At 47.7% G+C, this 71,292-nt stretch overlaps 4 protein-coding genes across 5 annotated transcripts; all 4 read right to left on the reverse strand.

Moving 5' to 3' along the window:
* Positions 1–2,299: 2,299 nt before the first annotated feature.
* LOC119388903 (E3 ubiquitin-protein ligase MARCHF2-like) lies at positions 2,300–21,573 on the reverse strand. Its single transcript, XM_037656266.2, has 4 exons — positions 21,326–21,573; positions 20,059–20,279; positions 10,979–11,164; positions 2,300–2,451 (listed from the first exon to the last, which is right to left on the reverse strand). Exons 1-4 carry the CDS (start codon positions 21,563–21,565, stop codon positions 2,355–2,357), a joined length of 744 nt encoding a protein of 247 aa, XP_037512194.1. The 5' UTR covers positions 21,566–21,573; the 3' UTR covers positions 2,300–2,354.
* A 5,264-nt stretch (positions 21,574–26,837) lies between these two features.
* Positions 26,838–33,973, reverse strand: LOC119388904 (uncharacterized). 2 transcript variants are annotated; one of them, XM_037656267.2, is made up of 4 exons: positions 33,542–33,973; positions 33,124–33,308; positions 30,041–30,157; positions 26,838–27,043 (listed from the first exon to the last, which is right to left on the reverse strand). In XM_037656267.2, the coding sequence occupies exons 2-4, from the start codon at positions 33,206–33,208 to the stop codon at positions 26,844–26,846; spliced, it is 402 nt and encodes a 133-aa protein (XP_037512195.1). In that variant the 5' UTR covers positions 33,209–33,308; positions 33,542–33,973; the 3' UTR covers positions 26,838–26,843. The 2 variants fall into 2 exon arrangements, with proteins under 2 accessions (XP_037512195.1, XP_037512196.1); XM_037656268.2 differs by lacking the exon at positions 33,542–33,973 and adding an exon at positions 33,381–33,431.
* Positions 33,974–40,252: 6,279 nt separating this feature from the next.
* On the reverse strand, positions 40,253–41,748 carry LOC119391451 (solute carrier family 22 member 7-like). Its single transcript, XM_037659132.2, has one exon. The coding sequence runs from the start codon at positions 41,681–41,683 to the stop codon at positions 40,253–40,255; it is 1,431 nt and encodes a 476-aa protein (XP_037515060.2). The 5' UTR covers positions 41,684–41,748.
* Positions 41,749–59,509: 17,761 nt separating this feature from the next.
* LOC119391453 (uncharacterized protein K02A2.6-like) lies at positions 59,510–64,115 on the reverse strand. The gene is made up of 3 exons (XM_037659133.1): positions 63,159–64,115; positions 60,140–60,904; positions 59,510–59,986 (listed from the first exon to the last, which is right to left on the reverse strand). Exons 1-3 carry the CDS (start codon positions 64,113–64,115, stop codon positions 59,510–59,512), a joined length of 2,199 nt encoding a protein of 732 aa, XP_037515061.1.
* Between the last annotated feature and the right edge of the window lie 7,177 nt (positions 64,116–71,292).

Genomic DNA, 71,292 nt, shown 5'->3' on the forward strand with positions numbered 1-71,292 from the left:
GTTCACTCGGACTCAGAATCACTGAAACTTTTTCTATAGCTGTAGTGTACATTTAGTTGGGCCGTTATACAGGCTGACGAACGCTGCAGAGAACATTGAAGCCGCCACGCTGACAGCGTTCCGGCCACGGCCGCTAGCCATAAGAAATCAGTGCATCAGCCATGCCCCCTCCAAGCTTATATATATATATATATATATATATATATATATATATATATATATATATATATATATATATATATATATATATATATATATATATATATATATGAAGAGTTAGAGAGTCTGACTTCCAAATTAAAGAATTTAGTCTAACTTAGTTCAGTCTCCTAGGGGCCGATACCGCGATATCATAATGACGATCTGTAGTGGTGGGAGGCTCCAGATTTGTCAATTTGCACTAAGGCGTCGATCCACCTCGTAACGCTTGGCTCAAAGCGAAAACGACCGCACAGGCTGCTACTCGCTGACTGCATCGCATAAAATCGATACCCACAATGCGTGGGATCTGCCGATTTTTTTTTATTGACATGCTTTACTTTGTTAAAACCTGCACCAGACACGAGAGAGTAGGCTAATGCTGGCACAGGAAGCTTTAATTATGCCAGTGAATTCAATTTAAGACGGAAAGTAATTCTCAGAAGGTAGCGATTACCATTTGTTGCTGCTACACCTTGTGCGAAGCTTGGGTTACGAATTTTTCCACCGAAAGTTGTTTTCTGGACGAGTATTCCATTTGCTCTTCGGTCACCAAACTGGCAGTAAAACCCCCTGCTGATAAATAAAAAAAATGCGTACGATCTTTTCTCGGCGCTTTCATAGGCAGGCATGTCGAAGGGTACCCGTTTGTAGACAACCAACTTTTATTGGCGAGCAAATGTGTGCGAAAGCATTCACTGACTGACTGTGTCGGGATTCCTTCGTATTCTCATTAGGATTTTTGTTTTCTGAAAACCAGTCGCTTCAAAGGTTCAAAACCTTTTAACATGTCGTAGCTTAGTGGTCGCTTCAGTTGTTCATAAAAACAATTAACATATTCCACGCATTCAAATTCGTTTGAGGGGCATTTTCCACTGAATGTTTGACTTGTCACTGGCGCTTGATCCAGATTTTAAAAGCCTGAAATGGAAAAGAAGCAGGCATAGACCGCCCCCTGTGAAATGGCTGCCAGGCAGGACGGCCAACAGTCCGTTGTCAATGGACAGGGACCCAAGCCAAGCTCTTAAAAAATATCCCGAGCTGGCGCCAGCGAGCAGTCCGGGGAGGGGAAGGGGGAGGGGGGGAGTCCTCTCCGCCTATGGGGGAATTAATTGTGGTCATTTACCTGTAGTGTAGCAATTATGACGCAAATTGAAACGAATTAAAATGGACTACAGGATGCCCTTTCCGTCGGCGGGATCCAAACCCACAACCTTCAAATTACACGTCCGATGCTCTGCCAACTGTACCAATAGTTCTACGATCGAAGGCGACTTCCCGTCAACTGCGAGTGGTCCTAGCTAACGCTCCCAGGGATAACACGCACTGAAATACCAAAGGATGTGGACAGGGAGGTGCCTTCCTTCAGAGCTCATGTGTTAGGCTTCGGATCACACCGACGGAAAGGGTGGTCGTGCACTTTAATTGAATTTACGCCCGAATTAATACACGAGTTAAGAGAACAATAATGCCCCCAATACTTTCCTTGACCTAATTTTCTGTTGGATGAATTTGGTTGTGTATAGGCTAACAAATAAACGAGCCCCTGGAAACAAATTTCCTTTCTTTCGGATTCATCTTGTCACTAACTGTACTTATGACATCCTCCCATCGAGTGAGTGTGTGTGAGTGAGTGTGAGTAAGTAAATAAGTACAACAAAATCAATACACAAGACATGTCACCACCTACAGAGCTCTTTTGCTCGAGCTCTTTTTATTGTACAATAATAAGGTTACAAACCACCGTTATACAATTATAAAAAAAAAGATATCGAGGTATGTTCCATAGTCAACGTATTGTACAGGAGACATCCCGCGTCTGCAGTGTCAACTAGCCAATTGTACAAAAAAGACAAGCACATTTATTGATGAACTAAGCGAGTAGCGAGTATATCTTTACATATACTACTCAAACTCCGGCAAAATACACACACAATAAACGTGGCAGTGCGACATACGAAATAAAATAAGTAAATATTGCAACACGAATAGCTGTAGTTATGCAGCATAATATTGCGAAATGTGCGCTGACAAATGAACAACAAAATCTAGCCCAAATCGCGCTAATGTTGTAGAGTTCAAGGTTTACGGGCAAGCCGGGGCTGCTGGTGCATTGGGTTTGACGACCACGAGGCGGGAGTCTCGGAACTCTTGCGCTAACGCGGGCCGCCGGGTTGCTTCCCCTTTGGAAGAGAAGCATCCGATGCACGTCCCGAACGGAGCTCGGCCGAGCTGTCTCTTCTAGACAGTCTTCTGTAAACACGAAAGAAAGCTCACTTTATATGTGTATTTGTACACCTACGATGTCATATACCAAAACCATGACATCAAATCTGAAAAAGATTAGAACACTAAAACGCCTATCTTTGGTTAAAACGTAAGAAAAAATGTCCCTCCCACAGAGAATTTGCGTAAGTGCTCCGTCTGATAGTAGTTGCTTATTTTTGTGACTGCAATCGCTTCATGTTCGTTTCAGATAGCTGAGTTTACCATGCAGACCCACGTTTGTGTCGCTGGTTTCATGACAGAAACTTGAACGTCTTGATTAATTTCGTCAGGGATTCTGAGATCGGCTGCTCAGCGAAACTAAGTGTCTTCGGTGGTAACGACGAACCTTTAATTTCTTATTATGCGCAATATTTACATTAGCTGAGAAAAAGTACTTCCGGTTTTAGTGGGAACAAACTAGTACGACTGTGTTTCGCAAGTGAAGGGCAAGTGCGCCGTTGTTTTGTGGGCGGAGCTGCCATTTCTTCTTATAGGCTGTAAACCAGTGTAACAAGATTGGTTAACGTTCACTGGCACGTTTGGGATATCCTAGGCAGAGCCGTATTCCTAGGGTGCTGTGTAGTGGATTGCTTGTTCAGCAGCACTCCAGAAGTTCTGCCAATATATTTAGCCCCTGAGATTCCAGGTAAAATCATGGAAAGAAGTGTAAATTTCAAGGGCTCGTTTTCTTTGTTATACACAATATTACTGAGAACTAACAGACAATAATGCCAAGGAAAGTATAGGGGATGTTTTTAGTAATAAATGTAAGGTAATTGTGAAGAAAGAAAAGTGGACGAAAAGATAGCTTGCCGCGGGCAGGGACCGAACCTGCGACCTTCGAATAACGCGTCCGATGCTCTACCAACTGAGCTACCGCGGCGGCCATCCCCCCGTCCACTTTATAGGGTATATGTGTGCATTTAAACGCGGGAGCGTCAGTCAGCGCCGCCAGTAGCCATGACGGCGAGTGTGGAACACTCTTTTTCTGCCTTGTTGGCGTCACGTAGCACGTGAACTTATTACGAGCTGGCAGCTGACCAATAATCCCTCGCATACTACCTGAAAGCATCAAGTCTGCCAGAACGAGTCGGTCCCTGCCCGCGGCAAGCTATCTTTTCGTCCACTTTTCTTTCTTCACAATTACCTTACATTTATTACTAAAAACATCCCCTATACTTTCCTTGGCATCATTGTCTGTTAGTTCTCAGTAATATTGTGTATAACAAAGAAAACGAGCCCTTGAAATTTACACTTCTTTCCTTCATTCATAGCGAGGGTCTCGTTCTGGCAGACTTGATGCTTTCAGGTAGTATGCGAGGGATTATTGGTCAGCTGCCAGCTCGTAATAAGTTCACGTGCTACGTGACGCCAACAAGGCAGAAAAAGAGTGTTCCACACTCGCCGTCATGGCTACTGGCGGCGCTGACTGACGCTCCCGCATTTAAATGCACACATATACCCTATAAAGTGGACGGGGGGATGGCCGCCGCGGTAGCTCAGTTGGTAGAGCATCGGACGCGTTATTCGAAGGTCGCAGGTTCGGTCCCTGCCCGCGGCAAGCTATCTTTTCGTCCACTTTTCTTTCTTCACAATTACCTTACATTTATTACTAAAAACATCCCCTATACTTTCCTTGGCATTATTGTCTGTTAGTTCTCAGTAATATCAGGTACAGTCATGTTACTTAACTGCGTATAAAGAAGCGAAAGCTTGTTTTTTCAGAACTATGCACTGTTTATGACGGCCACGGTATTATTCGTAAAAGCACAGCGAATGTTGTGCAAAGCTGTGAAGTGCTTCAATTGGTATGCGTAATGCCGCGAAAACGTCTCACTGGCAGCGTCTCACGCCACTGCGTCGCCAGCGGGGCGGGGGCGGGATCAAGGGTTTCAAGGCCCCCCCCCCCCCTCCGAAAATTTTCAGTTTTGTATGTGTATATATACACGCACACATACAAACGCAGGCAGGAATATACATAAAAGTTGGTTAAATTCCCCCCCCCCCCCCCCCCACTCTCGAAAAAAATATATACATTCTGGCTACGCCATGCGTTCTCACGCTCTTCATGAAATTCAGTTAAGAAAATAGTGCTATATATATAATTAAGTAATTCTGTAGCACTTTGTAGGGGAATGTCTGTTTGAATATTTATAAGGAAAACAAGTACTTGTTTTCACACACACACACACACACACACACACACACACACACACACACACACACACACACACACACACACACACACACACACACACACACACACACACACACACACACACACACGCACGCACGCACACGCACGCGCACACACACACACACACACACACACACACGCACGCACGCACGCACGCACAAACCCACACACGTGTGTGTGTGTGTAAACCCACGTACAAGTGTACATAAAGGGTGGTTGAACATGCCCGAAAAAGATTTCGGACTACGCCCCTGAAGTGATTCTTCTTAGAATCACTCAATCAAAGTTAGTCTGTGCGAGTACGCAGCGTCGCCGAAGTGCTCTACATCGTGTATAAGGAATGAATTTATTGCAGCTGCATCCTCATAACCGAACCTTTTGAGGGTCAAAATTTTCCACCAAAAGCAACCCCACTGGACCGAATTTTTATTGCAGATTTAAACCATTCAGAACGGCCTATTCCGGAAAAATATCTGTGTTTTTTTTATTTGTTAGAATGATCATAAAGTAAAAAAAAACATTATGCAGCTTTAGATGCACATCATATTCGGCGAATAATAAGTGTAAAAATTACAAATAAGCTTATATGAGGAATAAAGTATGGTGTATGGATTGCAATAAGGTATGTTTCACGAGTTTAGAGAAATGCGCCCGCCAGAATACTGCCACCTTTGAGCCACTCAGAATCGATCATGGCGCGCACTCGTATGAGAAATTGCTCATCGGTCGAATTCCGATTTCGATAGAGTTAGGAATTTATCGTCTTAACGGCTGACATCCAACGAATCTGATCGCATTTTGGCATTTTGGCAGTATAGTCGGAATTGAAAGGAATCGTCGCTTGACTCACTTCCGGCGGAGAAGCCGGCGCGCATGCGGCCATGGCTTAATCGCTGTGTATGTGAGCGCCCACAAGGAAACTTTATATATATGTACGGTTGTGCACCAGTCAGAAAATCCAAACGACTGAGAAACTTGCGGTGACCCTTAATCTTACTCAATTGTCATGGAGGAGTAAATCATGTAATCAGCTTTCCGCAATTCGCAAGAAGGAAAAATCACATGCACACCTTATGAAAAAAAAAGGGTTATATATATATATATATATATATATATATATATATATATATATATATATATATATATATATATATATATATATATATATATATATATATATATATATATATATATATATATACAGGGTGTTTCAGCTAAAAAGCACCAAATATTAAAAAATTAAACAGGTGCTACGCATCTCCAATTAGTGCAGTATTGTTCTGAGACATATAGCGCACGTCAGAATATTTTACCAATCCGCCAAGCTCGGTAATTAACAAAGATTGTTTAATGAACTTTTTAAATAGTAACTCTTGAAAAAAGTTTTCACTACAAAAGTTGTAGCGCTTGTTCAAAAACATCGAATTTTTTAATCTATTCTAAGATAACTCCTCTGCTTAATTTTTTTCCAGCCTTTCTTTAAAGCGCACGAATTTTAAAAAAATAGCACGTGACTGCCGCCTAACGCGCGGCGCTTTTAGTGCCCTCAAATGTAAGTTGAAAGAATTATCAAAGGATGCTCCGCGCACGAAGGTCGATAGACCAGGCTGCCGGTGACTGCGATGGACGCTAAATGATGATAGAGGCCGTACCATCAAAAAAAAAAAAAATCTACGAAAGAGCGGTCGTCACGTGTGAGTGCATCTTTTATCTCGGTCCTGCATCACGCTGTCACCCTCGCCCCTTCCTATGTGTTTCTTCATTGGTGCGAAAAAAATTCGGCAGATCCCACGTACCGTGGGAGTCGATGTGATGCGAAGCATGCGGCGGGTAGGTGACTGTGGCGTAACTTTTTTTCTGAGCGACACGTTACAAATTGACGATAAAGATTTGTATAAATTTTATACGCACACATATGTGTTGAAGAGCCGCATATGTGTTATATAACCAGTTGTTTACGGTTGGGTAACGCTGCCAATGGCAACGTGGGTATTACCAACACCAGAAGCGGTAAGCTGATATGTAGCGCTTATACGTGTCCCGAGAACGCACGCGTTTCACGAACCCGTGTGCCTGTGTGCAAGAAGTCCTTGACAGTTCTTGAACAAGGGCATCATCACCGTGATCAGTAAGCACCAGCAGCTGGTCATGACTTGTTATAGGATCCGGTCGTGATCGTGGTGACGAGGGGTCCATGTGTAGTGAAGTATGTGGTATAGTAGAGCTGTTGGAATTCGTGGATGCCTCGGTCATTTCGTCGACACATTGTCTGTCGACAGAGCCGGCGACATGTCGGAACCACAAGCCACACTTCGCGTTGGTGAGGTATAGGCCGTCGAGGCTGGTAGGCCTGGATAGTGCTACGTATACCAACATCAGTGGATGGTGTTTGTCGTATTTGTAGACTACCTGGGCGTATGTGGCCTACGTAGCCTAGTCTACAAAGCGGCTGTCACTCAATCTGGCATCATCTTCGGTCAGCAGGAGGCTATCACCCAGCCTCGTAAGAAATGAAGAGGACACTTTGTCGTTCTGGCGGACTAAGTGCACTTTACGGTGCGGTGATGTGGATATCATATGTAACATTCGTTTATGTATTCCTCCGGGGTCGAGCAATGCTTCAATATAGCTTGCTGAATCATAGGAACACAAACGTAATGTTTACTAGACTGCTATAAAAGCGGAGCCAACAGTGGATTTACAGACGTTAATCTGATATGACGCCTGTATCGTAGGAGTAGACATCGTAGGAATATCATGTAGTGTTTATTGCTTTCTTGTAAATTAGATAGCCAGCACCACAAACACAATTGACGTTGCACCGCTATTACGCCTGCGTAGGCTGTTTTTCCAAAGCAATTTATAGAAATGGCGTGGCTCAGTGGTAGAATACCTGATTGCCACGCAGAATGCTTGGGTTCGATTCCTGCTGGGATCCTAATTTTCATTCTTTCCATTCGTTCAGTCAACGCTGCCGGTGTTGGTTTTCCTTAACGCTCTAGCATTTTAGTTAACAATGTCTGTTCTCGCCGTTCCTGGGTAGGTATAAACTATTACCTGTGGCGCATACCCGTAAACCACGGCCCGTGGTAAACGGGTATGTGCCACACGTGTCTAGTGGAAAGGGTTTGACGACGTACGCGACAGGATTTTAAGGTTATTCATGTCATGACCCTGCAGTCATATTCGTCAAATCCTCTTACCCTCCCATGCAAATTTTGGTCTACACCAAGTTAAGGAGGCGATCATGAGAACACCCAGACGTAGGCGGCTAGATAGATAGATAGATAGATACGTAGATAGAAACGCTCAAAGTGCCAGAGGTTCGCTAAGAAATGCTTCGCATTAAAAAAAAATACCTACCCTACATCAAATGCTACCTACGGTCTCATGTAGCATTTGCTCCGTGGCTGCCGCTTTCTCGTTGAGGAATTTTTATTTGTTGTTGTTGAAACGGTATGCTCATTTTGTCGCTTAACGTCCATCGCAGTCACCGATAACCTGTTACACCGAACTTCGTGCACGAAGCAGCCTTTGATAATTCGTTCAACTTACATTTGAGGGCACTGAAAGCGCCGTGCGTTTGGCGGCAGTCACGTGTTATTTTTTAAAATTCGCGCGCTTTAAAGAAAGGCCGGGAAAAAATTAAGCAGGGGAGTTATCTTAACCCAGATTGATGAATTCGATGTTTCTGAACGAGTGCTACAACTTTTGTATTGAAAACTGTTCTCTAGAGTTATTATTTAAAAAGTTCATTAAGCAATCTTTGTTAATTGCCGAGCTTGGCGGATTGAAAAAAATATTCTGAAATGATTTATATGGCTCAGAACAATATTGCGTTAATTGCAGACGCGTAGCACCTAAACTTAATTTTTTATTACTTGGTGCTTTTTAGCTGAAACACCCTGTATATATATATATATATATATATATATATATATATATATATATATATATATATATATATATATATATATATATATATATATATATATATCCAACGAATCTGATCCCCGGCATTTCCCCCTCAAAGGCGGATGGACACAAGCCTACAACAATGGGCGCGCACTGCAGGCTGACGTCATGAGCCGGACGGCCGGTGATCTCGCGTTCGGAGACCATTGGCGAGTGCATGAGAGGGACTATTTCTTTAGCCGCGGAGGCGATCGGCTGCCGCGCTTCGGTTGCCTGGCGGGACCTTTCCGGGCTACGACTGTAGGCTTGCGAAGCTCTCGCGGGCTTTTAAATGCGAAGCATTTCTTAGCGAACTTCTGCGACTTTGAGCGTATCTATCTATCTATCTATCTATCTATCTATCTATCTATCTATCTATCTATCTATCTATCTATCTATCTATCTATCTATCTATCTATCTATCTATCTATCTATCTATCTATCTATCTATCTATCTAGCCGCCTACGACTTTGTGCTCTCCTGGTCGCTTGGTTAATCGAATGTACACCAAAATTGGTATGGCATAACATGATTGTATGGCGAACATAAATGACAAGTCATAACATGAAAATCATGACACGCATGTCATGTACAGCATGATTTACATGCCACGCTCATGGTGTGCCGGCGGCCGTTTCGCTGGCTTGATATACACCAAAATTGGTATCTTGCGACGTGACTGTGTGACGAACATGAAAACATGAGTTAACATGAAAATCATGACACGCATGTCATGTACAGCATGACTTACGTGCCACGCTCATGGTGCGCTGGCGGCCGTTTCGCTAGCTCGATATACACCGAAATTGGTATCTTGCGACGTGACTGTGTGACGAACATAAATAACACGAGTTAACATGAAAGTCATGACACGCATGTCATGTACAGCATGACTTACGTACCACGCTCATGGAGCTCTGGCGGCCGTTTCGCTAGCTTGATCGACTCCAAAATTAGTATTGCACGATGTGACTGTGTGACGAACATGAAAACACGAGTTAACATGAAAATCATGACACGCATGTCATGTACAGCATGACTTACGTGCCACGCTCATGGTGCGCTGGCGGCCGTTTCGCTAGCTCGATATACACCGAAATTGGTATCTTGCGACGTGACTATGTGACGAACATAAATAACACGAGTTAACAGGAAAATCATGACACGCATGTCATATACAGCATGATTTACGTGCCACGCTCATGGAGCTCTGGCGGCCGTTTCGCTAGCTTGATCTACTCCGAAATTAGTATTGCACGATGTGACTGTGTGACGAACATAAATAACACGAGTTAACATGAAAGTCATGACACACATGTCATGTACAGCATGACTTGCGTGCCACGCTCATAGTGCGCTGACGGCCGTTTCGCCAGCTTGATCTACCCCGAAGTTGGTATTGAGCGACGTTACTATGTGTCGAACATAAATAATAGGAGTTAACATGAAAATCATGACGCGCATTTTCCTCAATGACATACAAGACGATGTATGCAGCTCTTTGCTGGCTGCTTCGCATTACATCGATTCCCACAATGCGTGGGATCTGCCGTCTTTTTTTAGGGGCGAAGCTCCTTAAGGCGGCACCCGTTCGTCCCTCGTCGTGCTCGTAGTAGTGAGTAACAAGTCTTACCCTTTGACCTCCAAGGTGGTGCCGGTGGGAGATTTCTCCTGTGCGTTGTTGAACAATAAAAAATTCGCAGCGTGCGCGTTAACTAAAAGCCGAATTCTTCTGTCTCTGTAGAAGTGTAAGTGTTAGCTAAAAGCCGACTTCTTCTGTCTCTCATTCCCATTAGCAGCCATTGTTTACCTCCAAGGTAGTGCCTGGTGAGATTTCTCCTGTGCGTGATTAAACAATAAAAATTTTGTTCAAAACGCCGTTGATTGATGAAATAAACCAACGAAAGACGCCAGATGTTTTGTAAAAACAAAACGAAAGAACGCCAGATGTTTCTAAAGCAAAACGAAAAAGACGCCAGCTGCTTAACGAAAGACGCGAGGTGTTTTCTAAAGCAATGGTTTTCTAAACAATGAAAATTCACAGCGTACATGTAAAATTAAAGTGAGCTGCAAGTCGTCATAACTCATCGAACCTTTAGTATAAACGCGCCCGATCTCACGTCGGTGATGATGTACTGGGCAGAATTCACGGAAGATTCACGGTTTACCGATGAACCTCCGCAGCTTCGCCCACTCATCATCATTCACTCCGTGGATATGCTGTGATTTTTTTGCCCTCAGAGCTCCTGCCCTAATGTGAGTGAAAAATTCATTCATTCATTCATTCATTCATTCATTCATTCATTCATTCATTCATTCATTCATTCATTCATTCGTTATAGAGGCGTTGATCCACCCACCCACTTAGCGGCACGGTCGACGAGGTGATGAACGGACTGGCGGCGGGACTGACCAGGGACACTTTCTTCTCCGAGGCTGCCGTGTTCTGGAAGCGGGCGTCGCCACCGGGTGCGTCGCGCCCATCATGCAGCAGCTCCACGGAGGCTGTACGCTTCCTCCACACGCGCACAGGCTCGTAGCACGTTCTGGTAGAACAACATTTACAGTAGGGGCGAATGAATACCATGACATTTATTAAACTCCCCTTGCGACTCGAATAAAATTACATTCGAAAGGGCGTAATGCGTTCGAGATAAAAAGTTCAATTTCTTCGAGTAGGTGCATATGGTCGTATAAGCGGGACTAACACGATTACTGAAGCTAGCCTGTCATGCTGGTATAGGGTGTTTGATATGACCATAGACGTGCGCAGGGTTCCCCATCAGGGGGGAGGGGTCGAAGGTTCATCGCAGCCCCCCCCCCCCCCTACTAAATCAATCTATATTGGCGCAGCTTTTGCACCCCCCCCCTCTTAGGTGCGCACGCGCATGGAGGAAGGAAAAACTAAGGAGAGGCCCTATCGTATCCCAATGCATTGCGAAAAGTGTGGCGGAAGTGACGTCAGATTTATGGGGCAAACAAACCGGTATGGGGCAAACAAAACAGCAGACGCCCCGCGGCGTGCTCTCCGCGGTGGTTCGCTTCTGCTCGGATTTGTAGTCCCGGCGTAAACTTAGCGCGTATTGTGCGGTTCGCACGCAGTAAAATGTTGCAAGCAGACGTTTACCAGGCTGTTCGTGCGTGGCAGGCCCGAGCGCTGCGTGCTGAAATTCTTCGCGGAGCGCTTTTGTGCAACAGTACAGAAAGTACCGGTACGTGCCGTAATCAACAACATTCAGCCTTTGCCTCATCGTATTCGAACTCACCTCGCAGTGACTTACGCGTCCTGCTGGGCGTTAGGCCTTTCTTTTCCTTTCTCGTAGCCCGATTTCCAGATCTATCGCCCGATTAGCGGTTATTTGCTCGTGTATATGGAGTGAGCGCAGTAGCTATTCGGCGCAACGCCAACCTATAGTTGACGTAACGTCACGTCGAAAAGAAGACGCCGCTGTATTGTATACGCGATCGTGCACGTAAAGTTTATAATTCCAGTGCGCACGCAACGAGCGCACACCGCACTCCGTACAGTCACCGCACAGTCCGATAACAACAACAAAAGTTTATTGCCATTTCGCTTGCACGGCACAGCCTCTAAAACGTACGATGCCTTCAGCGCCAGACGCCAAAAACAAAATTTCACGTGTGTTCTGAGTTGACACAACGAGTAAGAAGCAACAGAGCGCACATCCGAGAGCTCCGCATGCAAATGCCATGCCTTAGTGATCAGTACTGAAGCGAACGTATACGTACACATGAAAAGTGACAACCGGTACTGCCCGCAGTGCACGCGATTTGCACAGGGTATACGCAACAGCTGGGCATTGCGTAGCTTTCCTAACGAACACACAGAAAGAGCAGCACGCGTGAATCGACTACACCGCTTGCACGGCGAAAAACAAACTAAAAAAAAGACTGCAAAGTTTCGCGATGCGCGCATGCGCTTGCGAACGTCGCGGCGGAAGTCGCGAAATGTTTCGCTGCGCCTTCGCTAGGAGGCGATGCGGGTGTTTGCGATGTGGAGGCTTCACGAATGTGACGTCAGGGCCTCTCCTTAGTATTCCTTCCTCCATGGCTATATATGCTACCTTTAGGTAGCAGAGTTGCGCATCTGTCTTCCAAACGCCGCTATCAGCAACGCGCTGCGGAGAAGCTGACCTTCGGGCCAATTTTTGTATTTGTCGACGCCACCGCTGCAGCGAACTGAATTAACACTAGTCATCGATAATCAATGTTTATCGCCGGTCTTCGACACGCCGGACATGTTAATTGCCGACACGATAGGCATGTCAACTGCACAAACGGAGTGCTACTTCACCGCATAGCTGTGGTTGCTAGCCAGACGTACGCGCAACACTGCTACCTAAAGGTAGCAAGCACAGCAACTCAAGGTGTGCCCGGTGCTCTTTTTTAAAGACGATATTAAAGACGATAGTCTTTCTCGGGGAACTTAAACGCAGCAATTTTGGTTTGTCTGTCTGTCTGTCTGTCTGTCTGTCACCCGATTCAGTCACCCGGCCAAAGATTAACCACTTGCGGAACACCCAGCCATCTTGAACTGGTACCGCCGTTCATACTTGTGAAAATTGTCGATCAAAACGCAAATGTCGCGCGTATCTGAGGCGCAACATCAATACATAAGTATTAGGTGGTGTGTTCCTTTACTAGAAAATACATAGATACGTAATTCTAAAGACCTTAGGCTGCGTGAAAAATGCTAGTGTTTTTTGGGCTGCGCTGCAAATGCGACGCTATGAGCCAGATGCGGCGATTCAACATAGAGGAGGAGGACTCATGTAGTGGCCGGAAGACGACTATCGTCTTTCGAAGACATTTGCAGCGAAGCACGCAGATACGCGGCCATTTTTTTTCGTTCCACATCACGAGTGGGTACAGAAAGGGGCCGTCTCAAGGGCAGTTTTCAAACTGAAAGAATATGTAGGAGCGTTGCGTGATAGAAAACACGCTCAAGCTCCTCGGAGATCTGCGTACCACCAGCGACAAATGGTGTATATAAATAGCTCGCCGTTATTTCCCCCCCGGCGCACACAAGGCGTGTGGTTGAGTTGTCTAACGTAGCACGCTGAGGAGCAAGGGTCACTGGTTCGAATCCCCGGTCGGCGGAATTTTTTTCTTCTGCTTTATTTTTCTTTGCGCTTTTCTTTATATATATTTACATACATATACATGCATACACATACATCCGGGACATGACGGCGACGGCAAAAATCCGCGGAGAATGTCCATATAATTACTATCGCAATAAAGGAGAAACCTGAAGTCCTCATGGTTAGTTGCGAACAGGGCTCTAGTCAGGTGGGCACCTGGTTCCTTACCCCTGCTGCCCCCTTATGATACAGACGTGCACCTGTTCCATGGGCAATGTGGGACTAACTGTTCAGAACAGAAAAGTCTCGTTTCGATAATGACAGAGGTGAAAATTAAGGGAGGACTTTTGTATGCGTTTTTTTGATGACCAGGATCTAAGATAATTTTTCTTTGAATTCAGCCCTATCGAAGGCTGCTGTTCACATATTTTAAAGCGCAACTCTTAGGTGCCCTTTCCTGCGTTGAGCGGCGTCGCCGTTGGCGTTGTCGGCGTCAGCGTAACCGATAGAGCGAACGAGGATGAAAGAGAGCGAACGCGGAGTCTGTCGATATCACGAGCCACTGATCTCTAACCTCGCTTTCTTCCTCCGTCACGCCGCTGGATCCTCGGTCGGAGCTCGTGCGTACGCAGGGCTGGCACGTGCACTGCGGCTGGTTTCGCCTGTCCTAACGGGGCTGTCGGCGTTTCACTTGGTTCGCGACGCTTGCAACGCACATAGTGGTGCGCGTAGCACTCGAGCGCTGGCAGTTTCTGCGGCAATACGTAACGAATGCTACAACTGTAAAACTTCAAATACAGTTGGCGTTGCCCCAACACGAAGCTGCGCTCAGAATTCGCATTATGGAGTATCGTAATCGTCGGTGAATTTTTAGATGCGAAGCATCTTTTGCTTGGAGCTGTGTCCGGCGGTGGCGTCCGCGTTCCACTGCGCATGCGCCTACTCTCTCTCCCACTCTCCTCCTTTACGCAGGTGTTCGGTCGCCTTCCCTCCTTTCCATCCCGCGCTGCAGCCGCGGCGCAGCCTCTCCTCCCACGTGATGCAGCCGCGCCGCTGTGAGTGTAGCATAACCATCTGAGCGCGCGCTCGCGCCAAGGAGAAGCCTTCTTCCTCTTGTTCTTCGACCGCCTTGATGATGATACGTGCAGAGCACTTTAAGAGCCCGGGATGCCGTATGCTGTCCTAGCTTGGCGTAACGCAGACAAAACCATGTGTGCTGGCACGCGCTAGCGCGTTCGGGCCTGTGTAAGGGGCTGGGTAAGACGCTGTGGCCTCTCCCCCTTACACTCTCTCAGCAATCACGTCATGGCGAACCGCAACAGCAACTGCAGTGAATTCATGGTGTGCTCCACTTGCAAGGACGCGTAAAGGGGTATTCAGACGGGGGACAAATTCTCGGGGGATAAAGGCGAAGCCTAGTGACGCCAGCTCGCGAGGAGGAGTCTCCACAAATGTCCCCCACTCACACGGACGAGGCGAACGGTGGGGAAGACCAGTGTTGCTAGACTACTCTGGTGGCTTGTACGACCCGTTTGACGAGCTGCTGACGACGAGCTGCAGACGACCATGCAGCTGCAGACTGGACACCCACTGCCGCTCTTTGCAGGAGCAAGTGCAACAATATTGCCAAACAAGAGCCCGAAATTCCGCCATATCCCCCACCGGCGGCGGATCGTTTGTCCTGTCGAGGAAAAGGTCCCCGTATCCTCCGAGGAGTCGCGGGAGGTCGCACCCACTCACTAATCCGTGGCGTCGCAGTCACGTGATCCGCAATCGCCCCGTGTCCCCCGCCGATTTCTCCCTCGTGTGAATACCCCTTTAAATGGTGAGAAATCGGGTCATTAAGATAAGATATTTAAAACATAGAAGATAAATTTTTTTATTTTGTTTAATAATAATATTTTTGATTAGACTAAATATTGACTACAAAAAGTAGAGCTTGAATTGGTTCTTTGAGAATTACAAGTAATTTAGTTAAGAATAAAAATATATTACGGAGACTAGTTTGGCTACGAGAACAGTAGAGCTTATTCTGGAACTAAAGCGGCAACCAACCATAAAGCTGGATTCATTCATTCATTCATTCTCTCTTTATTTTCCAGAATAAAACAAAAAACATGACATTCTAAAAGCCGTAATAAAACAGCTTAACTGGGGCCCAGGAGACCAATTACGTGGCAACAAGCGACAGCTGAAAATATTTGCAACAATTGTGCAAGTCATACCACACATGATAAAAAAAAACATGGCTGATCCCTCTGTCATAGGTATCGGTATAACACGAAAGAGAAACATGTCTTCACAGACGTAGTTGAGCGTTTGTTGCGCATTCTTTCGCCCCATGGGCGAAGGAATGAATGCTACAGCAACAAATTGTAATGTCACGCGAAGAACGGCAAGCAGCTCGAAACTTGCAACGTGCTGCTCAAGCAGAAAGGACGCGCGGAACGAACATACACAGGATGAGAGCGAACTGTCACATTTGTAACTCATTTCTGCGAGAGCACCGCGCTCCTTTCGCAAAAGAGGCCGCTGCAGTGAGCCAAGTGACCTTCGTGCTCTCAACGCGAAACGTACAAACCGCCGCGATCACGAGATAAGCGCACGCACAAGCGACCATGCCCTGTAAACGCGGGCGCTCGTCGGAACGGCGACGACCTTTCAAGCGCGCTCTTCGAGCCCTTCGCGCCATCTCGCTAGTGATAACGAAAACAAAACACGCTGTAACACAGATCTCTGAGTACAGCCACCGGCAAATGGTGTATATAAATAGCTCGCCGTTAGCATTGCGAAGAACGTGCTGTTTGTGGCCGAATCGTTTCGTGCTGCGCGCTGCGGAGCGAGGGGTCGTAAGTTCGATTACCGGTGACGGAACTTTTTCTTCTGGTTTTTTTCTTTGCCCACTGTTAGTCTTTATATTTTACAACGTCATATCCGTGACGGAACTACGTCAGTGGAGCCGTGGTGGGCCCCGGCATAAAACACTTTCGGGTTAAAAAAAGTATTTACATAAACAAAGCATATAACAATACCCGTGTAAGCGTAACAGGCAATGATTATTTGGATAAGCACCATTCGAACAACAGACAATACTAACAGAATGCTCAAAATTTATTCGCAGAAAAGTGGCAATACTACAAGTACAAGAAAAAAACAGCAATAGAATAAAGTACACCTGTTATTCTGGCAGTAAACTACACGAAACAATAGTATCAACACAATGTAGTAAAAGAAAAGCACGGTAGCTCATACACAGCAATATACAGTGAAATATAGCAAAAGTTTATGAAGTAATTGAAACTTATGAATACTTTAGTAATTCAGAGACATTTCACGTAATGTATTAAGCGCAGGTTTATGTAAATGTTTATGTTTGTTTAGAGATCATGGGAGGTTATACTTCAATGACTGCAGTTTATAGTCAGTGCGAAAACGCGGTATAAGCAAGTCTCCTACATTACGAGTATTGATAGCGTGACTGTTGCGTTGCAGAAGAGCTGTTAACTGAATAAATTGTTTAAATGCAGAAGAACATATGTAAAATGATCGCGGGATGCGCAATTCATACATATGTTGGATTTCAATTATGCTGTGCTTGCGGAAATATGTCGAGGTCGGCGATAAATGACCAGTGTAGGTAATGTGACGGACAGCTTTCTCCTGCAAAAGCAATATTCTGTTGATGTTACGTTCAATTGTAGTGTTACGTTCAATTCGTATGTGTTTGAAACAGTGCTTGATATATTCGGAGTTGTATTTGTGCAGGGAGAATTTCTCGACAACGCGACAGAGCTCCCGTAGTAAAAGAAAGTTTCTTGCATAAATGACTTACGTGAGAGTCCCAGCTTAGATGAGATGAAAATGTTACATCAAGAATCTCATGTTCTTCAACAATATCTATTTCTTGGTCTGCGCACATAATATCTTGTTTAACGTTCAGAATCTTATTTCTAGGTCTAAATGTTATCGCTTTCGTTTTCTTATTGTTAATTTTAAGCTTGTTTCATAGTGACCATGATGTAATATTACAAAACAAGCGATTACAACTTTCTACCAACGTATCTGTACTGCACCCGAAAACAAGACCGTGACATCATCAGCATATATTATAAATTCTACTGACTTGTTGATATTAGCAATGCCATTTATAAAAACATCGAAAAGAAGGGGTCCTAATACACTTCCCTGCGGGACACTTCTACTAATGGGAAATGAAGATGAGTGATGATTACCTAAATACACACATTGTGGTCGCTTTGCTATATATGATTTTATTAGAGCCAGGGGAGTGCCCCGAACACCTTATATTTCGAACTTATGGAGTAGCGTACTATGGTAAATGGAATCGGAAGCCTTGGAGAAATCAATGAACAAACCTAATGCGAAAAGCCTGTTACCGATGTTCTCTCAAATTATTTCTGTGATGCTTAACAAAGCTAACTCCGTAGACCTTGCTTTACGGAAACCAAACTGAGCGTCACTTATAACGCCACTTTTGGTGAAAAAATGGGATAATCTGAAATGTAGCATTTTTTCGAAACCCTTAGCAAACACCGGAATAATCTATATTGGGCGATAGTTTTCCAGCGTGTTTTTGTCGCCACCTTTAAACAGAACACACACACACGAGAGTGCTTCATTTCACGTGGATATTCCCCAGACTCTGCTGCTAAATCAAATATATACAGGGGCTAAATGCTCTAAAACAAGTTTTATAGAACCGATCTCAAGATTATCAATATCTAATGCACCGTTATTCTTAAGACTCATAAATGTTCTGAATAGTTTTGGTTCGTCTGCCGGGTTGAGAAATATGCTTTCAGCATTTCGAATAATTGAGCTATTCATTTTCACGGTATTATTATTTGGTGGTATACTAGAAGCGAAATATTTATTGAAAAAAAAAAGCAAGTATTGCACCAGTTAGTACACGATTGTTTAACGCGATTTCATGTGGCATGAAGTGTGCCTTCTGGTCTCCTAAAACACTGTTTATTTCTTTCCAAGCTGTATCAGGGTATCTGGTACAGATACCAGAAAACAACTTTTCATAATAAATACGCTATTTTCGAATTTCGAAGGGCGTTGTTTAGCTTATTTCTGAAGGCTTCATAATGTTTGATTAAATTTTCCGCTCGAGATTAAGAATGCATCAAAACTTCATATTTTCGGTTTATCAAACGCCTAACAGCAAATGTGACCCATGGCTTTCTCATTTTCTTTGAGCGTTTAAATGTTTTAAAATGAAAATGAGTGAGGTACTAATATTTGTAAAAGATGCTATATATTTCAAGTACGCTTCATGAACATTTGTTATCATACAAACGAAAGACCAGTCATGAGTGCTAACGGCACGCTTGAAAGCCTGCAGTGACTCATCAGTAATATTTTGTACTTTGACCATCTGACGTTGACGCCTCTTCCCTGTTCTTGAAGAACTGTATTGCATAAACACTGGACAGTGGTGACTTATGTCTGATGAAATAGTACCGGCGTTAGAAACAAGTGTATCAGCATTGGTAATTATCATGTCTAACTTGTCTAATCCTGTCTAATTATGTATAATCTTCGATGCCACAGGCACAAAATGCCCACGCACGTTACTGCTGATCAGATTAGCGATGACCGACGACAGTGCTTACCGCTATCAGTGCACAGCGTGTATTGCTCGTACTTTAAATTTTCATTCCTGGGCACAAGTTCGCCCGAATGCCCGAATAAAGAGTTTCGTCTCGAACACGCCGACTGCTGCCTTCTTCATCGTCACGACCACGTGACAATATGAAGTCTTGGTTCTGTGAAGACAGTGTAAATCTCAGTGAGTGTGCTAGACACAACATTAATTAAAACTGTTAGACAAGAAAGCCAAGGAAAGTCTAGGGCATGCTATTTGCAGGTTCAGTCCCTGCTGGTGGCAAGTTATCTTTTCGTCCACTTTACGTTCTTCACATTTACATCATAAATACTACAGATAACATCCCCTATACTTTCCTTTTTCTTTCTTGTCTGTTAGTTCTAATTAATGTTGTGTCTAACAAAGAAAAACGAGACCTTAAAAATTTCACTTCTTTCGTTCATGAGTGTGCCGGAAAATCTTGAACGGCCGCGAATGCTTTCCCTTGGCTGTGCGCAGGGTCCAGTGCACCTAGGGGAAGTGAAATCTGATCCAACTATGGAGTATTTTCATTCGCGAAACTTCTTTCTTTTCGTGTGGTGGAAGCTGTAGAACCGCCCTCCTCCTCAGCGAAGCTTCCCCGCCAGTTCCTCGCCTTCTACGTGTTCCTTAGCGAAGGTTCTAACACGTTACGTAGTAAATCGTATCGTAATTAACGTACATCGCTCGTATCACTTCCACAACGCTCCAGAACGCCGTCTGGAACAACATTACGAAGAGGATGAGGAGGTAGAGGGTCCATCCGGTGGCGCCGAGGATGCCACTGGCGTAGATCCAGGCGAACGAGAGCACGAGGGCGTCGCCCGCAGCCGACACGGCGTCCACCACCATGCGCGCTATATCCACCTTATGGTCGGGGTCCTTGAAGAAGTCGAGCAACGGCTGCGAATGGATCGAAGAGGGAATTATTTATTTCATTTACATATACTGCCGCCTCTTTGCGAGACACTGCAGGGGTGGGTACACAAGTTGCTCGCAAATCACATATAACGAAGCGTAAATTAGCATGCATATTAACGCTAAACTGCGTCAATGGGCAAGCAAATGAAAAAGCATGTTACACAAGTGCGCGTATAACAAATCAGCATTGCATCCAAAAACAAGTGTTCAAGGGTAGAAAAAGAAGCATATAAATACACAAAAAAACATACAACACGTTTTGAACTCATTGAAAGAAACTGAAAGAGAAACTTTCTACAGGGCAATTATTGTATCCCACAGTGCGCAACCTCTATTTAAGAACACATTATGTAACCAATATTAAGCAACACTAGCCGACCATAACCCTCATTTAGCCTAGAGGTAGTGGCCGATGTTGGTCATCATTCAGGAAATATTGGCCAAAAAAAGCCTGTATACGGTGTGATTACTTGCTGCGGCAACTGTCGCGGCCCAATTTCTGCGGTGAATGTGTTATATAGTTACTCGCTGCGTATATATATAAAATATGTAAAATATAGCTGCCTTATATTTCGTTACGCTGTGACGCGCTTGCACAACCGCACATGCTTTTCCTGGAGACCAAGACAAACAATGCTTACGTATTAAAACACGTTTGCAGGTGTGGGGTTTAACTGCGCAGCGAAATACGAAGCGCTGCGTTTAAACGGAACTTTCGCTAGAGCCGATGGTTGAATTTCGCGTTTAATGAGGCATTTAAGGCCTTAAAAAATTCTTGCGCATGCTTCTTCTCCACTCTTGTGGTTGGGGGAGAATACGCAAAGCGCTACACATACACGCGCTAAGGAAGGCAGTTGCTGCCTTTACGAAGACAAGTCCACTTGTCCAAACGTTGCTTCCAGTGACACCACCTGTTCAAGAATTTTTCGCCTCTTCAAACCTCCATCTTGCCCCGAACTTCTGCCTAGTTCAAACGTAATTGAGCGACTCATTTGAACGATCGGCGCCGGTGCGGTACCGCGACGTACCGCATTCTTGAGGCGCACCATGAAGGGCTTGTGGCAGACGTCGCATTCCAGCGTGTCCCGGTCGCGCAGCCATCGCTCGAGGCAGCTCTTGTGCACGAAGGCGTCTGGACCCCTGCAGGCGCAGGGCTCCACCAGGGGATCGTCGGGGCTGTCGAGGACGCGGTGGCAGATGCGGCACGTGGGAACCCCGCCGCCCGCCAGCACCGTCTCCGCGAGCGTCCCAGTCTGATGGCCGGCCATGTCGCTGCTCGAGTGCTGCGCGTAGCATAGCTATAATATACGCGAAGCGAACAAAAAACGCACAGGGTCCCCTAGGCATTCGCCTTGTACGACTCCAAGGAGAAAGCTGTCTTCTTCTTTCTCTTCTCAGTCGATTTATTAAGGCTCTTGCCTTAATATGAAGTTCACGGGAAGATGGAGGCCTGGCGCGATGGGAAACAGTTTAACGAGGAATGTATGTCGTTGGACCCATCTTAAAACAGCGCAAGAATGGCGAAGACCAGTAAAGAACGACAAACACGACAAGCAGCTTTCTTCATGTCGGTGGAAGGTAACAAGCATATCAGTCGGCCTTCGATAGCTTCGTCACAGGCGGAGGTACGATACCTGCGAATATGTTTGTGGGTTAGTTAAGGACTAGTCGCCACGTGTATTATAGCTGATTGCCACTTTTATGTTCTGTTATTCCTTCTTCATGTGAGATGTTCTTTTTTTCGATTATCGTTTCTTTCTGGTTCTCTGCTTGTTCTGTTTGTTTAGCAATAAACTTTTAGTTGGGAACAGCACCACGTGTTTGTCGTTCTTTACTCGTCTTCGTTTCCTTTTTCGCGCTGTCTTTACGTCTAACATAGATCCGCACCAACTTGCCCAACTAACGGTTCTGAAAAGTCTCTGGAGACTACGTTTCGACAAGAGGGCTTGTATTCGTCAGGACAGCCGTGACGAAGGCAAGACCTCTTGTCGAAACATGGACTCCAACGACGTTCCGTGTTCTACGGTTTCTCATACTCTCTCTAATGGAATTTATTCACCTTGAAGGTACCAGTACATAGATAATTCGTTCTACCATTTGTAATTTTCCGACTAATCAACTAGCGCTACTTCGTGTTATTCCGTTCTTTTATGTTTTCGAATGTTGTGAGGTGCTTGATCTTGCTGCTATTACATATCGTAACATTCACTGAACTCTTGAAGCAGTACCCTGTGCGCTTTAACTTATTTACAATCTATAAATAATTCATTGGCAATGTGAAGAAGAAACATTCTAATAGGTGGAATTCAGTCGTTTACGTTAGTTTAGTTGCTGAAAGCATTGGAATAAATCAATAAATAAGGAAAGAAAGACTACGTAATTTGCGTGCCCGGTTATTGGACTATTATGCAACGCAGTCCCAATTGCTGGCAAAATGACTTATGCGAATAAAAAAAATCGACAGTAATGTTACATTTTGAAGGCGAAAGCCCGCTGCACTCGTGGCAATCCTACATACTTTTCCGCGGCTTCTGTCACTATCACCTCATTATGACGAAATGAAGATACATTAAAATACGGAAAAATTGTTCGTAAAATCAAGTTGAGGTGAATCCTGACACTAATATTATTCATTAGCCAGATTCGCAAAGCGTGCCTGAGAATAAGAACGCTCTCGAATTTGGTCGTTAGCCTTTTCAGTAAATTATTTCTTAAAAAACACGCCAACTTAAAAACTACTGATTGGAATGTGATAAAATACTCAAAAATATGTCTACTGTACTGAATACCTCTGCGAAAACCAATTACATGATGCCAAGCACGTACGAGAATTCGTCCAGCCTTCTATATTCCCTGGCAACTTTTTTTTTCTCTTTGCCATGGAAAGACTTTCTTTCGAACAATTAGGCTTTGGGCCCCCCCTCTCTGAAAAAAAAATCCTGGCTACATGCCTGCATGATGGATGGCTAAGTGCTTGCCTCGGCGTCAGTGCCTAAGCGTGCAGAAGGCATACTTCTTCGATCGATCTTCACAATGTTTTACGTCAAACATGCTTTTCAATTAGCTGGATAGATAGATCCTTGTCAGGAACGCCACACATATACTAGCCTACTTCTATTACCTGACGTTCTTGCGAAGGGTTCTCGCCTACAGTATGCACTTCCTGTAAATCTAATAACGATTACTAACGGAAGCCGAGCATTTTTTTTAACTCGTTGTGCAACTGCAACGATTCCGAAGGCGCAAGGAATGCGTTGGATGCGAAGTTTACGTCAACGCACGGAATTACTGACGCCGGGAAGGGCAGGTTCAAAGGTGCGGATTTTAACAGTAGCTAAATGCGATAATCAATAGGCAGCACTCGGGACGGCGACTACAGAATATGTTAGCGAAGCCTGAACAAAAAAGGAACGGAAGGCTACGTAAGACAAGGCGCATAGCGCTTACCTAACAACCGGGGCTGGACAAGACACTTGTTGTTGTTGTTGTTGTTGTCCTCTGTGCATGGCTCACACCCAATGCAGGGGATTGGCCGAGTAGAGGGTGAATTTTGCTAATATTATCTTAAGGGTGTCGTTCGTAGAAGCTATTATTAACTAATCTAATGAATTTATGTTTCAATTATTGGTAATGAAATATTTACTTCGGCAGAATTTAGATAGATATTCTTTTGGACTGTCGAATGAATTCCTCAATGTCGAAGAAAACATCCCTGTTGCTGTATCCCAGAGTGGTGGCCCCAAAAGAAAGTATAACCGGCTCCGATACTTCCAGGCCCAGCTTCCGAAGAGGTGGTTCTATGATTTTTTTCCTCAGAGTCGTGAACCGTCGACAGGATAAAAAGAAGTGATCGATTGTTTCCTCCTGATTGCAGAAGAGGCACAGTGGGGAAATCGCTAAACCTGCTCTATGTAAGTAAAAATTGAGGGAGCTTACGCGGCAACGAAATTTCGTCATGACTACTTCCATTATTCTTGACGTGGATAAATCGCTGCGCCAGGAAAATGAGAGGTGCTTATACTCTCGAGAAGCAGTCAATGCTGAGTCTGAGAAACTTTTTCTGAACGTTAGTGAGCGAAATCTTGCCATCGTGATGTAAGATGTTAACGGGAAAACAGGAATAATTGGCGCCAAAAGCGACGCCTTTGCTAAAGAATCGGCCATTTCATTTAACAACAAACCTTTGTGTCCTGGAACCCATATTAAATGAACATATTGAAGATGAGTGGGAACTAGTACCTTAAAAAGCTTTAGTATGGGCGTTTCACCAGATGCGGAAAGAGAAGAGCATACGGATAAAGAGTCGGTTACAATTGCAACTACTTTAACTGAAATACTTAACTTGCGTAAAGCTAATATTATTGCCATAAATTCGGCTAGAAAAACAGGAAGAAAATCAGGCAACCGTAATGAAAAAGACCAGTCAAGTTCAGGACAAAATATTCCTATGCCAGCTCTTTCCTCTGATTGCGATGCGTCCGTTGCAATAACAACATTCGTTGGTAGAGTACTTAGGTGCTCTTGTAACAGCTCATTTAAAATACCATAAGGTAGTAATTTTGCGTGGTTCGGAAAAATATCATGGTAGATAATTACTGGAGAGTTATGTTGCATAATCATAGGAAGCACATCACGAATTTGCACACTTCTTCTGCGGCTGTTTGGTTGGTTTCAAGTCAACCAGGGCGACCCACTATGGCAGGATCGGTGGCGGGCGATGATCGGATGGTTACATAGAACGGTTCAATAATATACAGAAAAGTAAGTTTTTATCGATAATAAATTATTGAGACAGCCGCCAGACCGGGAATAAAAATTTCAAGCAAGTCCTGTATACATTGAATTCACCAGGCGTAAATGGAGCTGCAGTGCACGTCTTCATCGTTGTCGAACTGAAATCACAATGTTGAATGTCTGTCTGTTGAATGACTCGTTCCTTTTTTTTTTATTTGGAGCTCATATTCTGAGACACTAAATATACTGACAGCGGCAGGTACTTTCAACCGCAAGGAAGGAAATCATAATGCGGTCTGCGCACGCACCTCACTCCAGCCGAATTTAACCTTGTTCCCTCCATTTGTCGCTCTTCATCGTGAACAAGGGTCGCATGTGCGGACCGAAACATAAATTTTGAGAGAAATGCAACCTCGGTCGGCATCGGTTTCTGTTCTTAGCTTAAAGTAAGAGACGCGCTGAATAGAAAAGCAGCGCGAAGGGTGTACTCACCGAATTCTATTTATCAAGCGAGATCAGTTCATACTTGCTTGCCTGCGCGTGACACCGTGCGTGCTGATTTAAGCAGTGTAAGCGAAAATTTATGGAATAAACGCAGCCTATAAATCTGCGAACCTTGTACTCTGTAGTTATCTTATACATCGCAATTTCTATTGATGCTTCTATTGATCACTTTAACACGAAATTGCTTGATGCCGGCGTCCACCAAGACTACACTGACATCACTTCCGTCACGGAAGTGACGTCGGTAAAGTGCACACGAGCACATGACAAGGAAAAATCAGAAGGAAAAGTTTCGTTGATTCAGGGAGTCGAACAGTTATCATGTCGGTTCGCGACGATAGCTGCCCGGCGCTTTACCCCACTACACTACCAACGCACATGCATAAGGCTTCAAAACGCGCCTTATATCTCACACGTTCTTGATTTGCGGGGGTGGTGTCGCCGGCTGGGAGCGGTGATGTCGTGAAACTAACGAGGGCTGACAGGGAGCGCTCGGTAGATTTAGCGCAACGGGGGTTTTTCGGTGCAATATTGTGGGAAACCCTACGGTCGGTGCTATACTGGCAATGCGGCGTACGCGGTGATTCGGTTCGGTGACGACGCAGTTACGCGCTTTGCATTTTGCGTCGTGTTAGCGTGTGACGCCTCGTCGTCAGAGTAGCGCAGCTTCCACATGCAGCGATAGCGTTTCTCCGCCGATTGCTGCTTCAAGTGCGACAACACCGACTAGTAAAGCTGCTGCATGCAATAAGCGCAACAGGAAGGCAACGATGTCGAAGGGCACGAATGTCGCACAAGTGAGTGCTTTGGTGCTGTGATAGACGTGCTAGCGGTCAGCGGAACGCCTTCCCGCGTTCACGGCTCAAGCTAAGGACTCTGCCTCTCGCGTTCCTGAAGCGCTGTGTGGTATATGCGTGAACACAGGCGTGCACGCCTTGATGTTTCTCTCCTAAAATGACGGAGCTTTAAATTAGTGCATTTCGAATAGCAGTTTTATTATGCGCTTGTTGATGCCGTCTATGCACGAGATTCAGGGATTCACCATATGCTCTCCGGTGTATGTTAACTACTTCAGCTAACACAAAGGTTTAATCGTGATCATGGGCGTCAGTCACCGGGATGGAGATGTACCACTAGGCGTCAACGTGAATGCATCCACGTCAAACGGTGCTATAGCTGCCAAACACCAACAGATATTGTGCAAAATCTCATATATCAATGTGCAATGAACAATCAACTACTTAGGTGAAGACACGCTTCAATTTCGTGTTATACCGATTCCTATGACGGAGGGATCAACGATGTTTTTTATTGGAAGAACTCGCTGATGAAAGGGATGTGGCTGAGGAAGCTGTTATGGTGCCCATAACGGCGGCGGGCATCGCGCGGCAGGCAGGTTTTGTGGCAGCGGGCAGAGCGCCTTCCTTGGGGGCAAGTGTGCTGCGTCGAGCACTTCCACGCGAACAGGTCCTTGTGGCACGAGCCCGGTGTGTGCTTCGGCGGGCAGCCTGCGTCGAAGATGGATGAAGTAGCCGGTAAGGTCTCGGTAAGACCACATGTGCGTCTCTTTACAGATGTATTAACGCGATAGCGTTAGAGAGCTCGTTTCGCAGAAATTCCGGTGTCGGCGTCGGCGCCTTTGGTTGTGAGCAGTCGCGTAGCCAGGGGGTGGCACACGAGGCCCGGGCCTCCTCCTCCCCCGCCCCCCCCCCCTCCAAAGTTTTCTTCTCTGTAGGATACAGGGCACAAAATGACACTGAACCACACTTATCTGCCCAGACCAAATGTCGGATCAAGGAGGTGCCCGCCCCCTCTCTCCGAAAAAAAAAATTTCTGCCTACGCCACTGGTTGTGAGAGAAAAGTCTGCATTGTCCGTGAGAGAAAATTCGAGATAGATGCAAATAAATAAAATAAAAAAATGTTCAGTTTGAGTGGTAATCGAACCCAGAATATCCTGCGTGGCAAGGAAGTGTTCTACCACAGAGCCACGCCCACGCCCGAAATTGCTTAAAAAAAACACTATATGAATATCATGAAGTGCCAGGAATGTCCTCAGCGCACGTGATATTGCGTCGCAGAAGCGCAGAATCGCAGCAGGCGTCAAAACATGTGAATTGGACAATGAATGAGTGTTCTAAAGGCCCACCCATACAGAACGCACAGACATAATTAATCATCATTAGCAGCAAGAGCATCAATAAAGTGAGAAGATGCGTAGGTTCGCGTGTTGCCTTAAGGACGCGTAATCCTTAAGGCAACATTCGCAAAATTTCCAAAAGGAATAATTATGGCGTAGTGGGCACTTTGCAACTGTACTTGCAGTATAGGCCTTCTAAACGGCCAATGTAACTCGCAAAGACGCTCGTTTCCTTGCGGCACGGCTGAGGTGTCCAGTGAGAAGCGAAGCGAGGCTAGCGATTGAGAAGGCGATGCGAACAGAGCCCGATTACGCTCTCGCGTTCTACTCTTGAGGCGAAGCTCAAGCGACCTCCAAACGAGCTATAGTCGGTTACAACCAAGGAATAAATGCATACTCCACCCACAAGTTCGCATACATGCTCCAAGGATACAGAAAAGATTTACTGCACAAGCAACTTGTTGTCCGTAAAGTAGGGGCGTGCGAATATTCGAGTTTCGAATTCGAATCGAATAATACCTAATCGAATAATTCGATTCGACTTTCGAATAGCTAGTATTCGAAGTTTCGAATAATTCGACATGACGAATATCTAAAAGCGCGACAAAGGCCAACGGTGCAACTTGGTTAGGGTGGGGTAGCTAAAACTAACTCTAACGTCTTTACAGCACGCCTTTCGTTAAAACTTGCACCGATATCCTGGTTCAAAGCGACCACATGTTTATTTTAAAGGAGATTGTGCCATTTCCGTAAACAAAAAGAACACACGAGAGAACCATCAAGCTCTTCGCAACTTCGCTTCCGAAACGAAGACACGGACTTCTTACGAAGTTCGGTCGCTATGCCGCAAACGCCGTAAAACGTCCCGAATTTGGCCCGAGAAACCCTCGGTGATTGGCTTGACGTATGAAAATTTGTTTTCGCTCTGCAGTCGGCGCTGCTGCACCGCACCACTCTATCAGAAACTCCCATCATTCCGGCGCGCATTTAGAACGCTGCTGTGAACGGGCGGCCGAAGAGTTTTGGGCCCGCAGCTCTCACGACGATGAAGCGCAGCATTACCGTTCTTCTTTCCTTCAATTTTCAATAAAATCTTTTGCATTCGATATTAGACATTTTTGGCCGCTATGCGGCACTATTCGATTCGAGATGAAATTTTACTATTCGCACACCCCTACCGTAAAGACAAATCAATAAACGCGCCCTCTTGGTCAGCACATAGTTTTTTTTCAGCGAATATTTTATAACTCGCACATTTTAGCGGTGACTTCATCGTACAGCAAAAACCGGGCGGCAGCGAGCGTACAGAGATGCGGCCCTCGAAGGTGCGCCCGTCACATGCGTATTCGAACGCGCCATTTTGCAATAACTGACGGTCTCTAAACCCTGGGCTTGCCGGCGATCAGCCGTTTCTGATACGGCAATATGATCTTTGATCGAGCTGACTTGCCATTTCCCGTTTTCACATATCATTGTTGTCTGGATATGAACGCACGACCGTCGTTGTCGCTTGTATGAATTGTATTGTTGCGCCGCTAAGCACGTGGATTAAGATTCGATTCCCAGCATTGAGGAAGGTAACAGTTAGGAGGGAGCATTCCGCAATGCGAAAGAAAGAAAGACAGAGAGAAAAGTAGTACGTCAGGCACGCAGACACGAAGCTTCGCTTGCTCCCATTTTCGCGATAGGGTAAGAGCTCCTAAATTTTGTAAAAACTCTTTGGCCGCGCCGGTTGCTCATTGCGTACAGTAACGTAAAGAGGTGATCAAAGTGGCTACCAGAGGTCTTTCAGTCGCAAAAACTACGTGCCGACCACAAGGGTACGGTATTTTTGTACTTAATGTACGGCATTACAGATGCCTCTGTAATTAAGCTGTAATTACAGAGGCACCTACATCATTCGCAACACCGTTGATAAGTTGTACTGGCAGGCATGGTTGTTGCTTGCGCCATAGAATAACACTGTCCTGTAGCTTTAAAAAAAGTATATATATATATATATATATATATATATATATATATATATATATATATATATATATATATATATATATATATATATATATATATATATATATATATATATATATATATATATGAAAAATAATAATAATAATAATATCTGGGGTCCAACGTCCCAAAACCACGATATGGTTATGAGAGACGCCGTAGTGCAGGGCTCCGGAAATTTCGACCTCATGGGTTCTTTAACGTGCCCACGGGCCTCAAGCATTTTCGCCTGCATTGAAAATGCGGCCGCCGCGGCCGAGATTCGATCCCTTTGGGCCAGCAGTCGAGCACCATAACCACTAGACCACCGTGGTGAGTTCTCGATTTTCTCTTAGAGTGTACCAAGCACATTCTTACCCGTGTGCTCCAGGATGCACTGTCGCTCGCAGCGCAACTCGCTGCCGTCGCACTGCTCGTTCGGCACGCACTTCTTCCAGGGCCCGTGGATCACACTACACTTGCCCCAGAAGCATCCTGCACGAGAATCCCGTGCCTATAGCAAATCCACGAGTGAATTCAACCATACGGATAAGTGAACCGGCCGATCAAACTTATCTGATATGGCAGCGCGCCGTCAACAACCAAGAGAGACAAAAACGGTACGAGCGTAATTGTCTGACCGTTGAAACGTTGCTGGACAGAAAACGCGGCATCTTAAGGCGAAAGCCTTAGATGCCTCATCAAACGCGAAAATCCGCCTCTCTCATTTTCCTGTGCTTCCGTCTGCCGTTTTGGTAAGGGTTTGGTAGGGGCCGGGATAACCGGTGTTGCCAGAAGCAAGGCCTCCGAGATGAGAAGACGTTTCGCGACTTTTGCGCTAGGGGAGAGCGCTTGCGCCGGGGCGTCGTGAAAAGGGCGGATTGACCGGCGTCCCCCGTCGGTGGCGTCAACACGAGTGATGCAAAAAATGCAAAAAAAATCATCATAACGTGACGACTTTATCACGGCGTCACTGTGGCGTCACTGTGACGTCAGTACTAAACATTGAGACTATCAGGATTTCGCGCGTTTAGGTTAGACGCTATTATCTCCGCTTGCGCAGTCAAAAACGCACGAAACGAAGTGAAATCAGTTCATCGCGCACGATAGTCATGAGAGACGAAGCAGAACGGGAGTGCGGCTGCATAGCAAAGCAGCGTAGGAGACAATTCGCAGCTGATATCCCTAGTATAAGAAAAAATTGAGAGCTTATTTCTTCAAGACGTCCCGCGAACATACTGCTGGCGTCACGAATTGTGCCGAAAAGACGGGAAACGCCAGGGCAGAATGACGCGCTCCTGCTTTGTATTTTCATATATTATTGTTTAGGGGTCCATAACGAAGAAAAATACTTTTTTATCCGTTCTATCCGGCTTTAGAGACAACTGTTATTATATCGACCTGCATCTTCTCCATCCCTAGTCATCCCAGTTTGGTGAAGGACGCTGGGCTTAGGTACTAACACCTGCCGGCACCCGAACTTAGAACTGGATACGTTCTTTAATGTCACACACTCATATTCGACATATCCTAACTCTCTCTTCTCAGTGCCTCAGGCAGATGCTACCCACTCAGTATGTGCGTATGAGTTCTGCCGCCGGAATTTCGGTTCATTGTCCTTCTTATGTTATCATTTCTACGCCTCATTCAGAATAACCCGTAAGTTTTCCTATATTTTTTTTCGCCGTAGCTTCATTGCCTGTTGACTTGATGTGATTATATCTAACAAGAAATCGATATCCTTGATTCCCCTTATTTTTTTATCATTTGTTTTCTGGTGCATTACTAATAAAATTTGACAGCCACAAGAGTAATTTCGCGTTCAGTGGTGAAATCGAGTCCCGATGAAAAGAGAAACCCACCACGTAATTTAGGTGATTGTGCACATAATGCCAGTCTAGGCACTAAGAGAGCTCATGACGGTGGTGCTGTTTTAAGCTCGCAAAAACAAAATTTTGACTGTTAGCTATAGGTCGCGGTAACCAACGCCACAGATATTGTCCTCTGGATGTGAAATTAAGAGTGCTGAATGTCTAACGTGGTATATATACTTTGGAATGTAAATGACGCAGATGAAGCAATAATACTTGAACTGCACTCAGAAAATTTGTTCTCGAATTTGTAATGTAAACAAGTTCAATAAAACATAAAGGTTTATAATAACGTTTTGTTTCTTGTACATTTTCTGGTTACTTGTACAAGGGAATTATGTTCGCAACAGATCGCTATTTACTTGCGTAAGCAGAGTTCGCGTCGCTTACGCCAAGTTTATTTAGCTTTGAAGGTGTTGACATATTGAAGAAAGAGTATTCCGGTAGCTTTCTTCCCGAGCGGATGCTTCTCTAAGTGAGTGAGTGCTAGAGGCCCTTCCTTTTGTGTCATCGTCTGGAGCTAAAATATTTCCTGTCTGAATGAAAATTCCCAAGAATCGTAAAAATTTCCAAATTGGCAATGTGTGCCCAATATTTCGTGAATTGCGCGCCATTCCCAGTCACACAAACGCAATGTATAACGTACAAGCACCAGAACTTCACAAGGCAACGTCGCAAAGTCTAGTCTCAATTGGCCATCTGCAAAAAAGCGTGCCTTAAGTCATTAACAGTTACCGTAATGGACTCTGCACAAAATATTCAAAAAAACTTACGCAAATTTTTAAAACCATCAGAGTATAGGTCAGATAACGCTTGTGCTTTCGTTTCTGCTTCCTAGTTTTAAAGGGTTGCTGACACCAATTTTCGAAGCTGAGTCTACTCTGTCATACAGCATACAGATACGGCTCTGACAAAGTTTGAAGCTCAGTAAACGCTGATATTATATTTTGATTTTAAACTCAATTTTCGAATGGGGCACATAGTGACATCGATAGTAGCGTGACCTCAGTCTACAGTACTAGTTCTGGTGACTTCACGCTTCAGTATGGCTAATTGCGATGACGTCAGGGAAAGCCTACCCCCCCCCCCCCCAAAAAAAAAAAAAAGAAATAGAATGACTGCTTGCTTGTGCGTCACCAACGCAACCACGGAGTGGAGTGGCTGTGGGAACGTAACAATATCTTGTGAGTGCGCGTGACGAGAAGGTGATACCGTGTGACGTCAGAGTACCAGAAGCGTAGCCAGAAATTTTTTCGGGGGGGGAGAGGGGTGTCAAGCATACTTTTTGTATGTTCGTGCGTGCGTTTGTATGTGTGCGTGTATATATGCACATGCAAAACCGAAAAATTACGAGGGGGGGGGGGTTCAGACCCCCCAACCCCCCCTGGGCACACCTCTGCAGAGTACAGTAGGACCCCGAACTAACTTTCAAAAACATGTGGTAATTTATTTTTCAGGGCGCACTCGCGCCTACCAGCAGATTTTTTTAGGCTCCTGGGGGCTTGGACTTTCATTTGACGCAATAAAACGGCCATGGAAACCAGTACCCCATTATGAAACAGGAAAAGCGAAATAAAAATTCAGACTCACGAATAACTTTCCTATTTCCGGTCTCAATCGCGGCAGCAGAGGAGACCAACATGGCGGCAAGCAGCAGCGACATCCTGTCGGCCATGGCTACCGTTCCAGCCAGCGTCGAGTCAAGCCGCCTCTCGAACTCGACGTTTGGTGTCGTCCGAGTGTAAGTGACGCACTCGACACAGCTAACCCTCTACCTGCATGAAAATGAAGTGAGTGAGCTAGGCACAGTGTTTTAAGCATACGACAGTAGCGAAGCAACTGCTTACATAAACCAGATCGTACACTGATGCCGACGTTCTTGTTCTAGCATATCTAAGCCCGCCCTTCATGTGAATAGGCACATCATGCTTGCTCGTTAAGACAATGCATTTTAGGCAAACGTTGGTTCCTCTTTCCGCTTCATGTGCCCCGACAATAGCTCACATACCTTTCGTGATCCGATTAGTTTGCCGATTTTCGGCACCTGAGGTGGTGATAGCTTCGTACCGCGAGTAGAAACTCAGAAACTTCGCCGCAGACCCGCAGTGAGCCGTCTTCGCAGCCATCTTCAATTTCCGGCCTTCAAACGTAGGGGGTAAGCGGGAATCCTTTTGATGGCGTGCGCCTTGATTCACGGCGCTGCCTCGAGACGTCTGTCCCCTCTAGGCAAATCCTCGTATTTGCATACGGCCGCATGATTTGTGAACGGTTCGCCTTCTTCCGACCCGTGCGGATCGTGAACGCAGGGCCGAATCTACGCAGCGACCATGCGTTACGCTTGCGTTATTAGCTAGCGAGTCACGAAGGTGAGGGATCACGTGCGACTCGGGCCACATCCATTTCGGCCCACGCAGCGTCGTGGTACCGCGTTTGCAGCCAGCATCAGCCAGCATAGCATCAGCAGCAAAAGGAGAATAGCGCCGCTGGCCTTTTCGGTAAGGTATGCGAAGCGACTTGTTTTGATGTAAACGCAAGTCGCACGTCGTGTGGCGCCGATTTTTATTTGAGTGACACTCTGTCAACGACTGCGCGTTGTTCGACAGGGCGTCATCAGAGGGCGCTTCAAAGAAATAAAGTAGTAGAGGCTCTAGAACAAAGGTGAGACAGAAAGAACTAGAACCGAAATGTTTCGCATTCAGTCTGCATGTCGAGTAGGTAAATAGGTTCGTAAAGTGAATTGACGACCGCCATACTCGATGAGGCGAGATGTCAGCAGTAGTGACGTCCTTCCGAAAGCCTCGCCACTTGTCGGCAGCTGCTGCTTTGTACGCTTGTCGTTCGAGGCACTCGGAATTATCACCGGCGCTTCAGTACGTGAGTAACGTTTGTTGAATTCCGAAAAAAGACAAAAAAACACGTGCATGTGTCACAGGCATGTACTAATTTCGAAAGGTGTTTGTGTTTACCGTCCATTTCATTTTCGAGGAATTTCAGAAAGAAACAACACGGCGTTGAGGGCGTAAGGACGAACTTTGGGACAAGCTCAGTGCCTTAGTAGATATTGCAGCCGTTTGCCCGACAGCGTAACGCATGACAGACCAATGCGCCCATACTGAGCACAATTCGGTGCGCTTCTACAACAATGTTCTGCATGTCCTGCATTCGCTCCCATTTTCGCGCTCTGTACTTCCAATATGGATGCACCACTTCTCTGTTGGGCTTGGCTTCTTTCCGAGTATCATTCACTAAGTATTGTCGAAATAGCTGTCTCACCTGTATTCACGTTTAGTGCAGATATGAAGAGCCAACCTCCTCTGCCACTGTTCCCGCCGCGACGGGTGGCTTTAGCAGGCTGGACGATTGGCCTCTTGCCGAAACTGGAGTTTTCCATTCCCTCTACATCCCCCCTGGTCCGCTCAGAAAAGTCCGCGAGCCCTTCGCTTGTCCCTGAAGGTCGCATAGATGACTGCCCGATTGTACACATGGGGGTGTGTAAAGGTGATTGTATCGAATTCTTGCATTCCATCTCACTTTCCCTCTCACACCGCCTCCCTTTTCAACATGAAAAGCAGCAAAATGAACCACTCTCCGAGTGCACTGTATACACAGACCACACCAAAATCTTCGATGCGCAAATATGTTCTGTTTGTGATAGTAATGGTTTTCAATGAATCAAAGAAAGGAAATAAAAAGGAAAGTGTGTTATCTGATTTGCACCTGTTCTTCGTATTACATAGAGCTACTTGACTCACAACGAGCGCCAGAATAAGTATATAACTATATCACTAAGACCGAGCACTATGCCTATTTAAAAGGTATTTACACGCACACTCGTTTAAGAAGCGGTTCAGGCAAAGTCCAACTGGCAGTATACCACCTGTCCCTCTTCTTAAGCATGTGTACAACCTGAACACCTTCTAAATCGTTCTTTACTGACTAGCCATAGCTTCCACAATTGCGCGCCGTGTCTGGGCAAGCTAGCAATGCCGGTATTCGAACCATTATCTTGAACTGATTTCCTTGTGCGTTGTCATGCCGACACCGAGTCACATGATATACAATATTAAGCTCCCCATTTTCACCCTTCGGTGTGGCTCAGTTGGCTTGAGGCACTGCGCGACTCTGCCGCGTTGTATGGGTACGGTTCTAAAGGCCTCCGCAGGGCCGGCAGGGCTGTACATATTACCCATAGTGTTGACCTGTTATTACAGTGGACTCACGTTGTGTGTATAGTGTATCGTTAAGTTTCTGTTTGAAAGAAGAGAGAACGTAAATTAGGCTCCTCAATTACACCATTCAGGGTAGCCAAGTGGCTTGAGGCATTGCGCGACTGTGGCCAGTTCCCGAGAGAGACTCCCGGACACTAAAGTGTCCGGGAGTCTATTAGAACGTGTGTAGCTGCTCCTCATCCAAGTGAAAACCGTAAATTTTTAAGCCTTACAGGCCTACTGCCGAACTCGCAACTAGCCGCCATGTCAAGGGATCTCAAGACATAATGCGGAACACAGCACCCCGTTGGAACTCCGTGTGAACGTCCACTGTAACCAGTATCCCCATTTTGTTGCAATGACAAGAAATACACATTTGAATCTCTAGCAATATAAACACACATTACGGTGTTGAAGAAGTCGAGGCTTTGACGGAAACCCGTCTGGTCGGGAAGTAAAATCAACTTCGAGGTCATACAAATCACCGAAACTTTTTCTTGTAGTTTTTCTTTGTCATCTTTTCGTGTGCATTTTACCAAGACACTTCGTGATGGAAATGACGTCAGTGAAGTCTTGGTGGATCCCGGCATAAAACGCTTTCGTGTTAAAAATCCCATGACCACGCGTGCACCTCGTGGCTGGATACGCGCGAGCTGCGCTTTCGCTTCGTCCTTGCGGCACTCGCGTTGCTAAAGAAAAGCGAAGTTTGCGTGATAAAAAGGGCACAGTCAAATAAGCACGCTGGATGACATTCGCCTTCGAGTCATCTTAGACGAATGCATAAGGAACCGTGTCAGTTTTAAATGCGTAAGCATTTCTATCTCGACGCATCGAGAAAGCTGTTCGTCCATCCCTCTGTCACGTGAGAAAATCAACAGCGTTCTAGGGAGAGCAACCGCCTACGCTTCACTAGCGCATCACGCAGCCAACTCTGAAAAGAGGTTCTACGTGTATTTTTTTTCAAATGCGAGGCATTTCTTTTCGAAGCAAAGGCACTTTGACCGTTGCTATCTGCCCATCTATGAAGCCGCCTAGGTATGGGTGCTCTCGTGGTCATCTCCTGAAACTTACCCGCCACGGTGGTTTAGTGGTTACGGTGTTCGACTGCTGAGCCGAAATTCGTCGGCCGCGGCGTCCGCATTTCGATGGAGCCGAAATGCTGGAGGCCCGTGCACCTAGATTTAGTTGCAAGGTAAAGAACACCAGATGATCAAAATTTCCAGAGCCCTCCACTACGGCGTCCCTCATAATCATATCGTGGTTTTCGGACGTAATACCTCGACAATTGTTATTATACTGTTAGCTCCTAAACTTGGTATGTACCAAAATTGGCATAAGAGTGCATGGGTGTCGGACGAACATGCCTGGCTGGTCAACACATGAACAACACGAAATGCATGTCGCGTACATCATGAAACCCTTTCCCACAGTCACGTGTGGTGCATACCCGAATATCAAGGATCAGGATACTATAATGACATGTAGGTATAATGCGGCACAGGTGATTCACAATACATATCAGCCCGGGACAGTGAAAACAAACATTGGAATCTTTATAACTAGACACTTTGCGTGGTTTAAACACAGAAAAGACATACCGGTTATTCTTGGCAATCTTAATGTGGTGCACAAACGCTTGCACATGACCTCCTATGACCGAACAAGCTATAGTTTAGCGTTGCTCGCCCCGCTGAAATATGACAATAAACGCTGCTTCCACATTGTTTCGATGAAAGTGACGTAAGTGCAGTAACGCGAGTGGCGGTGTTACGCGAGACAATTAGCTGCCTTTTAGACGCCAGGGCAGTCACCTTGCCTTGCAAGCCGACGATACGCACGCTACTCAAATAACACAAAGAGGGAGGTCGATCCACCTCCTAAGACTTTGGTCAATAATAATAATATCTGGGGCTTAACGTCCCAAAACCACGATATGATTATGAGAGACGCCGTAGTGAAGGCCTCCGGGAATTTCGACCACCTGGGGTTCTTTAACGTGCACCAAAATAAATCTAAGTACACAGGCCTCAAACATTTTCGCCTCCATCGAAAATGCAGCCGCCGCGGCCGGCATTCGATCCCGCGACCTTCGGGTCAGCAGTCGAGCGCCATAACCACTAGACCACCGTGGCGGGGCAAGACTTTGGTCAAAGTGCGGCATAAGCAAATACTCGTTGAGTGCACCGCATGAAACCGATTACAGAAATGCAAAGGATCTTCCGGATGTTTCATTAGCTTCAGTTTATTATTATAACTTGATAACAGAAAAAAAGGAACTCACAGGGTCCCTCATGTATTCGCCTAAGATGAATCGAAGGCGAAAGTCATCTTCTTTTTCATCTCAGTGGATGTACTGATCCTCCCCCGCACCCCTCCGAATGCTTTCTGCACCTAACGTGGTTTTACACTGCCTCCGTGATCGGCCCACAGATGGTCCGAAGACGAGGGTAAAAAAAATTCGGCAGATCCCACTCATTCTGGGAGCCGATGTTATGCGAAGAAGTAAGCGATTAGTGGTCTATACCTATTTTTTTTTTATTGCTTTGAGTCAAGCGTTGCGAGTTAGACCGACTTCTTCGTGCATATTGAGTAGTTATGGGTACACCAATATTTTTGGCTGCATTCTTAATTGTCATTTTGACCCTGCTTAAACTTCCCTTCTCCATAACTTCAGTGGGTATAGTAGCAGATTCATTATTATTGTGTTCTGCTTGCTTTAAAAACTCCAGCTGAATCGCATACTCTGAGATTATTGCGCGTACTTAGTCCACAGCATTTGCGAAACCTGCGGTTTATTTGGGTCCTGGTGCATAAAGGAACAGTACTGAATGAAGTTGCGGACAGTTTGGCAAAGGCTTCCCTTACAGGCCCAGTCCTTGATCTCCTTCCAGTTACGGCGTTCGTCGCTGCGGCCAGATTTAGAAAACACGCTTTATCATTGCTTACTCCAAGTCTCGCTTCATCAACGGATTTTGAGCACCTTCAGTTTCCTTGGAGCAGAAAATGATGTAAAATAAAGAAGACAAAAGTAGCAATGACAACATTGCGATGTAGGATCCCAACTCTTAATTTATACATGCACACAGCTGGTCTGGCGATCTCTCCTACATGTTCCTTATGCAATGAGGTAGAAACACTCGAACCTTTCTTGCTGGACTGCCGACGTTTTTCCTCTCTCAGAAAACGAACTATTGAAATTGTAATGCTGCACCTTGGTCTGCCAGTTACTTCAACTTTAATGTTGCCATTTGGGGCTTCTGTGCTGGGGCACTCGGGCGGGAATATATGCAGTGCTACAAATTCATATGCGAATCAAATTCTTATTCGACACATCAACCGCTAATAATTTTTAAATTATGTTAAAATGACAATGATTTTTGGTCGTTTGCGAGGTTATGCAACATGGTCTAGGCTAAAACTGCTATTCATTAAAAATAACTATTCATTCTAATTAGCTCTGTAACCTGTATACGCACTTAAAAATTTCACACCCTATGATCCGCCCGATTCTTGGCCAATCACCTTGTGTGGGTAGGTGCCAATCATCCCAGGAGCATAATCATATCGTGGGCAGGCCCGTAGCGAGCAATTTTTTTTTGGGTGGTGGGGGGTGAGTGGGCATGTGGGGTGGGGGGCTCATAGCTTCCCCCCTTCCTCTAGCAACGGGATTGATCGTGGGCCTACCAGGAACGTCGACTACACTGACGGGCAAAGGGTATCCTATGGCCCGACGTGACGTCGGTACCAGGCCCGTAGCCAGCAACTTTTTTTTTGACGGGGATCGGGGGGGGGGGGGGGGGGGCTCACTTGATGAAGACCTTGAAACATACCTATTTTCATTATTTATTTTTGGTGAAACACCACCTCCATCACAATTTCGGATGTGGACCGAACCGCCACGCCATCAGTCCTGTTCGTCAGATCGTTTGCACCTGGCGGTATGCATTTATTCTACTCTTCCACTAATGACCACATTTATTACATATCGTTTACTAATCTGTGCCCGCACGGCTGCATACGCAGCACACAAAACGAAGATGCTAGACAGTCGTAAAGAAAGATGCAAAGTTTCAGCTGGAGTGATGCACGTAAACGCAAAGAGCCACGGCTTGGATGAGCAGGATAACCCTGCAGTAATTGCACTCTGAGGGGCACGGCGTTGCGCTTATGCAACATCTGAAGGTGTGCGCTTTCGCACGAGGACGCGACAGCTATGCACACCTTGCTGCTAGCGTAAATACTACTGCAGCTTGACTACATGCGTTAGCCACATGGTCCGTATTCAGCAGCAAAAAAGCGCAAGTTACTGATCCACAGAGATAACACGTGCTTAGCGTAGGACATATTTATACACATTCTGATGCACGTCCTGTAAATCAAGATGTTAGCATTAAAATTCACTAAATCTACAAAGAAGTCAGTCACACCCAAATGAACACGGCTGAAGGCTTGGGTTAAAGGGCTCTTCAGAGTAAATAATATAGAACACGCTGAGGTGATAGGAAACGCGCTCAATGGGAAATAGGACCTAGTGGAGGCGTAGGCGGCGAAGCAACATCACTGCTTACGCCGGTCTTGTTGCTTTTCGAGTGCTTTGCGTTGCGGGGCGAAGTGCCAGTTTCAGAAGTCGGGCTGCACGGTAATCCCGGAGACGTGGTCCCACACGGGATTCGCACGTCTGTAGACGCGGAGGACTGTGTGGCCCTCCGACGCGACTTGCGAGTTTTACTCTTCGCGCCGACAGGTTCGATGCCCTCACCTAGAGACGCCTTCAGCGCCTCCTTTCGCTGCTGCTCGGTTTTAGCGGCCGGCTGCGTGGTTTGTCCCGCCTTCTTCTTATGCAGGAATATTTCGGGGAGCCACTGAATGGCCGTGCAACTGGCGAACACCAGTAGCGTCAGGACGACGTCGAACATCACGAAGTTGTCGGCAGTCAGCGAGTCTAGAAACGTGGCCAGCAGTGCGCCAGCTCGCCCAACCGCGTACGACACGCACAACCCCATGCTGCGTATTGTGGTGGGGAACACCTCCGTCGTGTAGCAATAATTGATGGTCATTGCGACGGATGCGCTGGTGTCCACTACGAGCCTCGCAAGCGCTGTCCAGGGGAATGTCATGTTCAGAGTGTGAAAGACGGCGCACAGGGCGCTGGACAAGCAAAGCAATGCCAGCAGCATGGACAACGCGTTCCGTTGGCCCCACTTCGTGATGACGTTGTAGACGAATAGGAGCAGCAGCACTTGCAGCGCGAATGCGGCCACGGCCCAATGGCTACCGATTGTCTTCTCGCGGAGGCCGGTTCCGAAGAAAGCAAAACTCACGCCGAACCATGAAATGAGGACGGACGCTGCTCGTCGGCTAAACGTCGATGCGCTGCTGCCCGTGCCGATGCTGACGGTCGGGGTCGTGAAGTCTCGCTTTTTCAGCTGCTGCTTGAGCGCCTTGAACGTGGCCTTGGCTTTCGTCAGATCTATGCCATTTTGCGCGGCCGCGTACAGTATGACACGCTCGGCGAGCCGAACTCGGCGCGTATCGATGAGCCAGACTGGGGATTCCTGGATAGAGTAGCACCAAACGGCCACTATAGCCGTGGCAGTCACGAAGAACGCGTGCGACAGCCCCCAACGCGGATCGGCCAGCGCCACGACGGAGAGCAGCGGCGTCGCCAACGCCGAACCGACGCTCGCAGCCAGGATGCTATAGAGGGTGCGATGTTCGTTGCCTGTAACCTCGTATAGCACGATGAAGACCAGGAGGTTGGTGGCGCTGGACGTGCCGGCAACGAGACAGCGTGCCAAGAGGAACATGGTGAAGACTTGCGACGAGCCGGCGGCCACAGTGGCGAGCAGCATGGTGAAGGAGCAAAGGAGGATAGTGGGCCTGCGGCCCTGGCGGTCGGACGCGATGCCGGCCAGAGGCACGATCACCATCGCGCCTACCATGTACGCGGATGTCGAGAACGTGTAGAGCCAGCGACGGCCGCACACAAGGTTCCAGGCGCTGACGATGCTGTCTCCCTGTCTGTCACTGGCGTAGTCCCATCGGTGACAGGACACTACTTGGCGCTCGTTTCCGTCTTCTCCCTTCGGATAACACGGGAAAAAGCGGTAGGGTTTATCAATGACAGGAATACCGTTTCTCCGCGAACTATCGCGCACGCATAATGGAGTAAGGCGCCTCGACCTAGACACGCTAATTTCCCTAATAAAAAGCGGCGATAAGCAGACTACGACAGTATAGTACAGCGGTTCTATGTGTTTTGTAGTGCACACATCTACCAGATCGACTCTACCTGATTGACGTAGTATTTATAAGCATGCAACGACGAATGATGGGATTACACCTATGGTTTCTCGCCTGTGCTCCCAGTCCTTCCATCCATGTCTTCGGCCGCCAGCCTGCGTCGTAATCTCACTTGGGCACGGTGTAAAAAATAATGCATTTGGGTTACGACGGCATCTGCGCCGATACCAATGGCGAAACATGTTTACAGGTGACAAAGGATTCTTATGAATTGAATTGGGTTTTGTTTTCTTTGTTTAAAGGTAAGATGGTAGTTTTTTTTTCAAACGATAGTGACAGGAGACCACTGTCTATGGGCGGATACAGGATTTCCCTGACATGGGGGTCAGCTTATGGGAAGACCTGAAAGGTGCTCTTCTTGGTGATGTACACCCTCGCAATTTTTGAACAGTATCGCCGGAACGCCGAGCACGGGATATGGTATCTTCTGATATTCTCGAAAGGTAACGGAGATCTGCCGACGATGCGCAAGCGCACAAAGCACACTGAACTGCCAGCGCCGACTGCTGCGCTGCTTACTTCAACATATCTTGAAGTAGTCTTGAAGTAAACAGCGCCGTAGAACAGAGCACACCGGAGAAATTGTCAAGAGTATGCGCATGCGCGCTATGCACTGCCACATGCAATTGTCCTCGGCGCTGCTGTTCAGCAAGGCGCATTCGATACCGGTGATTTCTCCCGCGTTATTAGTCCCTGTGTGTTTACCATACACACCCACCTCGAAAACGTGAACGTCGAGGAAGCCGAGACACGCCCACTGATGCAACTGTTTTCGGGCATCAGCGTAAGAGGGCGCTCGCAGTTCAGTTTGCTTTGCGCATCGTCGGCAGATGGTACCTGTCGAGTATATTAGACGCTACCATTTCCCGCGCTCAGCGCTCTCGCGATACTGTTAAAAAATGTTGCAATGGCTTAGCTCGGCTATGCGAGGATAACGTAGCGTTTTCATAGCTATGCCAGGATGAATTATTATTGTAGCAAAGCTTCAGCTGATTGTTCTTAGCTTTCCTGATTGTCTAGGGTTAGCTTGATTATCATGCTTACTGCTGCTCTAATGACACACACATGGCATTCATATTATGTGGCACATGTATATTTATTTTGCCGAGCAACTACTTCAAGATCCGATAAGTTAAGATTCTCCGCTCTTCTGCGCCGTTGAGCAGCATTTGCGCTCTCCTTCTCCATGGCTAAACCACACTGGCAAACGCCAGTCAGAGGCGCTATCAAGCGGCTCCAGCGCAGTGTCGGGCGGCGACTGCACAGCGAAGGCGAATAGCTGCGCGCGCGCCGGCGCCAGTGCGTCTACCTCGGCTACGACGTCACTCCCCTGGAAAGCGCAGACTGGCGGCAGCGAGTCGCGCGCGGGAGGTGCCGACTGCGATGCGCCAGCTGTGTGACATCACTAATCCTCGCGCATGCGCAGCACGGCTCTTGAGGAGCCACGTGAAACTGGCTCGGCTAGGCCAGTGTAGCTAACGCTACAAAACTGCAAGGGTGTACATTCGAACATTAAAAGTGGCTATTGACATCCGGACCCCCTCTGGAGCCGCCGGCTCTGCAACTTCAAATTATTACAAATAACTTGAAACCGAACGAAGCTTCTTGCTTAAGGAAAGCGTGAGTCGTTAGAGTCCTTCAAAGCCCGCAAGTGGGCATGTCGCGTGGTATTCTTTTGTATTTCGCGGGCATCTGTAGTAAGCACAAAAATACTAATACTTAACAGACAGAAAGTTAGATACTTATAATGGGACGTTTTGCAAACCGATCTACAACCTTCTCTTTGGAATGTTTTGCCCAGCTTAGTTGCTTCAAGAGTTAAATGAAGTGGCCTAATTAGGCAGTTAACCAAATCACAAAAAATTGACTTACTACAGGCAACAGTCAGCAGCATCCATTTGGTCGCGTTGTCATTGAGTGCGTTGGCATATTTTCAAACTCTGGCTAAAGATAGCTGGGGAACCCTGTATATCTGAGCACTCACTTCCCTGAAATATGGCCCTGGCCGCGGTCCTCCACTGGATGCCTTCGAAAGAATCATTCATTCGCCCAGAGTAGTTTGAATTAAGACTACTGAATACAGTCAGAAGATTCAGCGTCCGCTGCGGGTGTACTTGAAAGCTCTCCCAACTTTTCTAATAGATGTGATTAGTGGGAGCTACTTGTACTTCGCACGGGCTTACCCTACCCTTAAACCTAGATATTTCCGCAATGTGAAGCGATATGGTACCCTGCACGCAGCTTAGTCGTGAACTAAGACAAGGTATTGTGTTCTCCACTGTCAACCTGGTTCATCGCACCTGTCCCATCACAGTCTGTATAAAGTCATGCCGCGGACTAACGCATTGCAAAACCTACTGGAACTGCCAGACGCGTGGCATAATCGATCGCGATCTTTTCATCGACATACTGCGAAAAGAACACTCGGCCGCATATCGCTGCCGCCACTAATTTATGTGATTATAAATTATGTCATTTATGCCATAATAGGGCGCACGTTCAGAAAAAAAAAATATCTACGACAACGAAGTCTCAGGACAAGTATGTTCGTATTTTTACCTTTTTCGGAGTATTTTAACTACTCTAAAGAAGGTCGACTGGCTGGTCCGTTAGTCGATGTGGCTTCGACATAAATTGTCGATAAAGTGCCTTGACTTAAAAAGGCGAAATGTTCTGTATCAACTTAATTGTTATTCTCCTCATGCCTTGCGCCGGGAACTTGTAGGTTTTCGATTTATGGGGCTGCGGCTCTGGCTAAGTCACGTCTGATGGCGAGCCAACAGTAGTGCCAAACATGCCACAAGGAAAGGCCCGACGCTATCGTGGTAAGGTCGTTCCACCTGGCACGCAGCCCCCCGCCAAAAATTGTTGCCCACTACAAGCGATGACGGTTCTGGTCCATAAAGCAAAAGAAGATGACGCGCTCACCGGCACCGGTGGTTCGTAGACGGGTGCATTGGCTGAGTTTGCCGTCGGCAAGATAGGTATTCCACGTTCTTCCACTCATGGAGGGCATGTACACAAGTTCCTCAGGCGGATGGCACCAGTGCTCGACGGGGCGACCGAATGAGCCGGTAGGCGAACGCTTGCAGCAGCAGCACTGTGAGGGAGAGCACGGAGCAAATCAGCACCATCCGCTGAAACCACCCGTGGCCCAGAATGATGTAGACATTCTCTTGGATCAAGGGCCGCGCGTCCGAGGGAGACGCGAAGCCATCCAGCATGTTCCGTGGTGGTGTACCCTGACCTGAGCCGACTTTCGGTGCCGTTGACGTCATGGCGTAGAAGGCACAGCGACGATGGTAGAAGTGCTGCTGGAGCTGGAAGCCAGGGTAACCTTGACCGTGGAGTGGGAGTGGTGGCGAAGGAAGCACAGACGAGAAAAATGCTGTCGCTGGGGCAACCGCGGCCTCGACTGCTGAAGGCTGTCAGCTTGGATTGCAGGAATTTGACTCGAACGGGGAGTCGAACAGCTGCCGCAGAGCTCGCTCGGTTCTTCTTCTTCACAGCTCGTGATCGCGTGCGCACGGCGAGCGCTCCAGCGGGTGTGATGATGATGATGATGATTTCCTTTATGCATGGCTCACACCCACTCTGGGGGATTGGCCAAGAAACGAATAATTTAAAGTAGAAGTGGCCACATATGATTTCTATGACCAATGAATTATAGAGTAGTTAGAAAAAATGCATAATGCTAATTTAAATTCAGAGTTAAAACCGCCCTGATTCAATTAAGAATTTTTGTACAGCGGAGCTGACATCCCGGTGACAACTCAGTCTTCCTCATCGGCCGTTGCTGCTAATACGAAAGGAGTTACACGACTGCTAAATGCGATTGACTGATTAAAACAATTGTTTGGCGTGAAAGTTTCTGAGGTGGGTGTGAGGACTGCAAAACACGAATTTGACCTAGAGAGCCGAAGAGCCATTCATGAGTTCTAGTGAACGTAAATAAACCAGTGCTCGCGATATTTGTTCGAAAACCACTTTATATTTTACCGCGAAGCTGTATACGGCTAGGCAAAACCAAAATATGTCCGTCCTGTGTACACCCGATCTCTTAACGCGTACGTTCCCCATAAATTGGGCAAGCGCCACTGTATGCGGTTACACGGGCGAGATATACCCGACCGAAGTGCGCAGCGTCGGCTTCAGCTGGTCTTTCGCGATGACGGACGTGGGAGGTCTCGTGGCCACCGTTCTGTCCATGGTCCCCGGTGCCGAGGCCCAACTGGCCGCAAACCTAGTCATGGCGCTGCTCGTCGCGCTCACCGCCATCGTCGTACAGTGGCTGCCCGATGTCGTCGTGGTGTACAAACCCAAGAACGCGCCGGAGTTGCTCTGCTTGACCGTGACGGTCGAGGAGCGCAAGGAGCTGATCAAGGCGTCGGTGACGCCTCAGCCGCGAGGGCGCTCCGGATGGAAGCGTCAACGCGAATGGTCACGCGGTGTCAAGCAGGCGTCGCAAGAACCGATGGGGACTCTTGGCACGTCGCCGATTTCTTCGCTCAGTTCGTCGTCGTCGGGACGTTCTTCGCCGAAGCGGAGCTCAACCGCGAGACCCGTGCGCCGCATGTCTTGATATTAACCGATTTGAGTCGTCAGTCGTCATTTCATCCACCGCGTTCCTTTCCGTGGTAGAGTCTTCGTATAGAGCATTCATTATGTATAGACCAATCTGGTCGAGCTGTATCTCCTGTTGATTCTCGTTCTGGTGCCTGTGTTTGCCGATTACGGCCTTTGTTGTTCAGGTGACCACGACGCGAACTGAACTGCACGAGCGGCAATGGTTCTATCTTGCCACGCGTCGACCAATATAACTGGCGCTATCACTTTAGAAGTACGTGAGATTTAAGCCCAATCCGAGGCCGAATTGTAGAATAACTGTATAGCCTTTTCGTGGCCTCATAAATATAGAAACGTATTCGAATTTGTTTTCCTGTTATGCCACCACTGCTACATTTTGTTTAGCTTTCGTTTAACGGAGAAATACACAGAACAGTCGTACCGCATCCTCAAAGCGGCGCGTTCGAGTCTCGGCGTAATAGCGACAGATGGCGCCACGAATATTTTGACGGAAGTCATGTGCTGCAGCAGACGACGTGTTATGGTTCACTTTGGGAGCAACAATTATGTTCTGCACCGAAATATGTTCTTATTCCGTACATACCTAAAATATTAACTTTTGAACAGCGAAGTTGCTCAAAAGGTAATATTTTTATAAATTAAGAATGGTGAGCAGACGAGTGTCAATAAATCAAATGGTAACAAGTCTAATGATTAAAAAGTTGACGAAGCTTGCGCGAAGTTGCGCAAGGCTTGAAACAGTGAAACTGGACGAAATATAAATAATAATCTGATTGCTTCTAGGTTGTTTCTGGGCCTTAGCTAGGTGACGCAGCTTGTTTCTAGGTTTCTTATTGGTCGTTGCTGGGCTTTAGCTAGGTGATGCGACCTTATCTACGTTGATTCTCAGTGCATAGAGGTTCGAGTTAAACCACAGACATTCAAAGACACGACAAAGATGTCCAAACTTCAGAGACAGAACCTCGCACTGAAACCAAACGCTCGACCTCTCATAGGTCCTACGGGCTGCTTATTCTAGTCGTAGCTAGGCAGTACGTGGTTGTAGTCAGGTTGTCGATAGGGTGGGCTGGCAGCTTGTCAAGTTCACTCTTTGGCTTCGCTTCTTTCCGCATACCCATTTGATGACCATAGTTCACATTTTTAGGGGACCAGTAATGAGTAGTGGGATTCACCCAATTTCTGCGGCACATACCCGTTATGATGACAGCTTTCGCGTAGGCCGCACGGCAAATATCCGTAGGCCGCACAAATTACGGCTAGCCCTAACAGCTTTGCTGTTAAGAAGATGGGGTAACAGCTAAATGTTAGTAAAAGTAGTAAAATTATTCTCTGCGTCTTCCTCTTTAAGAGATTTGTGGGGGGGCGCCATATTTCTGCCGTGCGCATCGCTGAACAGCAAGAAGCTCTCGCGGAGCCATCCGAGCAGGGTCACTATCTTCCATCTAGCTCCCAGACCCTTCCCTTTCCTTCAATAAAAGTTGTTCTTCTCACGACATTAGTACGTGCTCTCACTTGTTCACTTACATTATGCAAGAGAGTCATAATAAACTAGAAAGCCCTATCAATGCTTTTCTTACCCGGAGTTACATACAGACCACGACTTTGTTTCGCTCTCATAGACGACGACAAGCGTGTCCAATAAACGGGTTCTAAATGTGCCATCAGTCCACGGTAAGTCAAGTAGTTGAAGTTATCGCTTTAAAATTGAGCACGGGGGGACGACGAGCTCGGGATGCATGCGTTTAGCACAAAATGCAGCACTGTTAGGCTTTCCTCACAGTCGGCCAAAATACCTAACACTATTAACGCGATAGCGTTGAAGAGCTCGTATCGCAGAAATTCCGCCGTCGGCGTCGGCGCCGGCACTGTTGGTTCTGAGCGAAACATCATCATCTTGTCCGTGACCGAAAAATCGGAAAAGCTGCAAATAAAATAAATAATAAAATGTTGGGTCCGAGTGAGAATCGAACCCAGCCCGTCTGCGTGGCAAGCAGGTGTTCTACCACACAGCCACGCCTCTGCTTGGAGCGGCGCTGAAAGTAACTTTGATGCTTCGCAAAAATACGCGTCCTGTATACAGGTGTCACAGTACGAGATGTAATATGGCAATAATATTGCGTGGTGCAAGCGTACATTGCCATCGGGCGTCACACCACGTCAATATCATAACGACTTGGTGGTTTAAGACAGCCACCCATTACAAAAGGCACACAAATTACTGCGCGTATTTCCTTAAGACCACGTAGTGGGTGCATCGCAGCTTCGAAAAAGGTTCTCGCGCATAATTGCTCCTGGTTTAAAGCATGCTACCATTACATAAGGGCACACACCTTATTGCGCGCATTCTGTTAAACACTCGTAGTGTTCGAAGTGCGCACTAGGGGCAGGATATTGCTATCGCGTTCAACTCTTAAAGGCGAAGCTTAAGCGTCCCCCAATTTTTATATGTAACTGCGATTAGAACACGCTGCGATTGAAACACGAAATGAATTCATTACTGACGAGCTCCCGTGTCCCCGATGATCTGTAGTCCTTACAATCCAGGACGCGTCTTGCGACGCTGACTGACGCCATCCGATCAATTAGACCGAAGACACCGTCATTTCATACCCTGCAGCCCTGCTTGCCAGCTCATTAGTAGTTGGGAGTAATGTGCGTTCGTTCTGCTCTTCCACCCGACAAAAGCGGTCGTTTGTACGAGAGCATTCTCGAGCACTTTCCTCAATAATTGTACTCCGAAGACACTTATTTCAAAAACAGGACGTGATTGAGAGCTTTTGTAAAGGAGCCGTCACTTTCCCCACATTCTCTGGTATTGCGCTTCGCGCCCTTCGTTTTTCAAGAGAGCCTAGGCATCGCGTCTTATCACTAATAACAACCTCATGTGCATTGTAGCGTCTATAATGCAGGCGAGGCGACCAAGTGTAAACGTAGTAGCGTTCGCTGAATACATAGCGACATAAATGGAGAAATAAAAACACGGTAATCGTTCTAACACTGCCGTAAACAAAGCGCGATTGCTTACTTTCTACGTCGTACAGCCGCAATCCACCGCCGCGTCGCTCTCGCTCATGAAATAGCACCGGAAACCTGTAGAAGGGCGTTCTTGCGATTTTTTGTGTGTGTTTGAGCAGCCGACAACGCAGCAGTTATTTTTCGACATCGCTGAGAGGCCCCGACAGAGTCGTTAAATCACGACGAAAACACATCCATCCGTGCACTCGCGTAGACGCTCGCGGGAACACTGCTCGCCGGGACCCGTCAGCGCTTCCGAGCCGTGGCGGCAGATGGCGTCGTCGGCGCTTTGCGCATCGCCTATATCTTCCCAGTAGCGGCTAGAACCAAGGAGGTTAAAAAAAATTGCTGGAGCGGCGATTATTGCGTAAGAGTGAAGCCGTGTCCACCACAAGATGCGGCTTCGGCCGCCATCTTAGTAGGGGCACGATAAATTATCGGCGTTTGGCGAAGGAAAGCGAGCGTTTTCCACGCACGCCAGGCGAGTTTAGTATAGCAACTTTACGGGTCAGATACTGCTCCAAGCGTGTCTTTGTGTTACTAGTTTTCATCAGTAAGCCTCAAAGTCATGGCAAATTTTATTGGAGATCAGTCGCCAATACTCCACTCGACGGGTTACTTATGTCGGCAACAACTATCTTTTATTTTATAATTAACGTATTATTTATACTAACAGATCAAAGCCATTTAATCTCTTAGTAGGCACCACCAGAAAAGAGCATGTTTCCGAGTTCTTTGGTGGGCAAAAGCTGGCTTCACTTGTTCTGGCAAGGCGTTGCGGGAGCTTCCACTCCAGAATTTTTTTTAAAACCTCCTTGGCTAGAACACACATCGGTAATTTAAATGGGAGAGCATAAAGAAAAACCGACATCGGCAGCGTTGACCTGACAAATTCAAAGTATAAAAATCAGGATCCCAGCAGGAATCGAACCCCAGCATTCTGTGTGGCAGTCAGATATTTTACCACAGAGCCACGCCACGTCTTCAAACTACTTTGGCAAAGATCCTATGCAGGCCTAATGTCAATGCACGGGAATTGTGGTTGCAGAGCTGGCTATGTAATTTTATAATAAAGCAGTAAACATTACATATGTTCTCCTATGATAGAGTTCCAGTCTTGGCTCTGCTTTTATAGAAGTCTAATAAAGATTACATTTGTATCCCTATGATTCAGCAAGCTATACTCAAGCGTTGCTCGACGCCCGAAGAATACGCTAACGAAAGTTACGTATGATTTTTACATCATCGCACCGTAACGCGCATTTCGTTTCAATAATTTATACTGACATCAGTATTCTAAAGTAAGTGCTGACGTTATGTCAGACCATAAGTTACCCTTTAAGACGCCAGTATAGTTGACGTGGCTGTTAAAGCACGATCGGCACACAACTACTACCCTTACAAAAACACGTCGATCCACCTCGTAACGCTTGGCTGAAAATTAAAAAAAAAATGCAGCATAGACAACTACTCGCCCATTGCTTCGCATGAAACCGGTTCGCACAAGGCGTGTGATCTGCCGAATTTCTTTTAAGGAGCTGGCTCGCCAGGCTCTTAGGCTGGGGCAAAGTCCCGCGCCGTAAGCGTAACCTTAGTTCCAGAGGCGACCGCTACAGGTGCAGCTAACGCGAAAGAGAAGTCTTATTCCTCTTGTTCTTCGAGCGCCTTGACGATGACATTAACGCAGGCAAAACCACATATAGCCAACTGCAGCATGCGCACGCTCGTGCGAAAGGGAAGTCTTCTTCCTCTTGTTCTTCGAGAGCCTTGATGATGATAATAACGCATGCAAAACCCGATTATCCGATTACCCGATTTACGCCTTTTGCCCGATTATCTCCGAGCCAGCTCCTCAATCATCATTCACTTCGTTGATATGGCGTGATATTTTTTAACATGAAAGTGTCTTATGCCGGGGTCCACCAATTCTTCAGTGACGTATTTCCGTCACGGAAATGACGTAGAAAAATGTACACGATCAGATGTCAAAGAAAAAAGTTCCATCAACGGGCATCGAACCCACGACCGCTCGGTCCGCAACAACAGATGCCGGGCGCGCTATCCACTGCGCCACGGTCACACTCTAGAAGCTTTACAAACGCGCCTTTTATATCTACCACTCTCCCGGTCGGCGGGGTGGTGTCGCCCTCTGGGAGCGGCAAAGTAAGGTAATTCATCATTACCGTCGCCTCTGCGATTAGTACCTGCAACGCGTTACACGTCCGTCCCATTCGGCGCGTTCCAATAGAAGTTAAATTTTATCAATGCCTTAACACACCGCGAGGTGGCGACCTCAGCCCAAGCTTCGTAAAAGCGTCAGCCTCGCTCATAGCATCACGCTAATCCAAACGAAATATAGCTCTGCGACGCGCGCCTGCCTCACCTGCCTATAACATCGCGTTCCCCGCTCACGCGCTCGCCCGGAGAAAAATCGCGGCCGGGCTACCGGGGTGGCACGACGCGCTTTGTGTTTCCCTCTATTCCGGCCGTGGTGTTCAATCACATTTTAACATGGCGAGGGATGGCGACCAAGTTCTGCGTCCAATATGCAACGCTCTTCTGGCTACCACACCTCGTTCTCCGATTACGCTTTAACCAATAACTACTACAGCTACCACAAGGGTTGGTTTAATCATTGAACATGGACGTTAGTCGTCGGCACAGAGATGTACCACCAAGCATCAGTGAGTGCATCCACGTTAAACGGTGCTATATCTGCCAGACATCAATAGACATTGTGCAAACTCTCTTATATCAATGTAAAGCAAACATTCAGTTCCTTCTACGAGGGCACGTTTTTACTTTCGTGTTATTCCGATTCCTATGACGGAGGGATCAACCATGTTTTTTTTTCACAAATCCTGCTGCCACACGATCCATGACCAATCCCCCGTAGTGGGTTGGGCCATATTCATCCAGGAACCAACCAACCTCCGGTCCGTCGTCTGCGCAAATGACTCTTCCGGCCCTTTACGAAGCGCACCGACGCTTCCAAGGCGTTGTCTCACCCATGAGGGTTATTACACTGCAGGCCACACCAGAAAGATCGGCGCACGTGTTCTGGGAGCGAATCAAAAAGAGGATGAAGATGACGAAGGTTATGAAGAGAAGCGCGTGTACGGCCCATGTTGACGATCATTTCTGTTTCCAATGGAAAATTACGGCGAGCATCAAACAGCTTCGCCGTTAAAACAGCCGAACAAATTATGCGAACGCCTTGCCCCCTCGCCAGTATTGGCGCGTGCGAGGCCCCTCAACACAACGCGCGGTGTTTCCTGCAGAGGCGGAGTGACGAAGTTGCGTGAATGCATCGGCAAACGCGTGGCTAGCACGCAGCCCGCCATCTATGCTGACGCAACGCGCCGGTGTCTGATGATGACGCACGGCATGAGTTCTCGTGTAGACATGAAAAAGCAAAGATGCGCTAGAAAATGAAGCTGGGCTGTTTACATTCAACTATATTTGATTACTTCAAGCTCGAATAGTAATTATGGTAACACGGAGAAACAAAGTTCGGTCTGCGGCTTCAAGCAGAAACTGCTACACATTTAATGTTCCTACGGACTTATTGGCTAAGTTCCATAACTGCTCTGTGTTTGTCAAGGACTCCATATATACTGCATAAGAAAGAGAGTAGCACTCTGTACACTGCACAATATTACCTGCTTTTATTTCTTACTAATTCGCAAAACGCTTTCTTGTGCGTGGCTTTCTTGTACGCCACGCACAAGAAAGCGTTTTTTATATATATATATATATATAATATATATATATATATAGGTAGATAGGAGAGAGAGAGAGAGCCTGCCCCCCTCCCCCCTACCCCCGTGGAATTGACAACTCTACGCGACTGTATGTAGACAATCTGCTCGTGCTCTATCGCTTGTTGATTCTCGTTCTTGTGTCTCTGTGTTTGCATGCGTTATAGTGATAAGCCAATGCCCGCGGGTTGTTGAGGTAACTATATGACGCGAACTTAACGCGAGCTGCAATATGGTTCTATTATCTATTGCCACACGCCGACCATCAGTTTGAATGTAACAGGCGCTATTACTTTTGTAGTACGTGAGATTTAAGCGCGACACGAGGCAAAATTTCAGCATTTGGCCTCGTAAATACAAAGCGTACTCAAATTTGTTTTGCTGTCTTACCACTGCTGCTATACCTGTTCTTTAGCCGTCGTTTAACATAATGAAACATCGAACATCGGGCCGTATCCTCAGGGCGGCGCGTTCGTGTTTCCGCGCAACAGGGACAGATGGCGCAACAACCCTTTTGACTGCAGCCATGTGCTGCAGCAGACGACGACAGTGATGCCAACCCTAGGGATTTACCCCCAGGTCCAGGGGTTTTATAGTTCTTTCAAGGATTTGGCGTCTTTTTATTGAATTTAGAGACTTTTACAATGCTCTGGAAATTTTGCATTACACAATTACACAGGCTAATGACAGGCGTTGCTGAGTAATCGCGCTTTGTCAACTAGAGGCGCTGTAAAAAATTCGCGTTATTTGCTGTTTTTTATTTGAGAGAGCTTTGATGCTCTGCTAGGACGATTGAAGGCGATAGCCATAGGCGTGCGCAGAGGGGGGCAGGGGGGCGGCTGCCCCCCTAGTCACCTAAGGAGAGGGGGGCGCAGAGTCTGCCCCATACATTGACTTAATAGGGAGGGGGGCGCCACGATGAAACTTCGCCCCCCCCCCCCCTGAAAGGGAACCCTGCGCACGCCTATGGCGATAACATCTTTTTGACGCGAGATTATTATATGGTGAATACGAGGGTGAATACTGATCACTTTGTCGTCGTAAGTGATTACCATGCACGCGCGTATCATGACGAGTGCCCTGAGGAATTGGTGCTCTGTGAAACAAAGAGAAATATTGTCTCATAGTGACATATGAAAACGTGCCAAGTCCACTCTCGCCGGGTGCCTTCACCGAGCAATGTCTTCATGTCAAATAACTTCTTGACCAGGAGACTTTGAGAGAAAAAGAGTCAAAGTAGGACTGACAACTGGGCAAGTTGGCACGAATCCATTATAAGAAAACGGTGTGGCGGAAAGAGACGGAAAGACTGTTCACGTGCTTTCAGTCTTTCCGTCGCGCCATTTTTAAAGAGCGAAACTAGTGACAAAGTACAAGAAAGGCGCTACAGACTTGCAGTTGACCAGAACGATCGTATCTCCGCATTCAGTGCATGCGGAAAGTGGGCTTGACAAATACGTCTGTCTCTGTAGCAACTGGTGCCATCTGCGAGCCCTTTAGTGCCACCCGGGCTTAAAGTCTACCTTCATTGGAGGGGGGGGGGGGTGTCTTATAAGGTGGCGACCAATGAGTAGTTTATTGAAGCTAGCTGTTCCCAGAATAGAAGAAATGCTTATGAATTTTATGTAAATAAACATATTATTCCAAGTGCATTTCAATCATCTATTTATTGTGCCGATCCAATCAATCACTAAAAAAAATTGGTATTGTGGAAACGTTCACTTTAACAGGGTAAAAAGGGAACAAGATTCAGGAAAAGCGCTGAACCATCAAATAAAAGTTTTATTAGAGCGACAAGCATTCCTCTGTCCCGTCCATTTTCGCGCTCTAAAAATGAACGCACACCAACTATCCCGCATCTCGACGCTTCTACAATTTTGAAGAGATTTGGAAGGGTTAGAGATATGTGATCCCAAAGCAAACAACTATAGCTGCAACGCAGAACATGAATTCATTCGCTGCATTGCGAGGGACCGGCCGAGGTGGCGGGATAGGTCAGCGGTCGGGTAGGACGGCGGTTGCTGACGTTACCAGAGAAGGCACAGGCCTTGAAATTCTTTAGGAGGCGTTGGTCAGCCGCGGTGACTCGTCCTGCGTTCTCAAAGATTCCAGTTTGCGTGCTGGGCATCGGTTCGCCTTCAGGGTAGCGTGAACACAAAAGCAAAAAGCCTTCATCGGATTCTTTATTCATTCCTTTTTGCTCTTCGTTCAAGGAAAGCCATCAGTCTAAAGCCTAATTCTCATTGCAGTCCTTGGACAGTGCTCGCTTCAATTACCTTCACTTGAGCGCGTGAACTGTCTTACGAATTCCCGCAAGTTATCGCGATGACCAGCGTACGTCGCAATCTTTTTGCGAATGAATACGGGAGCACGTGGCTTTCCAAGCGGCAGAGAAGCGTTGCTCATGCGCAGTGCGTCCACCTTTGCGCGCATTGCGTAAGACAAGCAAGCATGTGTCGCCTGCTGCACGCGTACTGCAGTAGGGAAGCCGTCTGCTTGAAAGCAGTAACATTCCTGGGCTTGCATTTACGTTCCAGACGATGCACGAATAAACTTCGTTGAAACTTCGATGTAACTGCGTTCTCAAGATCATCACTGACCTGTAGCTATAGGCGCTTTTTGGGACGCACATTTTTGTGTTTCAGCATGACCTGGCGCCGGTGCACACTGCAAAAGTTGTGAAATAGCACATAGAAAATCGTAGGATCGCTGTGCTCCTCTGGCCGCCGTGAACATTTGTGAAAATATATGGGATTATACATAAAATCAGCCATGCTGCAACGCCGTCTTTACGCGGCGACGGCAGACGAGCCCAGGAGCCGTTCGCGAAGACTTCGGGTGCATCATACTTTAGTGCCAGCGCTGTACTTGTCACTGCCCATAGAATGGCAGCAGTGTTTTTTTTTTTTTTTTGCAAACGGGGACATGACAGAATACTAATACAACATCAAATTTACGGATACTACTTCTTAAACTTAAAATTTTCTTTGGAAAACGTGTACCAAGTAATAGTTGGAATGTTTGCGTTTACCTGCTGGTTGTACGACTCAAAAACACAGGAGAAAGAAGAATGCCAAAACTAGGTGACATGCCAAGCATAAGAAGCACACCGTTTCAACTGAGAGCATCCAAATTTGAGTTGCCGTCAATATATACGATCCCACCGAGGCGGAAGAACAACTAGCAGATGACACACGAGCACTTCGGCGACGTGGTGCGCTCGAAGGAAAGCTACCCTCCTCGCGCATGCGCGCGTGTACTTCGATGCGTCGCCTAAAAGCGCTGGTAGTAAGAAAGCCAAGCGCTTCTGTGTTCACTCTCAAAAAAAAAAAAAAAGATTGCGACTGTACATGCACAAATGTGCGGCGAGTATGCTCTTTGATATAAAAGAAAGCCAGAACTGCGCTAGGAGTCATCGACCGCGTAGCTACCGAGTGGCGCGGCGCTGAGGTTCTGGACAGAAGGGATCCCCCGGCACTTTTAGATGTGAAGCATCTTATAGCGGAGTTCAATCCGGTGGTGGTGTGCGGCGTGATCACCCTTACTGCGCATGCGCAAGCCCTCTGCACACACCTCCTCTCCCTCTCGACTCTCCTCTCCACTTCCCCCCTCTCCCCTTTCCCTCTCTCCCCCTCTCCGCTTCCCCTCTGAAACGCGGGCTCTACATGCAGAAACGCTGCTTCGCATCGCCTCATGGTCCCCTTTAGCGGGAGATGGTGTGACTTTTTATCTGGGGATGCGAAGGTATCCGCTGCCGCACAGTAAATGGAACATGTCTCGCGCATCAACACTCAGACTCTTGCAGGTCGAGGCATATCCAATAGCCCTGCAATCTTACACAAGATCTATCCCGAAATTCAGTCGTCAAACACTTGCGCGCTTTGCTCAGACTTTGCCAGCTTAGAACACATGCTCTGGCGGTGCCCCGCGTTACCGGTTGACGAAGACGTTACGTCGTCCAAGTGGGATGCTACGCTAGGCGGTCCGGATTTGGAAGCACAATTATGGACAGTTCGACAGGCCCGCGTCGTGGCGGAGAGGTTAGGCCCACGTCGGGTCTGTTTTTCACGTCGGTTCTGGCTCCTACGTCGGGTCTGTCCCGCCGCGGGAGCTGCCCGCTACGAGCTAGTTCATGCCCGGAAGGACCTCAATAAAGTTTTTCCATTCCATTTTGCTTTCGAATTGTCGTCGGCATGTTAATCTTCTAATTGCTGAGGTTTTACGAGCCAAGAACCACGATATGATTATGAGGCCCACCGTAGTGGGGGACTCCGTATTTATTTTGACCACCTGGGGTTCCTTAACGTGCATCAAAGTTTCAGCGCACGGGTGTTCCTTGAATTTCATCCTCACCGACATGCGGCCGCCGTCGCCGGGAATCGAACCCGCGCCCTCCGCATATTCATCTTCAACCTTACTCTATACGTTTTCTCTTTTTAATTTTTGAATAACTTTTTATGTTGCGGTTGTAATCAGTCGCCGTTATCGCTGAAGAGCACGATGTCGTCTGCAAGCCATAAATTGCTGAGATATAATTGGATACTCTCCCTTAATCTTCCTTCCCATTTCTTCCCAATGTCGTTTGAATACTGCTTCTGAACAAGCAGTGAATAGCAGCCGAGAGGCTGCCTCTCTCTGACGGACCCATTTCGCGATCGGTATTAACAGCGGCGCTGTTTAAGCTGGCCGTTATTTGTGCAGCCTACCAGGAAAGTATCATCATCATAAACGGGTATCTGCCACAGAAATGGGGTAAAGCCCACTACGCACAACTTCCACTACAAAGGGAGAAACCAAAGAAAATGGCTGCGAAGCGACGGCGGCGAGCCGAACATCCCGAGAACGTACAAGGAGAGAATACTACGGAACGGGAAAGGCAACGGCGGTTGCGAGAAGATTCCGATGTGATGGAAGCACTACGCCAAGGACGACATGCCCGTAGGTCCATGAGAGGTGCGAACGCTTGGTTTCAGCGCGAGGTTGTCTCTGGAGTTTGGACATGCTTGTCGTGTCTCTGACTGTCTGTGGTTTAACTCGAACCTCTCTGTGCTGAGAATCAGCGTAGAAACAACTTAGCATCACCTAGCTAAAGCCTAGCTACGACCTAGAAGCAACCTAGAAACAACCTGCATCACCTTGATAAGTCCTAGAAACCTAGAAGAAACCATATTAGTCTTCAGAATCGTCCAGTTTAGCTGTTCCAAGCCTTGCGCGGCTTATTGCAAGCTTTGCCTAATTTTTTTTTTCAGCGGTTTCCATCCGTCGTGCGGCGGGTGCAAATCTGCGTTCAAACCCCAGCGCAGTGAAGATAATTTATTTTGTTTCATTTATTTCTTTGTGGCTGAGGAGTCTTTAAGAGCGAAGCACTTTAGGGGCTCAGGCTCTCGCATACTGTCGTCGCTCGGCGTAACGGAGGTTTATACGCAACAACCTATCAAAATAGAAAAAAAGAGCAAGCAAGCCACAAAGAGATAGAGAGAAAACGAAATGGGAAAAAATGGGAAGAAAAATAGAAAAAGCAGGAAAGGGAAAAAATAAAGAGAAAGAAAGGAATAAATAGAAATAAAGATAGAAAGACAGACAGAGAGATACATAAAAAGAGAAAAAGAAAGGAAGAGAGGAGGAATGAAAGAGAAAGCCGGAGAGAAACAAAGAAGGTTCCCAGCTCCGCACTTCCTTCAGGCTTTGCAATGCTAGTCCGGAACTGCCTTAATTTTTTTAAGAACACCATTAGCTACACAGGTCAGTCAATACAAGCTTCGTATGAATAAAGGAGAACAACGAAACACTAAGCCATCCAGCCGTATAATGGAGTTTGGTTATTTTATAAGGCACTAAACATATTTATTTATTACTAAGTGTCGCGTGGTTAGTGCCGCAGGGGCACGGGCACGCAGAGACTGACGCGTACACGCTACTCGCTCGGACAAAAGTGTAACCCAGCCTTTATTGGGGCACGAACGTATATATGATGCACGCAGTAACAGGGGGCGCCACGCTCCAGTGGCGGCCTAATCAAAAGGCTGAATTGTGGCGACCTCTACATCTCCCCCCTTGAGAAAGTCTGATGGGAGGATGGAGGACGCCAAACACATCAGAATGTCACAAGTTCAAACGGCGCGGCGGAACAAAGCGCCGGCCGTAACGGGTTCGTGTAGCACCATCGCTACGGTCCCTGGCTGCTGGGGAATGTTGCAAAGGCTGCCCTTGGGGGACCGCAGGTTCCACGCTGTTGGCAGGCTGTGGTTCCTGAAGAACTTGCTGCGGTGGCGATGGTTGCTGTGCAGCTGTTGGCAGCGATTCCTCACCGGAGGCGGAAGGCACGAAAGGCACTAGGTGACGGCGGTTGCGCTGTAGAACACCCCCTCGGTCTGTTTCGACCACGTAGCTTCTTGGCCTTTGCCCCGGACTGAGGACCGTAGCTTGCACTTGGTCAGGGCGCACCCACACACGCCGACCCGTTTGGAGAGGTGACAGGTCTCGAGCTCCGTGATGCCTATTGTAGTCGTCGGTCTGCTTACGCTTGTAGGCTACATCCTTGGCGACGACATCTTTCCTTGGCGGCCAGTTGGGACGTAGCTGGGAGTTTTGCTTCGGGACTCTGGTTCTCAGCTGGCGTCCCATCAACAGCTGGGCTGGACTGAAGCCATCGACTCCCGGAGTGTCCCGATAACTGAGCAGAGCGAGGTGAGGGTCTTTGGACTTCCGGAACAGGTCCTTGACTGTTCGTACCATCCTCTCTGCCTCTCCGTTTGACTGGGCGTAGTGTGGGCTACTGGTCGCATGGTTGAAGCCATAAGACACTGCGAATGCCGCAAACTCTTGCGACGAGAACGGTGGGCCGTTGTCCGACCTGACGTCTTGTGGGATTCCGTGGCGTGCGAAGATGCTTTTGAGAGCATCGATGACTGCCCGAGCTGTAGTGCCTCTCAGGGTCACCACCTCGGGAAACCTCGAGTAGTAGTCCACCACCAGGAGGAACGTCTGGCCATGGAGATGGAACAAGTCCATTCCGAGAAATTCCCAGGGACGTCCAGGTAGAGCTGTGGGAACTAGGGGTTCTGCAAGGTTCACCCGGGTGGAAGTGCACTGTTCGCAGTTGGTCGATGTCTGCTGTCTGCCGATGTCTGCTGAGATACCCGGCCACCAAACCGACTCCCGAGCTAGGGCTTTGGTCCTGTTGATGCCCTGATGGCCTTCGTGCAACGGCGTCAAGACCGCCGGCCGAAGAGATGACGGGATGACGATCCGGGGGCCTTTCAGCAGGATACCATCGTAGACAGAGAGCTCGTCTGCCACGGAGGCATACTTCGACACATGCACAGGTAGCTTGGTCTTTCGTGGCCAACCTTGCTGGCAGAAGGAGATGAGGGCCTTGCACTCTGCATCGGATTCTTGTGCCTGTCGTACATCTTCAGGGCTGAGTGGCAAGACTTCTGACATGCAGCTGACTACTTGTGCTGCGAAGAGTTCCACCGTGTCCACAGGAGTGGATGCCTTGTGGGTGATACGTGATAAGGTATCTGCTGTTGCTAGCAGTTTTCCTGGCACTTGCAGCATGCGAAACTGGTACTGCATTGTCTTGAGCCGTAGTCTCTGAATACGAGGCGGCAACATATCCAGTTCCATCTTGCCCAGAAGTGAAACGAGAGGCAGGTGGTCGGTCTCGACGTCGAAGGTGATGCCACGGACAAACTCGTCGAACCTTTGGATAGCCCATGTCGTTGCCAAAGCTTCTTTTTCGGTCTGGCTGTAACGCTGTTCGGTACTCGTCATTGACCTCGAAGCGAATGCGACTGGGCGACGCTCTCCCGAGGGTTGAGTTTGCAGCAGGGCCGGGCAGTATCGCGATACAAGAGTATCGCGATAGTATTTCAGAGATACTTTTGAGTATCTGTATTTCTATATCGAGATACATTTGAAAAATGTATTTGTATCTCAGTAGTGAAATACTTTTACGATGTATCGCGATACAATGCAGGACACGGGTATCTCGTTACATTCTCTCTTTGTCGGAAATGAGTTGACGCGTGTTTCCAAGGGGGTATGACAGTTTTTTTTTCATTTGTTTTTGTGCCAAGACAAGCAAAGGCGCGCCACCGGTCGCCGACAGAAAGGGCGGCGATGGCTTCCCCTCAAGCACAGAATGGGCCATGTGGTAAAGCGCGCGACGCCGCAGACGGCAGAATCGCGGAGGCAGTGTTGCCGGCCTCTGCCGACGAAAGTCGAGGTCTCCCAAGGCCAGTGCAGCTCGCCTAGTTTTTTTTTTCGGGTGGCAAACCATTACTTCGTGACCCCCCGCGCGGATACCGCCTTGGAACAGAGGCTTTGCAATGCTTCGCGTGCGTTCGGTTTTCAAAGCGGCGGCACTTCTAAAGGCAGTTCTCATAGCCGCGGCGGAAGTTACTAGAAGATGGCTATCTTTGTCGCGCTTTCAGCCACCTCTCCAGCGTGTCAGGGTGCGTTCCTAATTGATCACAAGCATGAAACGGTCTTCTGTGGTACCAAACTCCCCCACCGCCGTAGGCGACTTCGCCTGTTGCGGCATGCTGAAATGGGTGCTGGTATAGCGTCGGTGGTGGTGACACGTTTATTGAAGAGTGACCCTTTCGGCGCAGGCGACGAGTGCTTGCTGTAGTTTCTGATGGGGCGCTCTGAGCAGCTGTCCCTGATTCCACGTCTGTTTAGAGAGCTTGCAGGAGCGACTTGGGAGGGCTTACACCCTCTCACCCCCAAAGAACGTGATTTTAGGAAGCCAATTCTTGAATTGTGCAGTTTCGACATATTGGGCTCCATTGCGCATATATAATTATGACCGGCCTATATGGGCAGCAGAATCCTCATTCGTCTGACCCGGCGCCGACCGGGCCAGACGGCTGAGGATTCCGAAGATGGGGACCGACTTCTGAGCGGTCAGAACAACCCACGTGAGGGAGGAAGTGTTTGGGTATCTAGATGGCCCGAGAAGAGATGTCGCCGCGCTCCGGGGCTATCCGGCTATGAAGGCGGTATTTATTCACTATAACACGAAGTTGTGCCCGTCTGCAGCGATATATAGACTTTTTTCTTTCGCGATTCTTGTGCTGAGGCCGAATCGACGCTGTCTAGAAGACAGTCGGCTTGAGAAGCTGAATTTGCTTAAACTATGCTATTTCTAGCATAGCTCATTTAGTTGTCCCCAAGCATGTCGATTTCGGTGCCCAATTCTTGTTACTGTTCCTGTAAAATAGGGTACTTTTTATTGCGATTCATATGTGTAATTATGTCATTGTTACTAATTATGTACTTTGTAAGCCGGCCCTCCCTCTCTGTGATGCCTTAAAGGCGCTGAGGGTACTGTAATAAAAAAATAAACTAAAAGTTTCAATGCACTGCAACTTTATTTACACCATTATGCTGTACTTATAAATGTCTTTGCGGAGTACGAGCATCTTTGAAATAAAAAAGTATTCTAGTATCTGTATTGCAGTATCTGTATTCCGGAATACTTTTTTCGTCATATATTGCAAAAGTATCTCCGAAATATCCCGTTACGCTAAAGGCAAATGTATCTCAGTATCTGTATTTTAGGCTTCCGGTCCATGTATTTCGATATCTGTATTCCGGAATACTTTTTCGAGTATCTCTGCCCAGCCCTGGTTTGCAGCAATACTGCGCCGAGTCCGAAAGAGCTTGCATCTGCAGACACTGTCGTGGCATACGACGGGTGGTACTTGGCCATGCACCTGTCTGACGTCAAGAGTTCTTTGACCTTCTTGAATGCTGCCTCTTGCTCATGCTGCCACACCCAGCTCGCAGACTTGTTCAGCAAGGCTCTGATGGGTGCTGTGACGTCCGAAATGTGTGGCAGGAATCTGGCGAGATGATTCACCATTCCAAGCAGTCGTCTAACACCGGCGACGTCTGTGGGAGCTTCCATAGCTTTGACCGCTTCAACCTTGCTTGGATCCAGCCTGATACCCTTAGCTGAGACGACAACTCCGAGGAAGGAGACCTCAGATACCCCAAAACGACACTTGTCCTCGTTCGACGTGATGCCTGCTTTTGCAAGACGAGATAGCACCTGGCTCAGTCTGGCGTCATGCTCCTGGCGGGTGCGTCCAAAAACCAGAATGTCATCTCTCATGTTGGCGACCCCTTCTTGGCCCTCCAGGATTCTTGCCATCTGTTTCTGGAAGTACTCGGGAGCGGAGGTGATGCCAAAGGGGAGCCGGCAAAAGCAGTATCGGCCATATGTGGTGATGAATGTCGTCAGCTCTTGGGAATCGGCAGAAAGCTTCACCTGATGGAAGCTTGCGGTCGCATCCAGCCTTGAAAAAACTGTTGCGTCACCGAGGAGGCCAAGGACTTGCTCAACCGTTGGCAAAATATGCCGTTCACGGAGGACGACTTTGTTAAGTTGAGTCAAGTCGACGCATAGCCGGTAGGAACCATCGTCTTTCCTGACGACAACGAGGCCAGAGCACCATGGAGTTGGCTTGTCGATCCTGCGGATCACTTCCGCGCTTTCCAATTTGTCCAGCTCGCGGCAGACGACCTCGAGCAGCGGGATGGGGATCCTGCGGGGGACGCTTAGCGAGAAGGGCACGGCATCGGGTTTCAGCCGAATAACATATTCGTCCTTGAGAGTGCCCAATCCTTTGAAGAGCTCGGCGTGCAGCGTTGCTTTGGGAGTCTTGAGTTCGTCAAGAAATTTCACAACTTTCATGGCTTGGAGCGCTGGCAGTCCTAGAAGAGGCACAGTGAGTGACTGGATTACGTATAGGCGCTGGCAGCTTGTTTTTCCTTGCCACCGAAGTCGTGCCAGATACGAGCCTAGCACGCGAAGTGGCTGTCCTGCCGGGCCGGTGAGCAGACTGTCGACTTGGTCGAGCTTGGCAGGCAGCGCAGGAAAGTCGCTGGGTACAGCAGATACTTCGGCGCCCGAGTCGACTTTGAACTGCGCTGTGTAATTGTCAACGGTCACGTCGACGAACTTTGCAGCGGCGGGCGTGCCGACGGCATGCAGGTGAACGGAGCCGAGCTTGTTCTGCTGGTGCTTCCGCGAGCGGCAAACTTCGGCGAAGTGGCCTTTCTTTTTGCAGAAGTTGCAGGCGGAGCGTCGAGCCGGGCAGTCCGAACGTCGGTGAGGCGCGCGGCCGCAGAATTCACATGTGGACGGCTCGCGAGCGCGCTCGGCTGGCGGCTGCGACGTAGTAGGCTTAGCTCCGGAGCGGCGACGAGAGGCGAACTTGCTGGCTTTCGCGGCGTCGAGGTTGAGCTCGCGTGCGTGCTCGGTGCGGTTCTGGGTCAACTCCTTCTCTTTGTCGGCGTCTTCGGACTGACGGGCCTGTGTCCATGCCTCCTTGAGCGTCAGCTTCGCGTTTCGGCACAGCTGATCCGAGAGGCGAGAGTCACGGAGGCCGACGACGAACCGGTCGCGTACGAGCCTTTCCTCGACAGCAGCTGACTGGTAGTTGCAGCGCTTCACCATTCTGCACGGTTCCGCGTAGTACGTGTCGACGCTTTCGCCGGGTAGCTGAACACGCCTGTGGAACCGCGACGACTCGTAGAGCTCGTTGGCCGGGTGCACGAAGTGCTCAGTGAAGCGGGCGGCAACAACTTGGTACGAGGCGAGCGACTGGGCGTCGAGCGAGAACGTCTCGAGGAGCGGACGTGCCTCCGGGCCCATGCAGTACAGTAGCGAGCGTACCTGCACGTCTTCCGACGCTTTTGTCAGTCCCGAAACCGCGGTGAAGTCTTCGTAGCGGCTGAGCCATGTCGACCATGTTGCCGGGTTCGCGAAGTCGAACGGTGCCGGTGGCTGAAGGTTCACACCGTACAGTTCTGGCGGCTCGCCGCTCTCGAGGTCCATCGCGCTGCCGTGCTGCCGTTCCGTCGTGGTAAGGCCTAGGGCTGGGGGGCGTTATTCCTTCGCTCCGGATTTCCTATCACGCGATGTCACCCCACTTCTGACACCATGTCGCGTGGTTAGTGCCGCAGGGGCACGGGCACGCAGAGACTGACGCGTACACGCTGCTCGCTCGGACAAAAGTGTAACCCAGCCTTTATTGGGGCACGAACATATATATGATGCACGCAGTAACAGGGGGCGCCACGCTCCAGTGGCGGCCTAATCAAAAGGCTGAATTGTGGCGACCTCTACACTAAGCATAAAAACAAAAAGAAAATTCTATTCTGAGTTGTAAAAACGTTAACGAAGTCTTAATGCAAGCTCATCTACTGCAAGAATTCTCGCTATAGCCTTCACAGCGTTGTATCTGATGTGTGAAACAGAGTATAGTATATCTGGCCCGGCAACGCAAGTGCCCCGTTCCGCCTATTGGTACCTATCTAGGAAATCAGCGCTGGGAGTTCTTCGAATACTCTGAAGCGTCGTCGGCTGTGAGAAAAATTGCGGTGGACGCTGCACAAAACGTATTGGTGTTCCGAAAATCTTGCTCACCTACAGCTAGTGCCCGCGTACCAAATAAACAAATAGAACAACATAAATTTTTTCCCGGGGCGCTGGTGTTCGAACCCAGATACCGGCGGTCCGAATACGAGTGCCCTGAACTACGGCCGCTCATTTTTTTATAATGATTTTTTTTTGAGCGGCCGTGCTTGCCGTGCTTGAAGGCCTAGAGCGCGTGTTGGATTTCACGGTTGGTGTTGATTAAGCATGCTGTCGTACGCGGTTGATTTGAAAGACCTCGACAGCTGCTCCGGAAACGCTTGGCGCTGCAGCTTTGTTCTCCCGTGGCACTGTGCTGTTGCGCACCTAAGCGCCCGAAGGCTAGAATCCCAAGTGAAGAAGGACGATAGTGGTGGCCCAGGGGCGTAGCCAGGGGGGTGGGGGGTGGTTCAACTCCCCCCCCCCGAAAATTTTCTGTTTTGATTGCGTATATGTACACGCGCACATACAAACGCACTCACGAACATACATAAAGTATGGTTGAACCCCCCCCCGACCCCCCGGAAAAAAATTCGGCAGATCCCTTGTACCGTGGGAGTCAATGTTATACGAAGCATGCGCGGGATGGTGACTGTGGCGTAATTTTTCACATTGAGCTAAACGTTGCGGAATGACGCTAGAGAAATGTGGAAGTGGTATACAGTTGAAACCTGCAATAACGAAATGGACGGGGAAAGCACAAAATTTCGCTCTTGCGGGAATTTCGTTGGCGCGAGAATGCGGCAGAAAAGACATGGAATTTACAAAAACACATTTTATTTCCAAAAGTCAGTAAGTTTGCTTTGGCAGGCCTTACCATGCAGCAGTTTCATGCCTCTCGACTCACACTGTAAGAAATGGTCCATCGCCATGTCGTCGTCGTGTTCGCCGAAAAACGAGCGAATTGTGTCGAAGGCACTCAGCACATCCTGCGGCCTTGTTGTTTTATCTGGCTGCTCCGGTCGTGGCTCACCGGGATCGCCCGCCTCACACTGACGATGGCTTCATCGGTCACTTCCTCGTGCACGACGACGCCTTCGTCCGCGCAAACGAACTTATGGGCGCTGACGGCTGAGGGGCTGAGGCCATCGGGAATTGTACCAAGTGACCAATCGACGTTGCACCATGCGACCAAGCAAACGCTCCACAAATGGCTCCACGCACGCGACCATGTGCGCGCAAAGCAGACAAAGCCAAGCACAGCTGTGCTTGGCTTTGTCGCTATCGCTGTAGCGATAGCTATCGGTTACAGCGATAGCTATTGGCTTTGAAGCTATCGCTGTAGCGACAGTTTTGCACAATTTAAGTGTAGCATGAACGCATTTCGGCAGTTTTCGAACGTAGTTAATGTCGCGAGAGTAGATTATTTGCGCACTCTTGTTTCAAAAATTTCGTTATTGAAGGACTGCGGTATGAATATATTTCGTAGTCGCGAGTTACGAAATGCATTGACTCCTATGGGCGTTCGCCGGTGCTCCGAAAATATTTCGTTGCGATGAGAATTTCGTTCCCTCGGGGTTTCGTTATCGCGGGTTTCGACTGTACGCACACTAATATGTTGAAGAGTTGCATATGTATTTTATAACCAGTTGTTTAAATTTGCGTAACGATGCCAACAGGAACATGCGTGTTACCAACACGAGACGCGGTAAGCTGATATGTAGTGCTTATATGCATCAGTACTGGATAGCGCGAATCCGAACAAGACAATGAAGGAACAGAGATGCACAGGACAGGCGTTACTTTCAACTAAGCTTCATTCAGGAAAGTTTCCCTAGATATATACGGAGCCGAGTGGCACCGCAGGCGCACTGCATGTACGTTACTCACAGTCGCAGTTACAGTTGTTATGCTTATACTTGTCCGTTATGACGGAGAACGCACGCACGCCCGAACCCGTGGGCATGTGTGGAAGGGGTACTTTACAAATCTTGAACAAGGTCATCATCACCGTGATCAGTGAGCCCCAGCAGCTGGACCGGGCTCGTTATTCGGATTCGTTCGTGATCGCGGCTACGAGGGGCCTAAGTGCAGTGAAGTGCGAGGTTTAGTACAGCTGGTGAAAATCCTGGATGCCTCCTACGATGAAATGATCTATGATACCTCCTGTCTTGGACGTGGCAGAGAGGTCTTTTAATGCCCTGTCCCCATGCAAGCCGACTTTCACGCAGTATGACCAGGCGTTGTTAGTCTTGATAAATCAATGTTCAAGTCACCGGTAATGATGAGAGGCCTGCTTTTCTCGGCAGATTTATTGTAGGAAGCATTAATCCCGGTTTTTGAGTAATCCACGTGGTCCACGTTGTGGACCACGTGAACGAGTGCATGGTAGCTTAGCGTCTTCCAGGGGTGTTCTAGCTTCAGCTTCCTCACTTTCCTTGCGTTCGCCACGGTGGTGTAGCGGTTACGGTGCTCGGCTGCTGACCCAAAGGTCGCGGGTTCGATCCCGGCCGCAGCGGTCGCATTTCGATGGAGGCAAATATATAGATGCCCGTGTACTGTGCCATCTCGGTGCACGTTAAAGAATACCAGATGGTCAAAATTCCGGAGCCCTTCGCTACGGCGTATCACATAATCATATCGTGGTGTTCGGACATGAAACCCCAACAGTTATTAGTATTACCACTTTCCTTGCCTGTGAATGTGTGTGTTCGCGTTTACTGTGTTGGTTGAGACATTGTATCACCTGTAGCACCTACCCGCATAGCATAAACTCTGATATGCGGGTATGTGCCACACGTGACTGAGAGAAAGGGTTTCATGACGTACGCGACAGGAATTTTGCGTTATTCATGTCATGACCAGTGAATCGTGTTCACCATACGCTGATCCCCTGCTATGCCAATTTTGGTATATTACAAGCTATGGAGACGACCTGGAGAGCGTCCAGACGTAGGCGGCTAGATAGATAGATACGTAGATAGAAACGGTCTAAGTGCCTGAGGTTCGCTAAGAAATGCTTCGCATTTACAATTTCTGGCTACGCCCCTGTGGTGCCCTCTCGGCGGTACGCGAGGTCGTCAGCTCGCCTCGCTCATCGAGGCGCATGTGCGAGCGGTATGAATGCCGCCAGGGGGACGCTCCTACGGAGAAATGGGAGAAGACGACGCTGGCGTGCGCGTGGCGTACGTGGCGCACGCGGGAGCGTCGTCTTTGACCCGTCGGCACGACGGGCGCGTTTTCCTGGACGCCGTACCACGCCGGCATCACTGCCGGCATCACTCGATCAAAGGCCAACGAGACATCAGCAAGACCGATGGACTCTACCGGCAAGGGGTTCCACGGTGGGCCCGTTGTGATTGTAAGCAGCCGTGGAATCGTGTACGTCAGCGCTAACATCGCTGGAAAGAACACCGTGATGACGCTGAATGGAAAGTGGAAAGAGAGTTCTCCGAGAGAATGCGCAACAACGCACCGAAGTCGACAAGCCGGCGCCGAAGAGAAGTAGGTACGAGAACGCCGAAAGAGATGTGACGCCACAAGAAAGCACGCGAAAGCCGGCTGACCGTGGGCTCAACGAACTGGACGAGGTCCGCGGCTGCGCCGGTGTAACGCAAGGAACAACATCAGGGTCAATTATTATGTCGTCCCCTGGCGGCTTCCACGCGACTTGGTGGACGAAGGGCGCAACGGCTCTACCGTGTTCGGTTCACGCTCCGGTGAGTGAGATGGGCAACCGAGGCTACTGCATTACGAACATAGGCAAAGAGCTCGAGGGTACTTCGGTGGTTATAGTAAACGACTCAGTGAACACAAACGTTACCACTGGTGAAGGCGCAACAGATCGCGACGTGGCAATGACTCGCGAGAGGAAGAGACACCGAGAAGATGAGTGCGCTGTCAAGGTGGGCGATAGAACGCGCGTGAAATACGGTGCAGAAGAAATTGACGAGCCATCCCCGAAAAGATCGACCAGGGATGCCCATGATCCAAGCCAGGAGAAGCCGGAAGACACCAGCGCATACTGCTGCGTAGAAGATGCGAGAAGGTGCAGGTCAACGGACATGCTCCGAGACGCAAAAAGGGCCTTTCTTCAAGCTCTCATTGACAAGGTGAGGGGCATGAAGCTGCCCGAAGACGTCATCGCCGACGTCGAAAAATCAACGACAGATGCGACGTTGTCAATGGGACTGTCTGTTTTTGGAGAGAGCAGGACGCCATACGGGGCCGTGATGGGCTTCCTCGTCTCCATCGGGGCGGAAGTCACCGAAAAGCTACAGGGTCTGCCGTCTTTCGTCTCTCTTGCAAAGGCCCAGCAAGCGGCGTTATACAAAGCACTCAAAGACGCAATCGTGTGCGTCGCGGACACACTCTTCGCATCCGCCCCGAGTCAGCCCAACGCCGCCTAGAACTTTTCAAGCCTGCGCGCGACGTGTCGTGACGTCAGCGACGTCATCAACGGCTGTCGGACCGGTCGGACACTACCGTGATTTCTACCTAACCTGTCTGTTCTTTTTATCCACAGCTCGCGCGCAGTTCACTGTAATCTTGCGAAATCCCTATTAGCTCATCTGCAGCTACTTGATTTGCTGCACGGAAGTGCTGCTTAGTCAAGAAATACGCTTTGATTACAATAAAAATTTCCCCGCACATTTGGTGACCCGAGTTTATTATTTATATACATTTAAAAAGGCACAAGTACACAAAAAACACTACATAACATACTAAAACGCAAAGTGTACATCACTTCAAATTTATTTAGTTTTCGCGCTTTTCGCGTCGCGTTTCGCAACAGCAGCCAAGTTGTTTTGTTGCTTACATTATTCAACACGATTTTTGCTGCGCCTTTTGTAATCATGCTGATCAGGAAACTTGGGCTGTGCCCATTCAAGCATGTCACCAGGTCTTCGAGCTCTAGCCAGGATTCGATTACCAGTGGTCTGAGAAGGTTCCTCTGGCTTTCTTGCTGAAGAAACATGGTGGAATTCTCTGGCTGTAGTAGTTTCTTTACAGCGAAATCTGTTATGAGATCACAACAAGGGCCGTTTTTGGCGCCGTAGTTTTCCGCCGCCGCCGCCGCCGGTGTCCGTAACCACTATCGCGCGAAATAAGAAAAAAAATACTAAATAAGAAAAAAAATATCCTGGACGGAACGAGGTTCCAACTTGGGCCCTCTGCGTGGGAGCCCAGTATCCTACCTCAGAGCCATGACGGTGCTTGGAAGTGCTTTGCAAAAAGACCCTATACAGGCTTCCTATCTGGAAGCAACCACATTAACTTGTGTAATATAGTGTGGTAGAAGAGTAAAATAACGTCCAGGTGCCACACAACGCGAATTCAGTAACCAGGCGTCACACATTGCGAATTGCGCAACGAGTAGGTTGTTGAATGCTTCCGACCCATTAGAAAGGGCTTTGCCATAATTCTTCATCGTCATCAGCCACAGTATCAACAAAGTGCGCATATTATCTTACAGGTGTTTAGCGGCTACCACGATTCTTCGCAGATTGAC

Source organism: Rhipicephalus sanguineus, chromosome 4 (genome assembly GCF_013339695.2).
Source record: "Rhipicephalus sanguineus isolate Rsan-2018 chromosome 4, BIME_Rsan_1.4, whole genome shotgun sequence".
NCBI classification, from domain to species: Eukaryota; Metazoa; Arthropoda; class Arachnida; order Ixodida; family Ixodidae; genus Rhipicephalus; species Rhipicephalus sanguineus.

Coding starts and splice junctions, on each gene's coding strand:
- LOC119391453 (XM_037659133.1), bottom strand. CDS start 64,115: ATGAAAGTTGTGAAATTTCTTGACGAACTCAAGACTCCCAAAGCAACG. Junction 60,905..63,158: donor AAGAGGCAGCATTCAAGAAG/GTCAAAGAACTC, acceptor ATCACCCACAAG/GCATCCACTCCTGTGGACAC. Junction 59,987..60,139: donor ACGGAGAGGCAGAGAGGATG/GTACGAACAGTC, acceptor CAAAACTCCCAG/CTACGTCCCAACTGGCCGCC.
- LOC119388903 (XM_037656266.2), bottom strand. CDS start 21,565: ATGGCCGGCCATCAGACTGGGACGCTCGCGGAGACGGTGCTGGCGGGC. Junction 20,280..21,325: donor TGGTGCGCCTCAAGAATGCG/GTACGTCGCGGT, acceptor ATCCATTCGCAG/CCGTTGCTCGACTTCTTCAA. Junction 11,165..20,058: donor GTGGAAGTGATACGAGCGAT/GTACGTTAATTA, acceptor TTGTTCTACCAG/AACGTGCTACGAGCCTGTGC.
- LOC119388904 (XM_037656267.2), bottom strand. CDS start 33,208: ATGGCCGACAGGATGTCGCTGCTGCTTGCCGCCATGTTGGTCTCCTCT. Junction 30,158..33,123: donor CGGAAATAGGAAAGTTATTC/GTGAGTCTGAAT, acceptor ATTCTCGTGCAG/GATGCTTCTGGGGCAAGTGT. Junction 27,044..30,040: donor GTGCATCCTGGAGCACACGG/GTAAGAATGTGC, acceptor TCTTCGACGCAG/GCTGCCCGCCGAAGCACACA.
- LOC119391451 (XM_037659132.2), bottom strand. CDS start 41,683: ATGGTAGGCGCGATGGTGATCGTGCCTCTGGCCGGCATCGCGTCCGAC.